Genomic DNA, 72,089 nt, shown 5'->3' on the forward strand with positions numbered 1-72,089 from the left:
TCGATTTGCTTAGTCCACAACTTATAACTGAACTTATCATCAAGAGACACATTTAATCAATTCCTCTATCATATGAACACTGACTTACCTCTGTAACTTCAACATCATCAATCACTTTCTTCAGTCAATACCGTTCTTCTGCTGCAATCAGGGTTTAGTATAAGGAATCTCATTTCCTATGGCTTAGCTCAATCGCACGATCTTAGAGATGAAAGAAGAGTAACCATCCTAAATGTCCTGTAGCCTCCTGTTTATAGATGTGGCACGCAACACACCATAAACAAGACTCTACTAGACACGGCTCGTAGACACTTCCTAGGATTGAACTGCTCTGATACCACTTTTGTCACGACCCGACTAGAGGCCATGACGGGTACCCGGGGCTAACTACCTAGCACCGCTCGTACCGTTACCCAACGTACACATCAAGTGTTCATTCATTAATCTAATGCTTAAATCATAGGAAAACCATTTTCATTTGGAAGCACAAATACTTTTATACACATAAGCCCTTCGGCTATCAAAATAATATACATACAATAATAACGTCGTGAAACCATGCTACCCACACATACGTATCTACGAGCCTCTACTAGAGTACTAGACATATGGACGGGACAGGACCCCGTCGTGCCCAAAACATATATGTACATAAAAGAGTGAATCAATGGCACCTCCGGAATAATGGAGTGCTCTCAAAAGTCTGCTTATCGGTTTCTATAAATCTGGATCGCCTCCCTGTCTACCTGTGGGCATGAACACAGCGTCCAAAGAAAACGGACGTCAGTACGAATATTGTACTGAGTATGTAAGGCATGAATGAAATGAACATGATAGAAAAATCATAAGTCACAAGGTGAAGATACAACCTGTGAAACTTTTAAGGGTGGATACATTTCATACATATATCATATATATAATCATAGTACATGTATCATCGTAGCGCATACATCATTGTATCATATAAATCATCATCGTAACCCGCATCCGGGTAACCATCATGTGCCGCCCACTAGTGGTGATCATGCCCGGCCCTTTAGGCTCGGTGTAAACATAGCATCCCGCCTTAGCGGTGACATGCCTTGCCATTTAGGCACGGTGGAATCATATGCATCCCGCCTTCGCGGTGACATGCCCAGCCAACTAGGCACGGTGGAATCGTATCGTCATATAATCAATCATAAGCTCATCATTATTACACATCTCATAGGCATATCATGACCTTATCATAAATTAGCATCATTACCTATATATATATATACATATATCATAGTATCGTATCTGCTCATACACATTAAACATTATCCGTATTCGGCCACGTAGTGGCTTGACCATATTCGTATTCGGCCACGTAGTGGCTCGACCATATCCGTATTCGGCCACGTAGTGGCTCGACAATATCACATACATGTCTCCCGTACCCGGCCATCATAAGGCTCGGTATATCTCATCGTCATCATTGCTATCACATACATCTCATAAGATTATCATAACTTTCCATAAAGCATGCATTTGAATTTTAAGACAACTTATGAAAATCGTATCATATTCGTAGCATGAACATCGTAAAAAAAAAATATCGTATGATAGGCTTTATAATCTCTAAACTTAGGCTCATCATTACCATTATCGTACCTATAGCATATCTCTTACCTTTATCTCATATGAAACCCCCAATGAACATAGACTCGTAATTTTTCGGGACATCGGTCATAGGACGTGCATTCGAGCTTATAGACAATCTATAACAATGTCGGGGTGACGTAAGGTCGAGAACCCCCGATATCATTATGGAGTGATCATATACATCATATCTCACCTTGAAGGAACTAACATTTTAAGGTGAGAGTACACAATGAACAACATCAAGGGATCAAAAATAGGATCATTAACTTCATAGACATCATTTCTTGTTTTAGAATCCCTAGCCTTAATACTTATCATCATTATTATCATATTCATGACATATTCCTCATCTTTATCTCATAAGAAGATCTTTATCAATGTTGACTCATAGTTCCCAGAATGTAAGAAAGTCATGGAGAGGTAGGGAAATAATATCATAGGAATCATATAAGGATCATCATCTTCGTAGGAATGTCATTCACGAGCTTTAGGACTTCTAGACTTAGATTCATCATCAATATTTTCATGCTCGTAACGTGTCTCTTTTCTTTATCTTGTATGAAGCTCTTTATAATCGTAGGCTCATAATTTACGATATGTAGGAAAATCATGGAAAGATCGAAGGATTCATGCTATAGGAGTCATGCCTTAGAAAGAAGGGACTAGCCTTACATACCTCTTTCGTTTAACAATTTCCATTGCTTGATTGTTCTCCTTCAATGCTCACGTTCCTACCTTCAAGAGAATTCACATTCACATTAGCTAATCGATTATATGAACGTGCTTACTAAAGCTAGAGAAAATTGGGAAGCTTTTCTTTTGTTTATACAACCTTCCCCATATTGTATATCAACTCCCAAACATTTATAATAACGTTCACAATATCATATCCAACAATCGTCATTCATCTACATTACCCTCATTTCACAATTCCACTTCAATTCATCCATAATCATGGTCATAGTATACTAGTACGTTTTCTCACATATAATGCTTACTCCATGTCCTTAATATCATTTATAACATAACTATATCACAACACATCAAGAATCATGACTCAATTCAAGCTATCACTCAAAATGACACTATTCTCACATTCATATCCCATGTTTCTATATTCTTCTACAATCCAAGTGTTTCAAATTAAATACCTTAAACAACATGGAAATACCATAAAGCTTACCTTAGATAGTGTAGGAATGAACCTTGGGTTGAAACTCCTCACTTGAGCAAAACCATAGTTTCACCTTTACTTGGATTCCTTGCCTTGGATGAACTTTGATGGGTTTCTCACACTTGATTCACTTAATTTGATGTAGTTGATCACTAATATTTCTTGAATTCTTATGGGAGAAGTGTTCTAGAGAGTTCTAGAGAGAAGGGGAGTGAAGGGAAATGAAATGAAATAAGACTTGGACCCTTATTAATAATACTCAAATCTGTCCCGATCCATTTCTATGGACCAACATACGGTCCTTATAAATTATACCGGCTGTATGTGTGGCCGTAGATTTGGTCTAGAGAGGGATGCTAATCTGGGCTGATTATACGGTTTAACATACAACCCGTATGTTTTATACGGCCAGTATGTTTGGCCGTATAATGCCCAGTTTTCCGAAGTTCATTCTCGTCGACTCGTTTGATCTCCAATCCTTATGGAACCTTCTTAACATTTGTTTATAACTTTATTAACAATCTAAGGAATGTTATAACAATCTAAGGGATGTTATAACTATTCTCCAAAGCATCATTAAATCATCATACATCGTTACTCGTAAATCCTTTCCGATACATAACGTATGCCTTGCCTTCCTTAACAACTTCCGTCTCCTACTGCACATGTCTTTGAAATATCATTTTGAATCATCAAATGTTATTTCTTACTTATCAAAACGTCGTATACGTCATGCCCTTCGTCAGTCTATTCACCGTGCATGAACGAAAAATTTTCCGCGGTATATTATCGACGGTGAACGTTAAGTAGTTAAGAAGACGACGAGATATGTAAGGCTAATCCTTCTTTCATTAAGGCATGATTCCTTTGCTATATACCCTCTCATTGGTTACAAAATGTCTTCCAAATGACTCTATCCCTAGAATTACTAAAGCTCATGATTCTCAATATTTTCACGATGTTATTACCTTCTTTATATGATAGTTGATCCTCCAAGGATGGATGTAACCAAAAACGACGACGATGATGATATTGATAATGCTTATGGACTCTTATGTATACGTGTATAAGTATATATGGCTATTATGTAACACCGAGCTTCTATGGCCGGGTATGGCGTCTATCGCGCGCACACCACTGCAGTTGGGTACGGATGACACCGAGCCTCGGTAAGGCCACGTATATGTAACAACGAACCTTATCCTGGTTGGGTATGTAAGACACCGAACCTCTATGGTCGGGTATGATACTTCTAAATGTACGAATGTATGAAATGGAAGTTTCCCATTAGAAAGAGGGTAAGTAAATATGACGAACGTCGCTAGAGGTATACCTAGCTTTTCATTCCAAGACTCGCTTATCTTATGTTACTTCTTATGCTTCCATTATGTTATTGATTATGCTTTACATACTCAGTACATTATTCGTACTGACGTCCTTTTGTTTGTGGACGCTGCGTCATGCCACAGGTGGACAGGGAGACAGACTTAATCCATAGATTACTTGTTCAGGGACTGCATAGAGGAGCTCCATTTCATCTGGAGCTACAGCTGTTGGTATTATTCTTTTGTGTACATACATGTGGGCATGGCGGGGTCCTGTTCCATCTATATGATGTTACATACTCTCTTTAGAGGCCCGTAGACAGTTGTGTATAGTTAGATGTCTTTTAGCCTTGTCGTCTTATATTTTGTATATCATTTTGTTAGCCTCATCGGCTTGTGTATATGGATATGGGCAGAGTTGTTGATGATGATATAAATGTGTCGTTGCCCAATGAGATTAGTATTATGGATGTCTAGAAATCATGAGTAGGCCATGTGGCTCACCTAGATGTTAATATGAAGACAATAAGAGGTGCCCGGGTGGGTCAGCACCGGGTACCTGTCATGGCCCTCCAGTTGGGTCGTGACAACATGGCTAACTCATATTTCTCACGAACTGAAGGGACACAAGTTCAATCGAATATATGCTCGTCTGCATAAACATAAGTGACTATGCCCATATGTACAAGCCGACAAGGCTATCAAAATGATATACAAAATGTGAACCGATAAGGCTATGGACATCTAACAATGTACATCTGTCTACGAGCCTCTACATGGAGTATGTAATATCATAAAGACGGGACAGGACCCTGCCATGCCCATATATACATAAAAGAATAATACCAACTAAACAACAGCTTCGGATAAAATGCATCACTCTTATGCAATCACTGATGAAGCAACCTAGTGGTCTGGTCTGTCTCCCTGTCTACCTGCGGGCATGAACGCAGCGTCCACAAACAAAAAGACTTCAGTACGAACAACGTACTGAGTATGTAAGGCGTGAATAGCAACATGATGAAAGCATAAAGATCACATAAGATAAAGAGAACAATTTTGTTACGACCCAGCTAGGGGCCGCGACGGGTACTCGGGGCTAGCCACCGAGCACCACTCACTCTACCACTTATCTTACTCACTTAAGGCCCTTTTTATCAACTTCATACACGAATTATAAGGAAAACAAATTTTAGATAGAAATATAAATGCTTTATATACATTTGCCTCTCGGCCATCAAAATAATATACACATATAATAACATCTTGTGAGACCATCTAACCCACACTGCGTATCTACGAGCCTCTACTGACAGACTGTATATATATAGACGGAACAAGACTCCGTCGTGCCCAAAATATGCATATATACCAAAATAGGAATCATAAGCACCTCCGAACAATGGAGTGCTCTCAATCGGCTGGCAGCTACTAAGGATCTAGATCAAGCTCACCTCCTTGTCTACCTGTGGGCATGAACACAGCGTCCAAAGAAAACGGACGTCAGTACGAATATTGTACTGAGTATGAGAGGCATAAGCAATGAAGAAAGGCAACAATAATATAATGAGAACATCAATATGGAACATCTGGATCTGAATGACCATCATAAGAGAAGTAATGCATGCTATCTTACTCATACTCATCATCATATCACATATGCATAATATGTAAGCTACCCGTCCATGTCGGAACAGTGTAATAATCAATAACATTAGCCCGCGTCCAGGCCTCCCGCGTCCGGGGTACCATTTCATGCCGCCCACTAGTGGTGTCTGCCCATGCCAACTGGCCATGGTATATCGTATAGCTGCCCGCTTTCGCGGTGACTGCCCGGCCAACTAGGCCCGGTGTGATGCAATCATGACATGCTCATCATAAAATACTTATAATAATATGCTAATCAAAATATACTTGTCATCGTACATGCATAAAGACTCTAGAACAACTGCATTCTATCGAGGTGATGTAAGGTCGTGAACCATCGATTCCATTATGAACATATATGAACATTCTGCCTCACCTTGAAAGGATTAGCATATAAGGTGAGTGTATACAAGGAACAACATCATTTACTTTATAAGAACGTCATATCATATCTCTTGACTCATATAGCTATTCATGATCTTAGGCTCTTGGCTTTCCGGGATATAGGAGAATCATGGAAAGGGAGAAGAATCATATTATGGGATTCATGCCATAGAAAGAAAAGGAGAAGCCTCACATACCTTTTTCGCTTAGTTAAGCTATCGTTCACTTGATCCCCTTCAATATCACGTTGCTACCTTCACGAGAGAATGCACATTACATTAGTTAACCGACTATAGGAACACATCGTTATTTCTAGGAAAAATTGAGCAGCATTTCCTTTGTTTGTACTACTTTTCCCATGTCCAATCTCAATTCCCAAAATCTCATAACAACACTCACAATATAGTAATCAACAATCGTCATTTATATACATTGAGCAAAATCCACCATTTTTCTCTAAATTTCCATATTCATGGGTTCTAGCTTATTATCATGTTTTCTCATACCACACACCCATTTCATGGTCTACACGTCATTTATAACATCTTTATACTCACAACACATCAACATTCACGATTCATTCCCACTATCATTCAATTATAACAGTATTCACATTTTATGACCCATTTATTACACCCTCTCATAATCCAAGTGTTTCATCATATAAATACTTTAGTTATCATGGAAAAGTTATCAAACTTACCTTAGAGGTTGGTGGAACAAGCCTGGAGTGAAGCCTCTCCTCTTTCACCAAAACCCTACTTCACCTCCTTTGGGATCTCTTGGTTTGGATGAACTTCACTTGAGTTTCATAGACTTTGATTCATGAATTTGATGTTTTTGATCTTAATTTACCTTGGTCCTTCTTGTAGATGAAGTGTTTGGAGAATTCTCTAGAAAGCTCTTGAGTTGTGTAGATGAGAAAATGAAATAAAATGAGGCTTGGGTCCCTTTTAATAACTCAAAGTCTGATTTTTAATGATCAACAGTCAGGGTGTACAGTGGTCGTGAACCACAGTTTACGGGCCGTATACTGGTTTATGGTCCGTCCTTCATGGCTGTATTTAAGCATATAAAAAACAGAAGGGTTGGCTGTCATCATGGTGATTTACGATCGAGGTTTACGGGCCGTATTTCGATTTACGGTCCGTATTCTGGGTCGTGTTTTACCATTTCAACATTTAACAGAAAGTTGAATTTCTTGGAGTGTTGGAGGATGATCGCACTTTACGGTCCGTAAATCACTTTACGGGCCGTATTGTGCTTTACGACCACTGGACTGAAATGAATTTCTGCAACTTTTTTATTTCCAAAAATTCATGAATCGTCATTCCCTACTTAGTAAAACACCGCACACTCATACCCTTCGTTGATCTATTCATTGTTGACTCACGAAAATTTTTTCGAGGTGTAACAAATTTATACCTTCCAATACCTCTTAAGATGAATGTCTTACATACTTAACCTTTCTTCTAAAGAGAACATTTCATACATATACATATAATGATACCATACCAAGCCATATAGGCTCCATGCCATCCGTACTCGGCATAACAAGGCTCGGTGTTATTTGTACCCGGCCATAGCAAGGCTCGGTGTTATTCGTACCCGATCATAACAAGGCTCGGTGTTATTCGTACCCAACTGCAGTGGTGTGCGCGCAATAGATATCATACCCGGCCATATAGGCTTAGTGTCACAACATAGCTATATATATATTTCTACTATATAGAAGCACGGGTTTGGAGGCAGGATCGTCGTCCATCAGGTATTTATGTAAATAAAAGCAAAAGTGGGGGCAACTTTAAAAGAAAAAGTGAGGGAAACACTCCTACTACACTGTGATTATCTTCCACGTGTTGAATGGAATGCACTAGAAAGTGGCTTTTCAATTGTTTGTAAATTTTCCAGAGCAAATTTTGTTTGTTCATCTCTTACTTTCTCTCTCTATTTTTGGGCTTGCTCTTCCGCGTTTCCTCTTCTATTCTAAAAAAATAGGTTCTTCTTCCTTTCCCTTTTATTCACTATTTTTTTTTGGTTCTTTCTATTTATTTGTGTTATTTGCTTTTTGTGTTATTTTTTTATTTCATAGGTAATTTTCTCTCTCTGAAATTAAATATCTAAGCTTGATTTTTTACTATACATGTATTTGAGACTAAAATTTATGAATTTTTGTATGTTCTCATTTTTGCTAAGTTATCCTATGTGTTGCATGTTACTTCTTCTTCCTCTTTTTTTTTTTTTTGGATGGATTTCATTGCTGTCTTTTCATATTTTCTATGTGTCTTATAAGTATTTTTTTCAGCATACTTGTGTTTGAAACTTTACTTTTCGGATTTGATCTGTCCTAATCTTTTGTTGTGTTGCTCTATGTGTTTCATGTGGTGGGTATGACTTGAAATAAGTGGTGGGACTAAATTTACCACATTTGGAATTTGGTAATTTAGTAGCCTTGTTGCTAAGTTTGGGTAAAAAGTAGAGTCTTAATTCTGATGTTCTTTTAAACCCATTTCTGCCAAGGTCCTTATCATTGTGAGATATATATATATATATATATATATATATATATATATATATATATATATATATACATTAATAATAAAATATTTCAAAATTATTCTTTAATTGAGTTTGTGTTGGCTATAGTTGCATTCCACGTTGAGGCTGAAACCTCTTTGAATTTCAATACATAGCAGTAGTGATCATTCATGTTCAATTTGACAGGAATGTAATGGTTGGCCACTTCGGATTTCGCAGGATTTTGAAGCTTAAATTTGCTCGAAGAAAGTAGGAAAAAACAGGAAATAATCTGACTGATAGAGGTAAGTTCCCAGACTTCTTTTGTCCTATATGTTTATTCATAACTTTTATTTCCATGTTATGCTAAATTGACTTGTGTACTTGAGGAAACTTAAATGACCAAGTATGTTAATCTTTAACATTATATTTGAATAAGTGTATCTTTGAAGGATGAATGAATTGTTTCAAAGAATCTATTGGGGTGAAATTAGTACTAAAGAATGATAGGTAGGATCGTGTTTACAACATTTGATTCTTTAGGACTTTGTACTTTTCCGTGGCTTTTTAAATTAGTGTGGGCGATTTCATGGTGCATTTTTCCCTTTTTCTTTCTGTAAAGAAGGAAGCAGATTACTAATTTTAGTTCTTTTTTACCTTTCTGTTGTGAAATTTAAGGTCGTTTTTGCTCACACATATCTTTAGTTCTAAATATTACAATATAGTATTTTTGTTGGTGCATTTTTCAGCAGATGCATGCTGCAAACAAAAACCTTGCACGATTGATACTTTCGGTTGCTTCCCTGCAATATATTCTTTGTGCATATTAATAGGGTGGGAGTTTGTGGTGCTGTTAGAATTTATGGTCGTAACTCTATGCCAAATAATGACTTCAACTCAAAACCTAAACAAAGTTCTAAGTGCATAAAGTTTCCTACTTCGATTATTCCACTTTACTTCTTCTTCAGCCAAATTGTCTGTCCTTTATGTTGCTCTAATTGTTGATTGACCTATTGCCCTTAAATCGATTAAACCAGTAAGCCTCATCTGTGAGCTTCTTCAGTATTTCTTTGTCCTTCTTTACTAGAAAAATACATTGAGTTTGTTGTCTCTTTCGAGGTATAGCTTAAGTGGTACTCTGTTAGTTTGAAACCTCAGTAGCTTTTGCCGGAGTTTGAAACAATTAGCCAAGACGGTAAAAGAGAAACTAAATGATCAGGGAGTCATCCCCCAGCCTCCAGGTGACCCTCAATTTATGAATTTATTGATGATGCTTTGATGTTCTGCCAAGAGACATGAGCATTTTATGCAAGGAAAGCACAGAGTTGGACTCATGGAACTTACATCAAGTTTACCAAGCAAAGGCTGGAAATAGCTTATGTTACGATGACTGCCAAATCGGAGACTGTTTTTCACTTTATTTTAGCTAGGTACCAAAGCAAGTTAGATATTGGAACACTTCTCTTTTGCTTTAGCCAAATTGAGAAATAAAGAATATGGAGTTTTCTGGTGTGTATATGTTTCCATCTGTGGTAGTGCTTAGAGGGGGAAAGGAGTTGTAGTTGACTAGCCTTCGAGTGAGTGGAGTGATATATTGTTTAATTTTTGCCCTAAACCAGCTTTACAAGTGTTATGTTTTACTAAAAATTTGAAATTTTGAGATTTGAAATTTCTAAACAACGTTTGGCGTAGGATTATTTTCTTTTTTTAGTAATCCTGCTAGAAAATTGAACAAGTATGAAATTATTTTCGTTGAAGTTTTTGGTAATCTTGAAATTGTGCAAATAACACTAACAACGTTGTCTGGCATAGGCCCGTGCTCAGCGCAGCATATTGATCTCTTGGTAATAATTGATGTTTGATAATTCATGTAGGTGGACACACAAATTCTGAATATGAGGATTAAGACATGCACAAAAGACAAAAAGCTTGGCAAGAAGTGTCTTGAAGAGGTATGAATTCACATAATCAAGTTTGATATCCTTCCTATCCAGTTATGACAAAAACCTGCATACTTCCCAATTTTCTGGTGTGCAAATATGTATCAGCTATGCAACCCAATTGACCCTTTGATGTACAAAAAAGGGAGGCCACCTGTACTAAACAAAGAAACATTAATAACATTTACAATCTCCATTTAAAATTATTAGTATTTTCTAAGTTGGTATGGTATATAAATTTGATGATTTATGTCGACACAAAGATACTGGAAAAAAACAATTGGGCCGAAGATATTTGGAAACAAAGTCATCGGATTGTTATCTAGGTACTAAGCTATAAGATAGGACTATTCTTCATTTTTCGAACCTCGATATGCTCCCAGTCTAATAACAAAAATATGCTACCTCCTCACAGGAAGACTAAAATAGCTTAAAATGAATAAATATGTTTTCTTCATTTCTGATAAGGCTATGTGATGATAAATGTGTAACTCTAAAGGGAAAAGTTTACATGTTAAGTAATTATTTGTGGCACTGGAGCTATAGGTGAAACATATAAAGACACTCTGTTAAATAAGTGAGAAGTTAACTTTCTTAAATAATTATTATGGTACTTTACTTCATTTTGTTACTATCCATTTATAATGTTTGATGGTGTATGTGAAGAGCAAAATTGTTGGATTGAAATGGTCTACTCTACTTTACGTAAACTTTACTCACATTGCTAAGTTTTACAATTCAAAAGAATTAAGCTAAAATACCAATTTTTCTCCCAAGTTCTTAGCTGATTTTAATTTTATTCTGTATCAACATTTGTTCTATTCTTTGTGCCAGTAAGCAAAGTAAGAGTCATTAAACTTTCTTTATGTTTACAGTGTTACTTTGCTAGCTACTGGATTTGTATGTTTATTCCTTCAATTTCTTCCCAGGTCATGAAAGAGTTTCATCTTGCAAGAGCATACTTCTTGCAATACTTATGTTCAACTGCCAATCTCATGCAGATGTTGGAGCACCTATAATCTTTCTACTTGTGTCTTTCTAGCAAGCTACCTATGTAACTTTGTTCCACAAACTATGTCTCTATTTTGCCTTTCCTACACACTACTCGTGTAACTTTGTTCCAGAAATGAATGTAATATAGTATGAAGCATATCATGTTAATATTTAGTTTAATCATCTCTCCTTTATTTGCGTCTTAGTAGTAACGAACTTGCACGGGCACAAACCATCTAGTATATATATTCATATAGGGATACATAAGTAAAAACAACATCATCATCATCACTACATCTTTCCTTAGAGGGTCAACTGTCATAAGACGAGATCAACGACGATGAACAAGATCAACAAAATCATGAGCTTCTAGCGATTCTAGGAAATAGAACGTTATGGATATCATAGATGGATTCACGATGAAGAAATTATTCCTTTAGAAAGAAGGGTTAGCCTTAACATACCTTTATGTCTCCTTATTTACTTAACTTCCCCTCCAAAGTCCGTAAAATCTACATTCAAGAGGATTCATACTAAGGTTAGGTCTTAAAATACTCTTAAGTTCAAACTGGTATAATTAACGAGCTAACGAAATTTGGGCAGCACTTCCCCTATTTTATCGACTTCCACCATATTAAAAAACAACTCCCAAACAACAATAACAACATCCACAATATCATAATCAATAAGTTATATTCAATTTAATCTCAAATTTATCCAAAATCCCTTTTCAAGTTCATCTCATAGTTATCTTCTTCACTTCAACACTTTATGACTTCTCTACTTTAATTCTTTTCCTTCTCAAGAGTTACTAAACCTTTACATCAACTCAATCATGTAAGTAAGATGGAGAACATACCTGATAGTAGAAGAACCTCACCTCACTCAACTCCTTCCAAGACCAAGTTCATCACAACTTTGGAGAGAAACAAGAACAATCACCTTCCATGGATTATCTTGAGGTTTTGATGTTTGATATTCTCTCTTGATGGAATGGAGCATTTTGGAGTATTGTGGAACCTTCAAGACCTCTCTAATAATGTGGGGAAATAAGTGTGGGAGTTTGATATGAAAATGGGATCTTTTGGGATTTAAAAAAGTGTCAAAGTCGACCTCCTGCATTGATTTGCGGTGGAGATGCGGCTTAAGGAGGAGGTTGGGAAGTGAGGCCAGCCCTTTTGGTGATTTTGCGGCCAGTTTGCGACAACAAACTGGTCCACAAACTCTAATTTTCAGCGAAAAGTGTTCTTTTCGATTCGTTTGACCTCTAATCCTTATGGAACATTCTTGGCACTTATATAAAACTTCATCAACCATCTAAGGGGCCTTATATCTCCCCCTCAAGGTAATGATATGAAATCTTCCCAAAACATGACTCAAATTCTAATTTCTTCAACTAACTTACTTTCGCCGATTCATACGACTCCAAAACCTCAAGGTACACACTTGAAGTTATCAAATGCCCTTCTTGACCTTGTAAGGGCCTCATTTCCACTTTAGGATTATGTTAGTTTACTCATAATGCAAAGGGAACAAAATTTCCAAGGTGTAACATTCCTCCCCCCTTAAGAACATTCGTCCTCGACTGTTAGACTCTTAGGGATTCTATAAAAATTTTGCCAGAGTTTCCCCTGAAGGCAATGGTGGCTCTATCTGAACCTTCTTAGGGAATGGAAACAAATGTGGATATCTGGTCTTCATATCTTCCTCAGCTTCCCAAGTCATTTCTTCCCTATTATTGTTTCTCCATCGAACTTTAACTGAAGCTACATCTTTAGTCCTGAGTCTCTGAACTTGTCTATCTAGAATAGCAATGGAAATTTCTTCGTAAGATAATTGCTCGGTGACCTGGATATCATCCAGAGGTACAATTTTTGAAGGGTCTCCCATACACTTATGAAGCATTGACACATAGAAAACCGGGTGGATTTACTCCTAGTCTGAAGGTAGATCTAACTCATAAGCCACCTGTCCTACCTTGCGTACGATTTTGTATGGCCCAATATACCGAGGACTAAGCTTTCCCTTCCTACCAAATCTCATCACACCTTTCATAGGTGAAACTTTTAAGAATACCCAATCATTAGCTTGGAATTCTAAGTCTTGTCGGCGATTATCTGCATAGGATTTCTGACGACTCTGAGCTGCCAATAATCTATCCTGAATAAGCTTGACCTTTTCCATGGCTTGTTGGTTCAAGTCTGGCCCTATTAACTTAGTTTCTCCCACTTCGAACACCCAATTGGTGATCTACACTTGCGCCCATATAAGGCCTCATACGGGGCTATTTGGATGCTGGAATGATAACTATCTTTATAAGTGAATTCAATAAGTGGTAAGTGATCATACCAACTACATCCGAGGTCTAACACACATGCCCGCAACATGTCTTTGAGAGTCTGAATGGTACGCTCAGCTTGTCCATTAGTCTGTGGATGAAATACTATGCTAAGACTCACCTGAGTCTCCAAACCTTCTTGGAAAGACCTCCAGAAATTAGCTGTGAACTGGGTTCCTCTATCAGAAATAACAGATGTTGGAACACCATGGAGTCGTACTATCTCTTTGATGTAAAGCTCTGCATAATCCTTAGCTGCGTATATAGTTCTGACAGGCAGGAGATGAGCTGACTTTGTGAGTCTATCCACAATTACCCATATAGAATCATACTTACGCGGAGAACGAGGCAAGCCTGTAATGAAATCCATATTAATCACTTCCCATTTCCAAGTCGGAATTTTCATGACTTGTAATAATCCATCGGGCTTTTGATGCTCGATCTTTACTTGCTGATAGTTTGGACATTGAGCTACGAATCTTGCTATATATTTCTTCATTCCGTCCCACCAATATATGGATTTAAGATCAGGATACATTTTTGTTGCTCCCGGATGAAAAGAATAACGGGAACACTGGGCTTCTTTCAAAATCTGGTGACGTAATCCTGCAACATCAGGAACACATAATCTACATCGACATCTGAGAACTCCATTTGCAGAGATCTCAAAAGATGACTTTTTCTTCTGAGGAAGCGTATTTCTGTAATGAACTAATATGGGGTCCTCATACTGGCATTCTTTCACCTCAACCACCAATGACGAAACAACTGAATTTTGAACGGTAACTCCCATATTGCCCGAGTCTATTAACCGAACTCCTAGGCTAGCTAACTGTTGAAGCTCACAAGCTAAGTCTCTTTTCTCTTGTTGGATATCACACAAGCTACCCATAGATCTACGACTAAGAGCATCAACTACAAAGTTTGCTTTTCCTGTATGATATAGGATGCTAACATCATAATCTTTCAACAGTTCCAACCATCGCCTTTATCGTAAATTCAACTCTTTCTACTTGAAAATATACTGAAGACTCTTATGATTTGTGTAAATATCAACGTGAATGCCATATAAATAATGCCTCCACATCTTCAATGCACGAATCACAACAGCTAACTCTAGATCGTGGGTCAGGTAGTTTTTTTCGTGTTTCCGCAACTACCTTGAAGCATAAGAAATAACTTTACCGTGCTGCATCTACACACAACCTAACCCAACACCTGAGGCATCACAATAAACGACATAGCCCTCCGATTCTTATAGAAGTGTCAGAACCGGGGCCGAAGTCAATCTATCCTTCAGCTCATGAAAACTGCGCTCACAAGCATCCGTCCATTAAAATTTAGCTGATTTATGAGTCAGCTTCATCAATGGTGCAGAAATAGAAGAAAAACCCTCTACGAATCTTCTGTAATAACCTGCTCGGCCTAGAAAACTACGAACCTTCGTAGGTGTTATAGGTCTCGGCCAAGTCTTCACAGCTTCAATCTTCTGGGTATCCACCCGATACCATCAGCTGAAATAATATACCCCAGAAAAGTCACAGAATTCAACCAAAACTCACATTTTGAGAACTTTGCAAATAGTTCTCGAGCTTGAAAAATTCTAAGGACAACACGTAAATGATCAGCATGCTGTCACGACCAGACTAGGGGGCCATGACGGGTACCCGAATCGGACTACCGAGCACCACTCATCGTGCTAATCATCATACCCAATCTGTACACACGTAATCACCAAAACAATACATATATGTACACATAAGCCCTCACGACTGCAAAAATGATATACAAGGTACAATGAAGAGATTACATAACGTCTACAACCCACATGTAGGTGACTATGAGCCTCTAACTGGAGTACTGGAATCAAAGGACGGGACATGACCTCGCCATGCCCAATGTGTACACAAAAGAATATACAAAGAAATGGCGACTCCGGAGTAGTAGAGGGCTCCTGCAATCTGCTGAGGAAGCTCCTAAGGATCTGCACCGTCTCCCTGTCTACCTGTGGGCATGAACACAGCGTCCATAAAAGAAAAGGACGTCAGTACGAAAAAAGTACTGAGTATGTAAGGCATACACGATAACATCATAAGGAAACATAGAAAGCATAAAAATAAAGATAACCTAAGTTGCTTGCCCCTTGGGGCGGAGTCATGCATGCTCACTTTTACCTTTTAAGCATATCACATATACATACATAATCTGTCTGAATCAGTAACAACATTAGCCCGCGTCCGGGCCTCCCGCGTCTGGGGTAGTCATCTCATGCCGCCCACTAGTGGTGTCATGTCCGGCCAAATAGGCACGGTGTTATCATAAGCCACCCGCCTTAGCGGTGTCATGTCCGATCATCTAGGCACGGTGTAATTATAAGCCGCCCGCCTTACCGATGTCATGTCCGGCGATCTAGGCATGGTATAATCATACATATATATACTTATCATGAAGCATGCATAAGAGCTCAAGTAAATACTGTAACTCTATCGGAGTGACGCAAGGTCGGTAACCTCCGATTACATTATAGAACATCATGACCGTTATGTCTCACCTTGAAGGAACTAGCATTATAAGGTGAGGCTACCAACAATGAATAACATCAAGGGGCCGTGACAAGATCATTAGAGTCACAATAACATTATATCATTAACATGGAACATATCTCATCTTTATCTCATAGGAAACTTTTAATACTCTATAGCTTTCATCTTTTGGAATATATGAAAGTCATAGGATTTACTGGAAAGAAATCACAATCATATAAAAGTCATGCCTTTGGAAGAAGGGCTAGCCTTACATACCTTTATATCTTTTTTAACTCTATTGCCTACTTGCTTGCCTTTCGAGCTCCCTATGCTACCTTCACGAGAATTTGTACTAAATTAGACAACCGGAAACATACTTGAGCTTAAGCTAAAACAACTAAGCGCTAATGAAGATTTGGCGACATTTTCTTTGTTTCGACAACTTCTTCCATGAAATAAGATAACCATCAAACATCAATAAGAACACTCATGATAGCATAATTAATAGATTCTTTAAGTTAAACATTGTTTACTTCTTAAATCCATCTGCAAGGTCATCCATAACCATACCTATATTACCACATCATATTCATTCTCATAAAATACTCCTTTAATATCATTCGTATCATTCACCTCAAGTTGTACTCATAACATGTAAAGAACTATTATTCAAGTTAGGTCATTAACCAAGAGTATCACTATTTCCATATTTGTACTCCATATTATCCTCCCTTCCATAATGCAAGTCTTTTAACCTCTCAATATTCTTAATAACATGAATTTGAACATAAAACATACCTTTGATGATGTAGAAATGGACTTTGAATGGAATCAATTCACTTGGAGAAAACCCTACTTCAACACCAAAGAGATTCTTAGTCTCCATAAACCCTAGAGAGTTTCCTTGCATTTGATCCTACAAATTCTTGGTGTTTACTCCTTGATTTCCCTTGGATATGTGATGATGTAATGTGAGGAATATTCTAGAGCTCTCAAGACTTAGGGAGAAAATGAAATCTGAAAATTTTGGACAAGGGCCATCTATTTATAGTTGAACCCAGAAGTTTCCAGAAAAGCGGTTCGACGGCCGGGTCGACGGTCCGTCGACTGGCCCCGTCGACTCACGCCCACAAATGTCTGATTGTGGGAACACAGGGATGGCGCACATCAATAGTCCGTTGACATGATCGACGGCTCATCGACCATGACTGGTGCCTGCAGACTTTTCCTGATTCAGTTCAGATTTCGCCGTTTTGATCCGTTCAACTTATAGTCCTGCAAATTACCAGGAATACCTGCTGGTACACTCATACATGGGGTAGGATACTCTCTGCCTTAACTTCCTCCAACGAACTCTCCTCCCCCTCTTCTGGTGTCTTTGGAATCTTAATTAGAATCATTAAGTATCCCGTCTTGCTTGTAGGGACACCATAAAAACCATAACTTGCGTTAGTCCGTCTACCGCGCAACAACCCAAAATTCTGAGGTGTAACACTCTTCCCCCCTTAAAAACATTCGTTCTCGAATGTTATGTTTTCGGGGATTCAACAATAATTTTGCCAGAGTTTCCCCTGTAATATGGCACTACCATCCTGCCACAACAACCCATAATAACATTTGCCTCATAGGGCTACAACATAATGGCAAGAAAATATGGCCACCCATGACCAAAAGCATAAAAGAGAAAGCATTTCGTACCTTATTCCAATGGCGTCTCATCTTAAACCTATTCTGGGGGTGGAAATAAATGTGGATATTTGATATTTATATCCTCTTATGCTTCCCAAGTCATTTCCTCTCAGTTATTATTTCTCCACAAGACCTTAACTGAGGTTACCTCTTTGTTTCTGAGTTTTCGCACTTGCCTATCCAATCCAGCAATGGGTACCTCCTCATAAGCCAAATTCTCTGTAACCTGAACGTCATGTACTGGTATGACTCTGGAAGGGTCTCCGACACATTTACAGAGCATCGAAACATGAAAAACTGGATGAACTGACTCAAGTTGTGAAGGTAAGTCCAGCTCATAAGCCACTTGGCCCACCTTGCGTATAATCTTATAAGGTCCAATATACCGGGGGCTAAGTTTACCCTTCTTGCCGAATCTCATCACACCTTTCATGGGCAATACTTTTAGGAATACCCAATCATTGATTTGAAATTCCAAATCCCATCGGCGGTTGTCCGCATAAGATTTTTGGCGACTCTGAGCTGTCAACAATCGGTTTCGGATAAGTTTGACCTTTTCCATTGCTTATTGAATCAATTATGGACCTACCAGTTGGGCTTCTCCGACTTCAAACCACCCAATTGGTGATCTACATTTCCTTCCATATAGAGCTTCATACGGAGCCATCTAGATGCTAGAATGGTAACTGTTGTTGTAGGCAAACTCAATAAGTGGAAAATGATCATCCCATTTGCCCGCAACATATCTTCTAAGGTCTGAATAGTGCGTTCCGCTTGTCCATCAGTTTGTGGATAAAATGCTGTGCTGAGCCTCACTTAAGTTCCCAAACCTTCTTGAAAGGAACTTCAGAATTTAGCAGTAAATTGTGCTCCTCTGTCCGTGATAATAGACACTGGGACGCCATGAAGTCATACTATTTCCTTAAGATACAACCTTGCGTAATCTTCTGCTGCATATGTAATCTTGACTGGGAGAAAATGAGCTTATTTTGTCAGTCTGCCTACGATTACCCATATGGAGTCATACTTTCACCAACAACATGGAAAACCTATAACGAAATCCATGTTGATCACTTCCCATTTCCAGGTTTAAATTTCTATGGCTTGTAACAATCCTCCAGGATTTTGATGCTCGACTTTCACTTGTTGGCAATTTGGACACTGAGTTACAAATTCTGCCATATCTTTCTTTATTCCATTCCACCAATATATTGACTTAAGATCACGGTACATCTTTGTCGCCCCTGGATGGATAGAATACTGGGAATAATGAGCTTCTTCCAGAATCTGACGACGTAGCCTTGCCATATCTGGCACACATAGCCTGCCTCGATACCTGAGAACTCCATCTGCAGAAACTCCAAATGGCGACTTCTCTTTCTCAAAAAATTTATATCTATAGTGACTCAACTGGGGATCTTCATATTGGCGCTCTCTCACCTCCCTGTCTAAGGACAAAACGGTTGGGTTACGAAGAGCAACCCCTGCATTTCCTGAGTCAATTAAACGAACTCCTAGGCTGGCTAACCGATGGAGCTCATGGACTAATTCTTTCTTCTCTGGTTGAAGGCCACACAAACTGCCCATGGATTTGTGGCTAAGAGCATCGGCCACCACATTTGCTTTTCCCGAATGGTATAGTATACTTACATCATAGTCTTTCAATAACTCCACCCATCGCCTCTGCCGAAGATTCAAATCCTTTTGCTTGAAAATGTACTGGAGGCTCTTATGATCTGTATAAATATCAACGTGGATGCCATACAAATAATGTCTCCATATCTTCAAAGCATGAATAACCGCCGCCAATTCAAGATCGTGAGTCAGATAGTTCTTCTCATGTTTCCTCAACTGCCTGGAAGCATAGGCGATGGCCTTACCGTGTTGCATCAATACACATCTTAATCCAATACCAGAGGCATCACAATACACAACATAGTCTTCTGATCCCTCAAGAAGCGTCAGAACTGGGGCTAAAGTCAATCTGTCTTTCCATTCTTGGAAACTACGTTCACAAGCATCGGTCCACTGAAATTTGGTTAACTTCTGAGTTAGATTTGTTAATGGTACTGAAATAGAAGAAAATCCTTCTATAAACCTTCTATAATAGCCTGCTAATCCTAAGAAGCTACAGACTTCTGTTGGCGTTGTAGGCCTTGGCCAAATCTTCACAGCCTTAATTTTCTGAGTATCAACTCGAATACTGTCAGCTGAAATGATGTGGCCCAGAAAAGTTACCGAATTCATCCAGAATTCACATTTAAAAAATTTAGCATACAATTCACGAGCCCGAAGAATTCCAAGGACAATACGCAAGTGATCTGTATGCTCGGTTTCTGATAGAGAGTAAACCAGAATATCGTCAATGAACACGATCACAAATAGATCTAGAAAGGTCCTGAATACATTATTCATCAAATTCATAAATACTGCCGGGGCATTAGTTAACCCGAACGATATCACCCGAAATTCATAATGGCCATATCTAGTTCTGAAAGCCATTTTCGGAATATCTTCTTCTCTAACTCTCACTTGATGATACCTCGATCTTAAATCAATCTTTGAAAACCACTTGGCACCTTCACTACTAAAAAACCAGCGTTTAGTGACGGAATATTAGCGACAGACCATATTCTATCACTAATTAACGACGGATTAGCTACGGATTACTCATTTTGTCACGAGAAAAGCAACTAAAATTTTATCTCATTATATAGCGACGGATTAGCAACGAAAATTGAATTTCGTCAATAATGATTAGCGTGAAATTTTGGCGCCTTAAATTTCACTACAGATTTAGCAGCAGAAGAGGCGCGATAAATTTTATTTTTATGTAGCGACGGATTCAGCAACGAAAAATCCGTCGCTAGGCCTTTTAATTTTTCTCGAAAAAATATATATTTGCAGCAACGGAAAAATTCATCGCAATATTAATCATTAAAATAAATCTATGTATTATTTAGCGACGGAATATAAAATCCGTCGCTATTCCGTCGTTAAGTGTTAAAAAAAAAGATATATCATAGGGTACACATTTATTTCGTTTCACTTCAAACACACCCAACACAGATATAGAGAGAGAGTATGCGAAATTGCTAACATAGAGAGAGAGAGAGAGAGAGAGAGAGAGAGAGCACAACATAGCTCAAAATAATGTGAATCTAGTTCTATTGTGTTTTTCTCTTCTTCTGCTGCGTCATTTATCTAAAGGAAAGGTATGTTTTGATTTTTCTATGTTTTATGGGCAGTTTCTTTCTTCTTTATCTCTTTTTTTGTGTTTTCTGACATTAAATCTAAAATAGAAATTAAGAAATCTGTGTTTTTTTGCTTATTATCTAAAGGATAGAGCGTCTTTAAGTGTTTTTGTTTTTAGCTAAAATCAAAGTTGGGTGTCTTGAAAACTGTTGGGTTTATAATTTATTTGAAGGTTAAGTGTTGGGAATCTCTATTTGGGCCAAAATCTGATGAAAATAGAAATTCGACCTTTGTTTGTGCTAAACCTTGTAGGATAATATTACTTGGTGGTTAAAGTTTGTTTTAATTCGTTGCATGTCGAGAAAAAGCTTGAAGAACTCAACATTCTTTATATTCTGTGATTTGAAATCAGTGTTAGTGAACTGGGTTTTCTTACTCGATTTTTTTTGTATTCTATGATTTGAAATCAGTGTCAGTGAACTGTGTTTCTTACTCGATTTTTTTGTTTCAGTTTTAGTTTTGTTTCAGTTTGTCATTTTTTTTAACTAAAAGGTGAATGATATGTTCTGTTTCACTAAGTTATTTCAGCTTGTTCTTCCATTTAGAGGTCATTCGGTTGTATTAATGATATGAAGACAGAACATTAATTTGATTGCTTTGTTTATGTCAACATTAATAGGAACATGAATAATCTAAAGCGTGATTGGATGTACGATAGGTTGGATGGCCGAGGGGGTATAAACTCTAGCTTTGTAACCGGTGTAGATATTTTATCCAATTTTCACTTTCTTAACGAAATTACATGAGCGGTAACAAGGTTAGATGTCCATAAAAAATGTCACAACATTAAATACATGGATGTTGAAATCGTTGAATATCACCTTTTTAATTTTGGATTTGTTGAGGACTATTTTGTTTGGGAGTATCAAGGGGAAAAAGATGTGATCGGTGAGATAATGATTTGCACGGTGGTTCTAAACCTGAATCTGGATTCGATAATCCATACCGACAAATGATCTTGGATGCAGCCGGTCCCAACTTTGGTCAGGGTTCGAGCTCGCAATCTTATAGCAATATTGAAGTTGATTCTTCTCATCCTTATAAACCTTGAATGGAGGAGGAGCCTAATCCTTCAGTGGGGGAGGAGCCTAATCCCGAGTCCCAAAGATTTTATAATTTTCTACAAGCTGCTGATGAAAAATTATATGTTGGTTCTTCTCTCTCTCAACTTGTAGTAGTCTCCAGAATGTTAAATATTAAAATGGAGAATACTTTGTCACAGAGAGGTTATAACCAAATGATACAATTGTTGAAAGAGGCTTTACCTGAAGATAACAAAGTGCTTGATAGCTATTATCAGACTAAGAAACTAGTGTGTAGTTTGGGTTTGCCAGTTGAAAAGATTGATTGTTGTGATTCAGGATTTATGTTGTATTGGGGTGATGATGAACACCTTACATCTTGTAAATTCTGTGGTAACCAGAGGTATAAGCGTCGCGTCGTCTCTCGTAAGAGGAAATTGGTCCCTTACAAGAAAATGTATTATTTTCCTTTGATTCATAGATTGAAAGATTATATGCATCCCATGCTACAGCTGCCAACATGAGGTGGAACCATGAGCATACACAAGAGGATGGGGTAATGCGTCATCCATTAGACTTTGAGGCTTGGAAGAACTTCAATGAAACTCATTCTTTTTTTGCTGCTGAACTAAGGAATGTAAGGTTGAGGTTATGTACTGATGGTTTCCAACCATTTAGTCAATCTGGGAGGAAATACTCTTCGTGGCCAGTGATTGTCACCCCATACAATTTGCCTCCAGGAATGTGCATAAAAGAGGCATATATGTTCCTAACTGTCATTGTTCCTGGGCCAAACAATCCCAAACATAAAATTGATGTTTATCTGCAACCTCTAATAAAGGAATTGACCTTGTTGTGGGAGACAGGTGTAGAAGCATTTGACATCTCGAAAAAGCAAAACTTTCAACTGAGGGCAGCTTTGATGTGGACAATCAGTGACTTCCCAACGTATTCTATGTTATTAGGATGGAGTACTGCAGGAAAGTTAGCATGTCCTTATTGAATGGAGGAAACACAATCCTTTAGATTACAACATGGCTGGAAAACATCTTGGTTTGATAGTCACAGAAAGTTCCTTGACCAACATCATCCTTTTAGGAGAGATCGTAAAAACTTTCTCAAAGGTAAGACTGTCAAAAGACTATCACCACTCTATAGAACAGGAGAGGAAATTTTGAACCAAATTTGTGATTTGGGGAGAAGGAAAGTAACAGAGTTAGATGCACAGGAAGTTAATAAGAGAATATGTAAGTCTTGTGGGTGGAAAAAACGAAGCATATTTTGGGATTTGCCTTATTGGAGTTCTAACATGATTCGACATAATCTTGACGTCATGCATATTGAAAACAATGTCTTTGATAATGTATTTAATACTGTTCTTAATATTGATAACAAAACCAAAGACAATCTACAATCACGTCAAGATATGGTAAATTATTGCGATCGACCACAGTTGGCAAAGGACACTAGTGGAAAATATCCAAAAGCTATATATACAATAGATAAGGAAGAAAAAGCTATCTTGTTCAATTGGGTGAAGGGTTTGAAGTTTCCAGATGGATATGTTTTGAATTTAGATGTCCAGACACAAACGCAAAAAGATTATTTGGCATGAAAAGTCATGATTGCCATGTGTTCATGCAACGACTAATGCCTATTGCTTTTCGTGAACTGCTTCCCAGTAATGTGTGGCAAACACGTACAGAATTGAGCTTATTTTTTAAAGATTTTACTTCGACCACTCTACGAGTGGATGACATGGAAAGATTAAAGGCAGACATCCCGCAAATCTTGTGTAAGTTAGAACGTATATTTCCCCCTGGGTTCTTTGACTCAATGGAACATCTGCCTGTGCGCCGACCATATGAAGCAAAGATTGCTGGACCTGTACAATATCGATGGATGTATCCTTTTGAAAGGTAAATTTGAAACTTTATATTCAAATTGTGACAAGTATGCTAAACATAACTTTTCTAATATAACTGTCACGACCCAACTAGGGGACACGACGGGTACCCGGGGCTAACCACCGAGCACCGCTCATTCTATCTCTCGTCATGCTCATTTAGCTCTTTTATCACATTTATACTCAAATTGTAGGAAAATCATGTTTCATATGGAAACGTAAATAGTTTTATATATATATACATATGCCTCTCGGTATTTCATATAGATTACATGTGGTAGATCAATACTATCCTCAAGGATATATATATAAAAACTGTTAACACCACATATCGTACTTTACCGATTACCGTCGCTACATAGCATAAAAACTTTTAATTCATACTTGTTTAATATGATAAATATTTATTTCTCCTTTCACACATTATCAAAGGTGCCGATATACCTGTGACGGCATCAGGAAATGACTCTGGATCCTGTCGCTCAGCTAAAGCATATATACGGGGCTGGGTGGCACCTGAAGTAGATGCTCCCCCTCTGCCTGTACCTCGACCTGCCATAACCGGGGAAGTCTGACCTCCCGGGCACACCGAAGAAGAACCAACCGCTGATCCTGCGGGCTGAACCGCATGTCTACCGGCTCGAAACGGGCACTCTCTCATAATATGACTTGTCTGGCCTCAAACATAACAAACATCCGAACCCAATCGGCATGGTCCCCAATGTAGCTTACCGTACTGGGTACATTGTGGTATAGATGATCTCCTCTGGCCTGAATCACTCCTATACCGAGAGCCCGACTCTGTGAAACTCTGCTCCGGTCTGGGATGACTAGAGGAGTCGGACCCCTGGCCTGCAACTCGTGGAGGTATACTAGTCACCGACTGACCTGAGTGTCTGGAATATGTCTGCCTCGATCCCCTTCTATGGTCGCTATCAGCACCTACGGATCTGGCCCTCTTACTTGGCCCCTGATCCGTATCACGCCCGCCCCTTTGCAGATGTCATTGCTCTTCTAGATTTTGAGCATGGGCTTGAATGCGGGAAATATCCATCCCGTCTTGCAATGAAGCCGTTAAGTAATCTTTGAATAAATGTGGCCCTAGGCCACTCACAAACCTATGCACTCTATCTCCCATATCGGCCTCCATAGTCGGGGCATATCTAGCCAACGAATTGAATTGAAGGCTATACTCCCGGGCACTCATATTCCCTTGCTTCAAATTTAAGAACCTATCCGCTCTAGCTTGGCGGACCTCGGGTGGTAAGTAGTGGCGGATGAAGGCATCTATAAATTCTTGCCAAACCGAAGGGGGCGCATTCTCTCCTCTTGATAATACCCAGTTATTATACCATAATACCGCCACATCTCGGAGTCTATAAGACGCCAACTCCACAGATTCAGTCTCAGAGGCATGGACAATCCTCAATGTTCTTAGCATCTCATCAATAAAACCTTGTGGGTCTTCATCCGGCTTTGACCCGAAAAACTCCGGAGGATTTAGACTTATAAAATCACGGGCTCTGGTACTAGCTTCCCGATCACTTGAACCCACATTTTGCCGCTGTGCCTGTGCGACAACCAATTGTGTCAATAAATGAATGGCCTCGGTCACTTGTTGACCCGAAGCACTCGGTGGAGGAATTGGAGACGAAGCTCCTCCTTGTTCTTCTACGTTGGGCGGGGTAGAGGAAGTATTAGATAAGGCTTCATTATGTGATTCTCCCTCTTCTATATTCATCGGAGGGTCTCTTTCTACCCGCCTTTTTGTCATAGTCTTGCCCTTCTGGGTGGCTGTAGCTTTTCCCTTTGGCGGCATTTCTGAAATCACAACACACTATCAAGGAGGATAAAATCTTATACACGGCTCTATGACACGATCTCATGAAAAGAAAGATGGTCATTTTTCCTAAATGCCCTGTAGACTCTTGTTTATTGATGTGGCGCGCAACACACCATAAACAAGACTCTACTAGACACGGCTCGTAGACACTTCCTAGGAATGAACTGCTCTGATACCACTTCTATCACGACCCGACTAGAGGCCGCGACGGGTACCCGGGGCTAACCACTGAGCACCGCTCGTTCTATCTCTCGTCATGTTCGTTTAGCTCTTTTATCACATTTATACTCAAATTGTAGGAAAATCATATTTCATATGGAAACGTAAATAGTTTTATATATATACATATGCCTCTCGGCCATCAAAATAATATATATACATAATAACCTCTCGTGAGACCATCTAACCCACACTGCGTATCTACGAGCCTCTACTGGAGTGCTAAACATAAGGACGGGACAAGACCCCGTCGTGCCCCAAAATACATATACACGAATATACACAAAAGAATCATCATAAGTACCTCCGAACAATGGAGTGCTCTGAATCAACTACTAGCTTTTACGAATCAGGATCAAGCTCTCCTCCTTGTCTCCCTGTGGGCATGAGCACAGTGTCCAAAGAAAACGGACGTCAGTACGAATATTGTACTGAGTATGTAAGGCATGAATGAGATAAACATGATAGAGAAATCATAAGTCATAAGGTGAAGGAAAAACCTGCGCGACCTTTAGGGATGAATACATTTCATACACATATCATATATACATAATCGTCGTACATGAATCATCACAGCCTATACATCATTATTTCGTATAATTCATAGTCGGACTACCGTATCTGCTCATACACATAAAACATTATCCGTATTTGGCCACGTAGGGCTCGACAATATCCGTATTCGGCCACGTAGTGGCTCGACAGTATCACAAACATATCTTCCGTATTCGGCCACGTAGTGGCTCGACCATATCACATACATCATAACAAGAATCAGTATATCTCATCATCGTCATTGTCATCATATTCATCTTATAAGCGTATCGTAACCTTTCATTAAGGCATACATTTAAATTTAAAGACAATCTATGAAAAACCATATCATATTCGTAGCGTGAATTTCGTATGAGTATCGTATGATAGTCTTTATAATCTTTGGGCTTAATCTTATAATTTCCATATTCATTTCTATAGCATATCTCTTACCTTTATCTCATATGAAATCCTTTATGAACGTAGACTCGTAGTTTCTTGGAACATTGGTCATAGGACATGCATTAAGGCTTATGGACGATCTATAACCATGTTGGGGTGACGTAAGGTCGAGAACCTCGATTAAATTATAGAGCATTCATAGGTAGTCTGTCTTACCTTGAAGGAATTAGTATATAAGGTGAGTGTATACAACAAGCAACACCAATAGATCATAGTTAATGTTGTTAGCTTTGTAGAAACATTATACCATGAACTCTAAGATCTTTAGACTCAAGTTTATCATCTTCATTATCGTGTTCATAGCATGCCTCTTATCTTTATCTTACGTGGCTATTCCTGATCATAAACTCTTAGTTTTCCGGAAGGTAGGAAGGCCATGGAGAGGTAGGGAACATAATATCATAGAAGTTACATAAGGATCATTAGTTCCGTAAGAATGTCGTATCCTAACTTTAGAACTTATATACTTATATCCATCGTCGGTTTCGTCATGCTCGTAGCATATCTCTTTCCTTTATCTTGTGAAGCTCTTCATAATTGCAGACTCACAGTTTTTGGTACGTAGGAAAATCATGAAAAAGGAGGGGATATCATATCATAAGATTCATGCCCTGGGAAAGAAAGGACTAGCCTTACATACCTTTGTCATTTACTAATATGTCGCTTGCTTGTTGTCCTTTAACGCCCACGTTTCTACCTTCAAGAGAAGTCGCATTAACATTAGTTAATCGGCTATAAGAACATGCTACTATTTCTAGGGAAAATTGGGCAGCATTTCTTTTATTTCTACTAATTTTCCCATATTCTATATCAACTCCCAAACTCTCAAAACAACATTCACAATATTGCAATCAACAATCATCATTTATATACATTGGCCACAATCCACCATTTCTCTTCAATTTCTCCACATTTATGGTTATGGCTCACTATCGCGTTTTCTCATATATAATACTTATTTCATGTTCTAAATGTCATTCGTAACATTTTTATTATCACAAATTATCAATGATCATGGCTCAATTCAAACCTTTACTCAACAATGCTACTATTCACACTTGCATGACCCATTTCTTACATCCTTCTATAATCTAAGTGTTTCAACTCTTCTATACCCTAAATAACATGTAAATGCCATAAAACTTACCTTAGATGTTGTAGGAACAAGCCTTGAGTAGCATTACTCTTCTTGCATCAAAACCCTAGTTTGCTTCTCTTGAAATTTCTTAACTTGGATGAACCTTGATGAGTTTCATACACTTGATACACTTGGATTCTTGATATTGATCTTTGATTTCCTTTGTTTTCTTGTAGATGAAGAGTGGAGAATATTCTAGAGGTTTCTAGAGAGAAGCATTGTGGAAATGAAATGAATTTAATGAGCTTGGGTCTCCTTTTAATGACTTAAAATCTAATCCAGAATGAATAGTAGTTGAAGTGTACAGTGGTCGTAAACCCAGTTTACGGTCCGTATTCTGTGGACGTATTAAAGCATAATAGAACCAGAAAGGTATGTTGAGGGTCATGGTGATTTACGATCGCAGTTTACGGGCCGTATTTCAATTTACGGTCCGTATTCCAAGTCGTATTTAACCATTTAGCAGAAAGTTGAAGTTTTGTAAGTTGAAATACGACATGGTGGTTTACGGGCCGTATACCACTTTACGGTCCGTATTTCATTTTACGATCGACCGGGCCAAAGTGCAAATCTGCAACTTTCATGTCTTCAAAACCTATAATTAGTTATTGTGGAGAATAACCTATCTCTTATTCCCATTGCCTTTGAAATCTTACTTAGGGTCGTCAAACGTCATTCCCTTCTGATTAAAATGTCGTATACTCGTATTCTTCGTTAGTCTATTCATTGTACGTTCACGGGGAAATTTTCGAGGTGTAACAATAACGGTCCATCCATTTATGTATTTAGGTACCTCGAAACTCTTAAAAGAATGATTGGGAATAAAGCTAGTATTGAGGGTTCCATTTGTGAAGCATACTTGATGAAGGAGTCAACACATTTGTTTTCTCATTGTTTTGAACCTTATGTCATGACACGTAATCACGATGTGGACCGTAATGATGATGGTGGTGCTGTAGAAGATGTTGAAGGAAATTTATCAATATTCACCCATCCCGGCCGACTATGGGGAGAAGCAAAAAAGAGGAATTTATCCCTTGAAGAAATCAAGGCTGTCCAAACTTACATTTTACTAAATTGTAAAGAGGTTGAACCATTTGTGAGGTAGCATTTGAATGTTAAACTCTCTTATTATTATAAATATATCCATATATATCATGACTTTCTATTGAACTTATTTTGTTGCAATGATGTTTGTACGTGCAACGTCTACAAGGAGAATTCTCGAATCTATCTCACGGTCAAATAGATGAGAGCCTTGAAGCATATTTCTCTATATGGTTCAAGGAATATGTAAGTTTCAAAAATCATTAATTTTTATACAAGATGTTATTAAATTCTCAAAATTTAACTAAGTCTTACATTTTTCCAAATAGGTCCGCTGCAACCATATTGAGAATAAATTCTTGTGTAGTCTTGCTCGTGGACCACTAATAGGCGCTACATGTCATTCTGTGCATTTTACTAATGGATACAAATTTCACACAGACAGTCATGGTAGCGCAAGATCAACAATGAACAGTGGAGTTTGTATCTCGGATCCAAATTTTGGTGATTACTATGGATGGATAAAAGAGATTATACAAGTGGAATTTCATGAAGATCCTTTAAAGAAAACTGTGTTATTCAACTGTGAATGGTTTGATCCAACTATGGATGTTGGTGTTAAAAAGCATAATCAGTACAAATTGGTTGATGTTAATCATCGTCGCCGATATAAAAAATATGAACCTTTTATTCTTGCGATGCAAGCAACTCAAGTGTGTTATGTGTCGTATCCTAGCAAGAAAAAGGATAAGGATGATTGGACAGCTGTGTTGAAGGTCAAACCTCGGAATGTTGTTGAATTACCCCATGAGAAAGTAATGGTGACAGCTCCAGATTTGAATGTTCCATTCCAAGTTGAAGAAGTTGAAGTCCACGAGATAGATATGAATGTTTCGATTGATGAAAATATACTCTTATATGATCCAAAAGGGAATGCAATTGAAATAGATGAACCCATCGATGATAGGTTATTGCCAGAGCATCATGAAATCCAAGATGAATCTACCGAAGAAGAGTATGAAACTGAAGAAGAGTATGAAACAGAGGAAACTACGGAGGATGAGGAAGAGTTCGAAGAAGGAACAGATAGTGACTAATGCTTAGTAACATGTGTTGTTGTATCTTTATTGTATTTTGCTTAAGATTTGGGTGTAAAAATTTCTGATGGATGGTTGAGTGTTTTGATTTGCACCACAGTTTTTCTTTATTGTTTTCTTTAACCTATTTTACCACTTTCATCATTACTTACTGAATCTTGTAGTGTACTATGCGACTATGTTGTTTGATATATGCCTTCTTATTTATTGGCTACTTATTTGGGGTTACGTGCTTAAGTTCGTAGCCAAAATACTTGCTTGGGATAAAGTAACATGTAACTAAAACCATTAAATCCTCTATTAGACTTTTATATTCCATTACAGTTTTAGTTCAACCTTTGATAGAATCCTCCTGATGTTGTTTATATTACAGATACGTAGTGGACAGCTGGTCAGAATTCATTGACGTGCTACTCATTGAAGGTTCTGCATTTTAGCTGTTGTTTTTGAGGTATTGTTGCCTGCTATTGAAGTTCTTCTCACTTAAGTGTATTCATCTCCTCTCTCTCTCTCTCTGTACAATAACTTGACTATTGATTTGTATAAAATGATAAAAAGCAGTTGTTGATGACAAAGAACTGCTACATTTTTTCTACAACTGATGAGCAAGTATGGCCAAAATTGAATTTGATGAAAACTACTGCTTGTGTTGTCATGTATTCTGCATTTTCTAAAATTCTGCAATGTGAACTTCATGCCATGCTGCATATTTCCAGGTGCTGCAATTTGAGATCCTGGAAAAAACTTGATACCAATTACTGAATGTAGTAAAACCAAACAGCATATGTAGTTTCATTAGTTCTACCACACTAGTAGCCAATTCCTAATATTTCACAAAAATTCCAAATTCTATCTTGATGAACTAAAAACTAGCAATTAAGTGACTGCTTCCAGCATCTTGGTGAGGCCCTCCATAGCTAGAATAAAAAGTAATGGAGAGTTAGGGTAAGGTCTGAGGCCCTTTCTGAGGGAAGAAGCCTACTAGTCCTCTGTTGACAAGCACTGAGAATTTAACTGAGGATTCCTTAGAATCTTCTCATATTTCATTCTCAAATAAATCTTCTCCTCATGTCTATATATCTAGTTCCTTTCCCTGTCTTCTGGTTGACCATTTTTGTCGTGAGACCTACCGTACATGAATTAAAGTCATCTGGATATCTCAATTGTTACATATTCATTTATACTTTTATCAGGGGGTGCCTCAAGCTGATTCCTTATCAGATTTGGTTGTTTCAGTAATTCCGTTTAATTCTGATTGTCTTGGATGGAGGGCTGAATTTTATGATATGGTGGTACTAGGTTACTGGTGATGACAAATGTAATCTAGCCTTAGAAACTATTAATTGATCATGTGTGTCATACCATGTATAATTTTCCCTTTTATTGGAATTCAACAATGTTTCTTGTAATTACTAATATATAGAAGAGGCTTGGAAGTAGCTGGCTGTTGTCTTGCCGGCCCCTTGTGTGTAATTTGTGTGCTTTAACTCTCTTTTTGTTTTCTGCTCTGCTGTTTCCTGATCATCTACCTTTGTTTGGTTGTTTGATTTCTGAGCTTCTTCATCGGAGGTGATGAGCAATCTATTACTGCTAATTTCTGCACAATTATTGGGTCCTTTTCCGCTATAATTTCGATTCGCTTATTCTTCTTTGTACTTATAATCTTTCGCAAGTTTCTGCAGTTCGTTGGTGTTGAATGTCTTTTCTTTTTCCAGTTCGTTTGAAAGCTCTGTTGAAGATTGCTGATCACCACGACAAGGAGATTGCCTACGCTTTTAGTACTAATTTTGAGGATAAAAGGTAGTTTTCCAGATCTACGTTTAAAAGTTTTGTTTGCTCTTTAGTTGAAATCAATTAGTGTTTGGTCGATATCATACATGAATCAGTTTACAGCTTGTATTATGAGCAGTTATTTTTCTTTATTTTGGTTCATTAGAATTACAGTAGTACATACTTTGAAGTGTAACTCTCTCTGTATGTTTGTATAACTTTGTACATTTAAAAATCATTGTCCATGTGAAGCTTCTACAAACTATTCAAATTCTACAGATTTCTAAGGGTAAGAAAAAATAGCATGACGTTGTTGTTTGAAATAAAAAGCGTCGGTCCTTGGCAGAAACAAACTCTAAAATCAAGCTCAAGAGAGCTAATTTATATAAACAATTGTTCACTTTCTGTAACATCATGGTTTTCATGATCTATTTTGAATTTACATCTACACTCATTGTTAATATGTGTAGTTTGAGATAACCATCATTTGCTCGGATACTATAAACAAACCATGTACAACTAGTTTGACATTGCTTCATGGGTTTGATTCCCACTATAAGTTATTCGTAGGTTTGTTACAATTGGAATTTTCTATTTTCACCACATTTTTTTTCCTTTGGTGGTTGAAAAACTTACAGCAGTAGCAGTTTTGGTAATATTTAGTTCTTCATAGTAATTGTAAAATTCAAATTTTGGCATAAGAAGTGCAAATCCTAGGCTGTATTCCATCTGGTTGTCTAAATTATATTACAGGCACGATACTGAAAACTCAGAAAAGAACACAATTGCAGTAAAAGGAGGTGAAACCAACAAACCCAGTAAGAACAACCAATTTGTCTGCATGGATGTGCTGCCTACGATCTATAACATATACTTCATCTAAAATTTCCTGATCTCAGTTTTGTTCCCTTTTCTTCAGTTTGGTCTCTGTTTTTTTTTTTTTTCAAGTTGCACATAGATTTCTGCTGCTTCAAGTATTAGAATAACCTCACATAATTCTACGAAAATAGAATAGTTCTATTGGCCAAAAAATATCTTACTATATGTAACTTTGGTTTTTATGCAGCTGATTTTAGATGGAGCAAGGATTACCCGAAAAAAAGATGGAAGTAGTTGCAGAAAAATGAAGATACAATATGTGGTTGATTAGATTTAGATTGTTGTGCAGGAAAAAAATATATATTCCTTCTTATCCCGTATAGTTGCTGTCTTGTACTACATAAGTTTTCCTGCTATGCTAAAGACTCATTACCAACTTGGGGACCAAATGCTAAATTATGCAATACGCGTAGTATAAAAAGCTCTTTACTAGCAGCCTGCTTGCATTTTACTGGTTACTTTTTTACTGATGGTTACTTTAATTTCCTCATGACCACATTTTTTTGTAGATATGGCTCGAGGCAGAGGTCGAGGTAGCGGAGGTCGTGTAGGAAAGTCCTCATTTAGGTGTGATTCTACTAGTCGTGCAAACATGCCTACCATTCCCATTCCCACCACAGTTAGTCCTCAACAAGGTGGTACGAGTTTCATAGGTGAGCCAGATCCTATTAACCAAGTTCAAACTTTAGGTACGCCACCGGTTCAAGCCTCAGGTCTGTTTATTGATCCTTGTAATATAATATATTGGAATTCAACAATGTTTCTTGTAATATAATATATTGATCTTGGGATACCCCACATTATCTAAAACAAAGTGTTTGCATTGTTGAGATGATAACTGGAAAAGATTGAATGTTGTGCCAGAATTAGTATGTTGTAGTAGTTTAACATTTATATATGTTGCTTAGTTAATAATTTACGAAGACTATATATAAATATGTAATCAGTGAAGTTCTTCTTTCTGGTTTTACCATTAACTCAACCCTTCATCGTTGTACTCTCTTGGTCCAATCCTTCTCTGTTGTCTTCCTCTACTGGTTCTACGTGGTTTCATGAACAAAAGCTTCATCTTCCTTCTTATTAAATGATTAAACTCCATCCAGGACCAACACATCGACTCTAATTCAGCTGTTATTAGTTTTTACAAATTATGAGTGTTATCTTTTGCGTTATGCTTTGTTAGGCAGGGGCAGCGCTAGGTGGACATAAGGAGTTCAATTAGATTCCTTTTATTGAAAAACTATAATACACAAATAAGCAAAAACAAAGCACATGCCAAGTTCATTAATTGTAGTGGTAGTGGCAAAGGTGGTTCTCAAATTGTTTTAGGTCACAACTTCAAATTTCAAGTGTGCTATTCTTCCATTTTTTGAATTTCTTGGTTAGAACTTAGAACTTCTCATTCCTCCATCATAGTAAAAAGTGCTTCTTTCTTTAGTGGACCTTACGCGGCCTGAATTCAGGTTAGTTGGCTAGTGAATTTCAAATACCGAATGAACCATTGCTATAAAGTTATGACTTCTCCAAATGGAACATCTTCAGGGTCCTTAAGCCAGAATAAGAAGATAATGTGGGGTATCCCAAATTCCAGAAACATACCAGTAACTTGTATACACATTAATGACATTATGAGCAATTCTAGGTCCTGTACAATTTTTTTTTAAAAGAACTGCTAGTTCCAGTTTTTGATTCAATATGAAATGAATCATGCATCATGATTATTGCATTCAAAACATTTATAACTATCTCTAAGAATGAAAATATCCTCGAGCTTAGAAAGGCCAAATGAGAGGAACTACAGAACCGAATCCTAATAACAGTTGCCTCATAAGGCAGAAACTAAAACAAATTGACATTGTGTTTCCAAGTCCAGTAGGAAATATTATCAAGAGATCAAAGTAGTAATTAAGCAGACAATCAAAATGATCAACACCACCACCACATCCAACATAACTATGTCCTTCCCTTCTTCTAGTGCTGCTTAGCATAGAAAAGACTGTTGGTTCCACCACTGATGAAGCTTCCAGCAATGGCCACATTATGCTCAATGTCATCAATCTGTTCACTTTGAGTCTCAACTAGAACAGCCATATCAAGAAAAACTTGATGAAGTTTATCCAGGCTCCTTGTTATGTCCATTACAGACTATCACTACAGTAACAACCAACTCCTACTCTGCATATCTACTTGCATAGACAGTTAAACCAAATCCTGATAACAATTCTTACTCTCCTGAGCACCGGAAAATAGATTCCACCAAATTTGTCCACTTCCTCTATTACACCTGGTTCCTATATTTCCATATCAAGTATTTCCCATTTTGCCCCTGATCCACACCATACATTGAAAAAGATTGTATCCATCATTATGTACCACCCCAACAACCTTTTCCTAATAAAAAACCATATTTCCTATTTTTCCCCTCATCATGAAAAACAATGAGAGCCTTAAACCACCACCTCCACACCAGAAAACAAAGACAACCTGCAAATCTAAACTGTTAGCAAACCAATGTGTAACATCTCCTTCCTTTCTTAAACAAGATCCTGGCTAAACATTTTCCACTTTTCTCCCTTGGCACAAACAACAGCAAGTTAGATTTGAATATGCTCCTTCAGATACTTTTTTTTGGAAAATAACTGGAACATTTTATTCACCAACTAAACATTTGTACAGGTCAAGGAAAAAGGAAAACAAAAGGCAAACTGGGACAGGACATCAAGCAACAGTCCCCTGTGCTCCATATCGTCTATACCTCCTATCTAAATCACCTAGGGATAAAAGTTCATGCTATCTAATTTATGCTTTAACCTCAGTCTAGTAGCACCACGCCTATGCACTTCCTACACAATTTGCTTCACCATAGCTTCAATACTCCTCTGCCTTTGTTGAAACACCCTGACATTCCTTTCCTTCCAAATTTGATAAGCAGTACTAGCAACACACATCCTGTAAATTTCGAAAGCTGAACTGTTACCTTTAGAATGTGTAAACTCCTTCAGATACTTAATAATTCCCTTATTGTGTTTTAATGGAATTGTATAAAGAAGTTAAAGAGTAGTCTGCAATGGATTAGGCATATCTTGACCGTAGATTGCTTGTCCATGTGAGAATGGATAGTGAGTGAATGAGTTTTGAAGTTGCATGCCTATTTATACAAAGTTGTTAGGATTACTTTAATGGCTCATTATTCTTGCATTGTTTCGCATGTTGAATTATTGATAAGGATATCTGCTTGGTCCCCTTATGAATGTGCTTATGCATAGTTTGCTTTTTGTTAGGTAGATCAATTTTACTTTTTATTTATGAAGTTGCATATCCTATTGATGTTGGTCAATTTACTTTTGCTTGATATAAACAGTCTACTAGACAGGAAGAATTGAGAAGTAGTATCAGTAATGACTTAAATCAGTAGGAAATAGCCTGAAATTGTCCTTCTATTTGTTGTTTAGGAACTCTAATTGTCTTTGTTTTCATGTTCTGTTACTTGACTATGAGACAGTGTATATGATCATTTATATCCAAGTTGTATAAAACTCTTTTTTGTTGGTCATCATGAGACTTCAATTCCAACGAAAAATGGATAAATATCTGCTCCCTTATCTCTGGAATTCATTTCTCTTTTTATTTGGTAAAATTGAATGGTTATTATTCTTGATGTTTTAATTTCACTACTTATTATAGGTAATATATCATTACGGGAAAAATCACAGTCTTAGTCTGATATTGATCAATGTGAAGAATATTACGAAGCTACTGGGGGAACAAGGAAGAGAAGAATATATGGTCTTGGATCTCAAGCACAAAGTTATTATGGGCCGAATCTTTGCGTCAATTCTGGCTTTAATGCTTCAGTATCAGCACCACCTTCAACTTCTCAATCAGCACCGATAGAAAATATGGAGGAGTTAGTGATGCGATTGATTCCTACACTGACTGATCGCTTGCTTCCTTTATTTATTGAGGAGGCACGCAGAGTGATTTCTTCACCATCACATCATCCAAATACTCCTATCGACAAACCATCAATTGTGATACCCATAGTGCCTCCTCCTACTGCTGCTAACATTGATGATGTTGATCCTTTAGTTTCTGATAATGATCATAGTCCTTCACCCATGCATTAGTTTTTTATGTTATCTGCTTTTTTGTTGGAAAGAACAAAATTATGCACTAACAATACTTGATGGATGTGTGGGTTCTTTTGGTAGTTGATAGCTTGGCGTTGTCGGTGTTTTGGACTTAACGATTAGGATTCCGCTATCTATTTTGAATCTTTTTTATAAATATTATTTTATGTGAATGTCAGTTATTTTTAAGGGTATTTATTAATTTGTATTTAGTATGTTACAACAGGTGTATTTAAAAATTTAAAAAATAAAAAATCGGAAGAAAAATATTTGTGACAGATTTGCGACGGATTTTGGTCGTTGCTAGAGGGAAAACAGTAGGCTACAGACTGCGACAAACATTATATTGTCGCTAAATGCAGGGCATAAATAATTCAAATATTTTGCGACGGATTAGCGACAATGGTTTTCGTCGCTAATTTACTAAAACAACGAAATGAAATATGAAATTAGTCACGGAATTCATAACAATAGCAACAAAATATTCCGTTGCTATAATGTGGAACAGATCTCATACGTCGCTACTCTGTCGCTAAGTTTGCTATGGATTTCATTTTTCTGTTGCTAATAGGGTAGCAACGCGCAAAATCGTAACAGAAGACATTCCGTCGCTAATCCGTCGCAACAGATATATGCTGATTAGCGACGGAATGCGTCCGTCGCTAAACACTGTTTTTTTTTGTAGTGCTTGCAATTGATCAAACAAATCGTCGATTATTGGAAGTGGATATTTATTCCTGATCGTCACCTTGTTCAACTACCTATAATCAATAAACATTCGTAGAGATCCATCCTTCTTTCTTACGAACAAGACAGGGGCTCCCCATGGCAATGAACTGGGTCTAATAAATCCCTTCTCAAGCAAATCCTTCAATTATGCCTTTAGCTTTTTCAGTTCTGCAGGAGCCATTCGGTACGGAGGAATAGATATAGGTTCGGTATCCAGCAACACATCGATAGTAAAATCAATTTCCCGTTCCGGGGGGAGTCCTGGAAGTTCACTTAGAAATACATCCGGAAACTCGTTTACTACTCGGACGGATTGAAAAGTCAGGGGCTGTACCTCAGTAACATGAACCTGGACTAGATGATAAATATAGGCTTTTGGAATCATCTTTCTTGCCTTGAGGTAGGAAATAAACCTACCCCTTAGAGATGCTGTGTTAATCCATTCAAGCATTGGTTCGCCCAGAAATTGGAATCGAACTATATTCGTTCTGCAGTCCACATTAGAATAGCACGAGGCCAACCAATCCATGCCCATTATCACATCAAAATCCAGCATTTCCAGTTCAATCAAATCGGTTGTATTCCGGCGATCACTGTCACGACCCAGCTAGGGGCCGCGACGGGTACCCGGAGCTAGTTACCAAGCACCGCTCACTCTACTACTTATCTTGCTCATTTAATACTCCTTTGTCAATTTTACATACCAATTGTAGGAAACTCATATTTAATCGAAACATAAATACTTTATTTACATTTGCCTCCTGGCCATCAAAATAATATACATACGTATGAAAACATCTTGTGAGATCATCTAACCCACACTGCGTATCTACGAGCCTCTACTAACATAATGAATACATAGACGGAACAAGACTCCGTCATGCCCAAAATATGCATATATGAATGTACATCAAAAGAATAGCCATAATCACCTCCGAACGATGGAGTGCTATCAATCAGCTGACAACTACTGAGGACCTGGGCCAAGCTCTCCTCCCTGTCTACCTGTGGGCATGAACACAGCGTCCGAAGAAAGGACGTCAGTACGAATATTGTACCGAGTATGAGAGGCATACATAATGAAAGGAAACATCAATAATATGAGGATAACATCAACATGAGACATATGGATCTGACTGATAATCATAAATGAAGTAATGAATGCTATCTTACTCATACTCATCATCATGACATGTATGCATCAGATGCAAGCTGCCCGTCCATGTCAGAACGGTGTGATAATCAATAATATTAGCCCGCGTCCGGGGTACCATCTCATGCCGCCCACTAGTGGTGTCTGCCCACGCCCGTAGGTCGTGGTGTATCCGTATCGCCGCCCGCCGAAGCGGTGTCTGCCCGGCCAACTAGGACCGGTGTGAATGCAACTATGACATGCTTAATGTAAATACTCATAATAATATGCTCATCATAAAATACTCATCTTATCATGATATGTGTATATATGACTCATGATCAACTTTACTCTATCGGGGTGACGTAAGGTCGTGATCCCCCGATTACATTATGGAACCATCATGGACATTTTGCCTCACCTTGAAAGGACTAGTACATAAGGTGAGTGTAGGCACGGAATAACATCATCATCATTCTAGTGTCATCATATGGTATAACTTATCTCATATAGACATCCATAAGTATGAGCTTTTAACTTCTTAGAATGTAAGGACTCATAAAACGAATAGGGATTCAAGTTAAAAGATTCATGCCATTAGAAAGAAGGACTAGCCTCACATACCTTGGTCATTTAGCTAAGATATCGCTCACTTGTTCTCCGTCGATATCACGTCGTTACATTCATAAGAGAATGCGTATCGACATTAGTAAACTAACTATAAGAACGCGTCGCAAATTCTAGGAGAAGTTGGGCAGCGTCTCCTTTGTTCATACTACTTTTCTCATGTTTTATATCAACTCCCAACATTCATAATATTACTCATAGTATCACAATCGACAATCGTCATTTACGTACATTTAGCAAAATCCACCATTTTCCTCCAATTTCCACCATATTTAGCCTTATGACTCGTCTTTGAATTTTCATGCATTTAATGCTTGATTCATGATATAAACATCGTTTATAATGTAATTGTACTCTCAACACTTCAGCATTCATAGTTCAATTCCACTATCATTCATTTATGTCACTATTCACTCAATAATGACTCATTTCTATGTTCTTCTACATTTCAAGTGTCTAAGCTTTACAATACTTCAAACAACATGGAATAATCATGAAACTTACCTTGGATGATGGTTGAACAATCCTTAAGGTGAAACACTTCAATTAGCCAAAACCCTAGTTCCACCTTCTTGAGAATTTCTTGACTTAGAAGATCCTTTGATGTGTTCTAACACTTATTTTTATGAATTTGGTGTTGTTGGTCTTGATGTTCTTTTGATTCTTTGGGATTTCTATAGATGAAGTATGTGGAGAGGTCTAGAAGTTTCTTGAGTTGGTTGAATGAATAATGAGTTGAAATGAGGCTTAAGTCCCCTTTAAAAATCACAAATCTAATCTTTAATGAATTCTTGTCGGGATGAACAGTGGTCGTAAACCACCATATACGGACCGTATTTTGATTTACGGTCCGTCCACTGTGGTCGTATTCAACCATTTCAAAGGCAGAAAGTTTTGGCTGATGGACATGGTAGTTTACGACCTGGTTTACGGGCCGTAAACTGGGTCGTTTTAAACCATATTCAACATTTACAGAAAGTTGGGATTTTTGACAAGCTGGAGGACGATTGCACTATACGGTAAATCACTTTACGGGCCGTATAGTGCCATATACGACCACTGGACAGAAAATTTTCCGCGACTTTCTTATTTTCTAAAAATTCTTAATTAGCCATTCCCGACTTAATAAAACATCATTCACTCAACTTTTCATCATTCCACTCATCATACAAGTACGGAGAAATTTCCGAGGTGTAACATTCTTCCCTCCTTTTGGAACATTCGTCCTCGAATGTTCGACACTCGGGGATTCTGGAAATTTTTTGCCAGAGTTTCCTTTGTAATTTGGATACTGTCACGACCCAACCCCGTAGGCCGTGACTAGTTCCCGATCTGGGCACCCAAACCCATCTATCAAATGCATTCAACTATATAGCAGGAGCCGTCAAGGCTATATTCCAAATTTAGATAATTTCCAGAAAAATTTCGGCAGAGTTTCCTTTGTTTTTCGGACTAACCAGAATAACCCTGTACACAGCAAACACCAACAAAGGCCACACAGGGCTAACAAAGCAATGTACAAACATATGTGGACCGGCCGCCTCGGCGTATGGGATCGCCCAAACAACATATACACATAACCATTCAGAAAGACCATAACCCACAGACATGTCCACAGACCTCTAAACTGACCGACAGAATCATATGACGGGACAGGGCCCTGCCGTACCCAAATAGTCAGATATACAGAAATATATATACATGGCAAAAGATATATGTACCAAAAGTGGACTCCGAATCAAAGGGAGTACTCCGAAATAGCAGAAGTGGAGCCTACAGTGGTGGATCACCGACGTCTGTACCTGCGGGCATGAAACGCAGCCCCCGAAGAAAGGGGGTCAGTACGAAAGATGTACTGAGTATGTAAAGCATGGAGTACAGAAATATAGGCCACAACTGAAAGCGAACAGAATACAAGAGAGAGAAATGCCGAACAGTATATCAAAATGTTTATCAAAATCATATATGCATAATGCAAACAAAATCATGCAAAGCTCAGGAACGTGGTCACCACTCCGACGCTGGTGCCACACACAGCATAACACCAGAAGGTTCAAATCTCCGTACATCCCTGAGCACACACATATCAGCATATCATATCACCAGCCATATCACAGCATAACTCCAAACGGAACCCGGCCCTATGGCGAGGTCTCAGGAACCGTAACACAGCATACGGCTGAATTTATCATAGAGCGCACGAATCATATCCGGCCCGGGAACCGGTGAACGAAGTCATAATAAGGCACGAACGGAGTCGTGAGCAAACAATGCAATTGTATATCAAAATAGCCTTTCAAAACTTGAGTACTTCATAAGTCATTTCATTAACCAAAGTAGCCGGATAATTAGTTAGTACGGAAGTTTATTTCACAAAAATGTTTCCAAAGTGGTACGTATGGCTCACAACATAGCTTAGTATATCATAGTAATCAAAACATTATTTCATAGAGGACAATTTCAAAATCAAAGATTCTTTATCGAAACTTATCCAAAAAGAGAGCCTAATAGAACGAATAAGGCATCTCAGGGTTAGCGGGCCCACCTCTGGTCAAGTCGAGGTGGCGATCATAAATTACGAACATTTAGTGTCTATGGGATCATACATAAAGATTTCGAAGTAACCCGATTGCATTTGCATAAGTTTCGGACGCTTACTTGCTTTCTAGCCAAAATAGGGTCATTAGGCTTCAGTTGAATTGAATGAATAGTAGCCATTTTATAGATCGGATTTCGAGGAGCAGAATTGCTCCCGGGGTTCCGATATCAACCTAACATACTAAGACATGCCAAAAGAAGAAGTGGGGAGCTTTACATACCTTATAAACGTCTTATGCTCACCCCAAACTCAAGTCCCGTTTCGTCCAAAATCTGCAAATGGTCAAAGTTACCAATTAGAGATTCTAAGGCTTAAGAATTTCCTTAACTTCATTTTTGTCTACCGAAATTTCGGCAGCATTTCCCCTATATATCTAACACCCCCGAGACTTAGCTCAGCTCAATATACATCAACACAACAACCCAAACATCATAAACCTCATAAACCATAACTAAAGCACTCTAACTTCAATATTCTTCCTTTCTATATAAGTTGAAAACTTTCATTCAAACTTCACAATACCAAACTAATGTCCACATTATTGTATTCATTTACTCATTCAAGATTATTCAAACACGTCCCAATAATATTCCAAGCAATATACATAAGTTCAAACAATTCGCTACTTTCCATATTGCATCCCAAACGTCAACAACTACGACGAACTTACTAACTCGCATTGTTTTATTTCAAATTCATTATCAACAACCATAAGTCACATTTGAAGTCTTAATATCATAATTATACAAGGATATACACAAATATACCGAAGTCATATACTTTCCTATAATAATCCGCAACCATTTTCCAATGCCAATTCGATTCGTTAAACATTCATTTACATTATAAATGTCACAACGACGCAACTAACCAACTAAATAGAATTCAATTCGTCTTCCCTTCCAAACCTACATACTCACGGCCACAACACCATATTCACACACACACCCACGGTTTCATACACACCCAAAACTACGAAGTTCTCGTCTATTCTCAATCCTTATCATATTCACACAAATTCCATAACCTTTAAGGGGCAAAACTCTTACCTTTTCTTGAAAATCCGACTTGTCGCAAACGTGCTCCTTTCGCCAAACTAATTGTATCCCGTTGAAGAGCGTCTTGAGTACACTACAAATATGGGAAGAACAAGATTTTTGAGCCACAAACAAAAGCTAGATTTTTTTTTCTTTCTTTCCAAATGGGTTCGGCCGAGAGGGCTATTAGCTCAAAGTTGAGTGTTTTGATTTTTCCCTAGAGTTTTCTATGGGTATACTTAAATATATACAAGTTTGACTAATATGGTCACATGTATTTCACATGACCATTTAAGTGGGGCATGGGCCAAGGCCTTTGGCCGGCCACCCCTTAACCTTGGGCCTCAATTGTTGTTACATTTTTCTTGGCCCAATTCATTGGAATCTCGTTTTGCAAATTCCCGATACTAATTTCCGAAATTCCAAATTTGCCCTCGGCCTCCCCCGACGTCTTAGCACCAATGGTTTCATAACCACATAGTCATATTAACTAGAATCAAAATATTTGCTTATAACATACAAGTCCTAATTATTTTTCTCGATTTCCAATTATGCGAAAACACGGGACATAACAGATACTACCTTTCCATTACAACAACCCACAATATCTTCGCCTCATAGGGCTATATCACAATATCAACACATTTATGGCCACCCACGACCAAAAACATAAAACTAAAACATACATACCTTACACCATCGACGTCTCATCTTGAATCTCTTCTGGGGATTGGAACAAATGGGGGTACATAGATTTCATCTTCTCCTCTGCTTCCCAAGTCATTTCTTCCCGATTATTGTTCCGCCATAGAACTTTGACTGAAGCAACCTCTTTATTCTGAAGCCTTTGTACTTGTCTATCCAAAATGTCAATGGGCATTTCCTCGTATGTTAGCTCCTCTATTACTTGCACATCATCAATCAGAACTATTCTTGTTGGGTCTCCAATACACTTGCGGAGCATCGAAACATGGAATACTGGATGCACGGATTCGAGCTCTGAAGGCAAGTCCAATTCGTAGGCTACTCGACCCACCTTGCGAATGATTTGGTAGGGTCCGATATATCTGGGACTTAGCTTTCCCTTCTTGCCAAATCTCATCACTCCCTTCATCGGCGATACCTTCAGGAACACCCAATCGTCCACCTGAAATTCCAAATCTCGTCGGCGATTATCTGCATAAGACTTTTGGCGACTTTGAGTTGTTAATAGTTGGTCTCGAATCACTTTAACCTTCTCAACTGCTTGCTGGATCAAGTCGGGGCCTATCAATTGGACTTCTCCGGTTTCAAACCATCCAATAGGAGATCTACATTTCCTTCCATATAAGGCCTCGTATGGAGCCATTTGAATATTGGAATGATAGCTGTTATTATAGGCAAATTCAATAAGAGGCAAATGGTCATCCCAACTGCCACCAAAGTCCAGCACACACGCTCGTAGCATATCTTCCAAGGTCTGAATAGTACACTCGGCTTGTCCGTCGGTCTGCGGATGGAACGCCGTGCTGAGCTTCACTTGAGTACCTAGACCTTCTTGAAAGGACTTCCAGAACTTGGCTGTGAACTGTGCCCCTCTGTCTGTGATAATGGCCAAAGGAATACCGTGAAGTCGTACAATCTCCTTGAGATACAATTTAGCATAATCTTCCGCTGAATATGTGGTTCTAACGGGGAGAAAATGAGCTGCTTTCGTGAGTCTATCCACGATCACCCATATAGAATCATACTTCCCTCGCGTACGGGGTAATCCTACCACAATGTCCATGTTAATTTCTTCCCATTTCCACATAGGAATTTCTATTTCTTGCAATAAGCCTCCTGGTTTTTGATGCTCGGCCTTCACTTGCTGGCAATTTGGGCACTGTGCTACAAATTCTGCTATGTCTCGCTTCATGCCATCCCACCAATATATCAATTTGAGATCGTGGTACATCTTGGTTGCACCTGGATGAATAAAATACCGGGAATAATGTGCTTCCTCTAAAATCCGTTGGCGCAAGTTTGCTACATTCGGTACACATAACCTGTCTCGATATCTAAGAACCCCTTCTATCGAAACTTCGAGTGGAGACTTTTCCTTTCCATGGGATAGATCTCGATAGTGGCTTAACTGAAGATCTTCATATTGCCGTTCCTTCACTTCTAGATTCAGTGATGAAACTGTGGGGTCATTGACGCTAATACCTGCATCTCCTGAATCAATTGGCCGTACGCCGAGACTTGCTAACCGATGGACCTCACGAACCATTTCTCGCTTTTTTGAAGGAACTCCGCATAAACTACCCATCGATCGGCGGCTAAGTGCATCTGCTACTACATTCGCCTTTCCTGGATGATATAGGATGTTCGCATCGTAATCCTTCAGTAATTCTAACCATCGCCTTTGCCGCAGGTTCAACTCCTTCTGTTTGAAAATATATTGAAGGCTTTTGTGATCCGTATAGATGTCCACGTGCACACCATATAAGTAGTGTCTCCACATTTTCAATGCATGAATGACCGCAGCTAGCTCGAGATCATGAGTGGGATAATTCTGTTCATGTTTTCGCAACTGTCTCGAAGCATATGTAATAACCTTCCCATTCTGCATCAATACACATCTTAATCCCACTCCGGAGGCATCACAATATACTACATAGCCATCTGATCCTTCCGGAAGTGTTAGCACTGGCGCTGAGGTCAACCTGTTTTTCAGCTCTTGGAAGCTACGCTCACAGGCATCACTCCATTGGAATTTAGCTGACTTCTGGGTTAACTTTGTCAATGGGGCTGAAATAGATGAGAAGCCCTCTATAAATCTTCTATAGTATCCTGCTAACCCAAGGAAACTACGAACTTCTGTAGGCGTCGTAGGTCTTGGCCAAGTCTTCATAGCTTCTATTTTCTGAGTATCGACTCGGATACCATCATCTAAAATAACATGGCCTAGAAATGCCACTGAGTTTAGCCAAAACTCGCACTTCGAAAACTTTTCATACAATTCCCGATATCGAAGAACGCCAAGAACAATCCTTAGATGATCCGCAGGTTCTGACTCTGTGCGAGAGTACACTAGGATATCGTCGATAAATACTATCACGAAGAGGTCCAAGAACGGCCTGAACACATTATTCATTAAATTCATGAACACTGCCGGGGCATTCGTCAACCCGAACGACATTACTCGAAACTCATAGTGACCACATCTTGTCCTGAAGGCAGTCTTGGGAATATCTTCTTCCCTAATTCTCACCTGATGATAACCCGATCTCAGATCTATCTTGGAGAACCATTTAGCACCTTGCAATTGATCGAACAAGTCGTCAATTCTAGGAAGGGGATATCTGTTCTTCACCGTCACTTTGTTCAGCTGTCTGTAATCAATACACATTCGTAACAAACCATCTTTCTTCCTTACGAACAAGACTGGTGCTCCCCATGGCGAGGAACTAGGTCTTGTAAACCCCTTCTCAAGTAAATCTTTTAGCTGTGCTTTTAGCTCTTTCAGTTCTGCTGGAGCCATTCGATATGGAGGAATAGAAATAGGCTCGGTGTTTGGTAATACATCAATGGCAAAGTCGATTTCCCTTTCTGGAGGAAGGCCTGGTAACTCATCGGGAAACACATCTGGGAATTCATTCACTACCGGGATAGACTGGAAAGTTGGCACTTCCGCTTCCGTGTCATGAACCCGAACTAGATGACAAATATAACCCTTGGCTATCATCTTTCTCGCCTTAAGGTAGGAAATAAACCTACCCTTTGGGGAAACTGTATTACCCTTCCACTCGAGTATGGGCTCTCCCGGAAATTGGAAGCGAACTACCTTTGTCCGGCAACAAACATTAGCATAGCATGATGCCAACCAGTCCATACCCATAATTACGTCAAAATCTATCATCTCAAGTTCAATCAAATCAGCCCTTGTCTGACGATCACATATAATGACTACACAGTTCTTATATACTTGCCTCTCTATTACAGGATCATCAACCGGAGTGAATACCTCAAAAGGTTTAATCAGCTCGGGTCTCACCCCAACACAATCAGCGATATACGGAGTAATATATGAGAAGGTAGAACCCGGATCAATCAGAGCATATACGTCACGGGAAAATATAGTCAAGGTACCTGTGACAACATCTGGGGAAGACTCAAGATCTTGTCGCCCAGCTAAAGCATACACACGGGGCTGAACAACACCTGAATTGGATGCTCCCCCTCTACCTCTGACTCTGCCTGCTGTAGTCTGAGGAGTCTGTGCTATCGGGCGCGCTGAAGAAGAACCCGCTGCTGAACCTGTGGGCTGAGTCCCCGCTCTATCTCTCGCTGAAGGGAAATCTCTCGTCATATGACCAACCTGCCCGCAAGCATAACAAGCATCCGAACCCTGACGACACTGTCCGAAATGTAATTTGCCACACTGGCTACACCGCGGTACTGGAGGTCTCCTCTGGCTAAAGTCTCCCCTGGACTGCGAATCTGAGGCCCTCGAACTCTGTCCCTGACCTGACTGAAAAGAACGGTCAAATATCCTATCCGAGAATCTGGGAGGTGCACTAGTCGCTGACTGACCTGAGTGCCTAGAATGCGTTTGTCTCGGTCCCCCTTGGTACTCACTGCTCTCACCCATAGATCTAGCCCTCTTACCTTGTCTTCTGTCACCCTCACGATCACTTCTCTGCTGTCGTTGTCGTTCCTCGAGGTTCTGAGCATGGGCCTGTATCCGGGAAATATCCATCCCGTCCTGCAACGAGGCTGTTAGACAATCTCTGAACAAGTGTGGTCCTAAACCACTCACAAATATATAGACTCGGTCTCCCATGTCAGCCACCATAGTCGGAGCATATCGGGCCAATGAGTTAAATTGCATACTATACTCTCGAGCACTCATGCTTCCCTATTTCAAATTCAAGAACCTGTCCGCTCTGGCTCGGCGAACTTCAGGTGGCAAGTAGTGAAGAATAAAGGCATCCACAAACTCTTGCCAAATGGGAGGTGGTGCGTTCTCTCCCCTTGATATCACCCAATTTTTATACCATAGTACCGCCACGTCGCGAAGTCTATATGAGGCCAACTCCACGGATTCGGTCTCAGAAGCAGGCATAAGTTTCAGCGTCCGCAACATCTCATCGATAAAACCATGTGGGTCCTCATCCGGCTTCGACCCGAAAAATTTTGGAGGGTTTAGAGTAAGGAAATCACGGGCTCTTGTACTAGCTGAACGATCACTTGGGTCCGCATTCTGTCGTTGTGCCTGAGCGGCAACCAACTGCGTCAATAAATGTATGGCCTCAGACACTTGTTGACCCGAAGTACTTGGTGGAAGAATCGGAGCTGAGGCTCCTCCTGCTCTTTTATATTAGGCGCGGCCTCACCTTATGATTCACTTTCCTCTACATTTGCCGGAGGCTCTCTTTCCGCCTGCCTCTTTGTCGAAGCTTTGCCTTTCTGGGCAGCTGTAGCTTTTCCTTTCGGCGGCATTTTCTGAAACCATAACGCACTTTTAGGAATGATATAATCCTAGACATGGCTCTATCGCACGATCTCATGAGAAGAAAGATGGTCATTTTCCTAAATGCCCTGTAGCCTTTTGTTTATTAGCGTGGCACGCAACACACCATAAACAAGACTCTACTAGACATGGCTCGTAGACACTTCCTAGGGCGAACTGCTCTGATACCACTTCTATCACGACCCAGCTAGGGGCCGCGACGGGTACCCGGAGCTAGTTACCAAGCACCGCTCACTCTACTACTTATCTTGCTCATTTAATACTCTTTTGTCAATTTTACATACCAATTGTAGGAAACTCATATTTAATCGAAACATAAATACTTTATTTACATTTGACTCCTGGCCATCAAAATAATATACATACGTATGAAAACATCTTGTGAGATCATCTAACCCACACTGCGTATCTACGAGCCTCTACTAACATAATGAATACATAGACGGAACAAGACTCCGTCATGCCCAAAATATGCATATATGAATGTACATCAAAAGAATAGCCACAAGCACCTCCGAACGATGGAGTGCTATGAATCAGCTGACAGCTACTGAGGACCTGGGACAAGCTCTCCTCCCTGTCTACATGTGGGCATGAACACAGCGTCCGAAGAAAGGATGTCAGTACGAATATTGTACCGAGTATGAGAGGCATACATAATGAAAGGAAACATCAATAATATGAGGATAACATCAACATGAGACATCTGGATCTGACTGATAATCATAAATGAAGTAATGCATTCTATCTTACTCATACTCATCATCATGACATGTATGCATCATATGCAAGCTGCCCGTCCATGTCAGAACGGTGTGATAATCAATAATATTAGCCCGCGTCCGGGGTACCATCTCATGCCGCCCACTAGTGGTGTCTGCCCACGCCCGTAGGTCGTGGTGTATCCGTATCGCCGCCCGCCGAAGCGGTGTCTGCCCGGCCAACTAGGCCCGGTGTGAATGCAATCATGACATGCTTAATGTAAATACTCATAATAAGATGCTCATCATAAAATACTCATCTTATCATGATATGTGTATATATGACTCATGATCAACGTTACTCTATCGGGGTGACGTAAGGTCGTGATCCCCCGATTACATTATGGAACCATCATGGACATTTTGCCTCACCTTGAAAGGACTAGTACATAAGGTGAGTGTAGGCAAGGAATAACATCATCATCATTCTAGTGTCATAGTATCACAATCGACAATCGTCATTTACGTACATTTAGCAAAATCCACTATTTTCCTCCAATTTCCCCCATATTTAGCCTTATGACTCGTCTTTGCGTTTTCATGCATTTAATGCTTGATTCATGATATAAACATCGTTTATAATGTAATTGTACTCTCAACACTTCAACATTCATAGTTCAATTCCACTATCATTCATTTATGTCACTATTCACTCAATAATGACCCATTTCTATGTTCTTCTACATTTCAAGTGTCTAAGCTTTCCAATACTTCAAACAACATGGAATAATCATGAAACTTACCTTGGATTATGGTTGAACAATCCTTAAGTTGAAACACTTCAATTAGCCAAAACCCTAGTTCCACCTTCTTGGGAATTTCTTGACTTAGAAGATCCTTTTATGTGTTCTTACACTTATTTTTACGAATTTGGTGTTGTTGGTCTTGATGTTCTTTTGATTCTTTGGGATTTCTATAGATGAAGTATGTGGAGAGGTCTAGATGTTTCTTGAGTTGGTTGAATGAATAATGAGTTGAAATGAGGCTTAAGTCCCCTTTAAAAATCACAAATCTGATCTTTAATGAATTCTTGTCAGGATGAACAGTGGTCGTAAACCACCATATACGGACCGTATTTTGATTTACGGTCCGTCCACTGTGGTCGTATTTAACCATTTCAAAGGCAGAAAGTTTTGGCTGATGGACATGGTAGTTTACGACCTGGTTTACGGTCCGTAAACCATTTTACGGGCCGTAAACTAGGTCGTTTTTAACCATATTCAACATTTACAAAAAGTTGGGATTTTTGACAAGCTGGAGGACGATTGCACTATACGGTCCGTAAATCACTTTACGGGCCGTATAGTGCCATATACGACCACTGGACAGAAAATTTTCCGCGACTTTATTATTTTCCAAAAATTCTTAATTAGCCATTCCCGACTTGATAAAACATCATTCCACTCATCATACAAGTACGGAGAAATTTCCGAGGTGTAACAATCACATACCACAACCACACAATTTTTGTACACTTGTCTAGCTATTACCGGGTCACCAACAGGAGTAGATACCTCAAAAGGCTTTATCGGCTTGGGTTTCACCCTAATACGATCAGAAATACATGGAGTGATATAGGACAACGTGGAACCCAGATCAATCAATGCATAATCATCATGAGAGAATATAGTCAATATACCTGTAACCACATCTGGGGAGGACTCAAGATCTTGGAGTCCGTCTAGAGCATAGATACAGGGCTGGTTGCCACCTGAACTGGACGCTACTCCTCTATCCCTACCACGACCTATTGAAACCTGGGGGGTCTGCCTTACGGGGTGCATAGACGAAGAAGAACCACCTACTGATCCTGTGGGCTGAACCCCACCTCCATCGTGCCTCGAAGGACAAATCACGCATCACGTGCCGAGTTTGTCCACAAACATAACAAGCATTTGAACCTTGGCGGCACGGGCCCGAATGTAACTTTCTGCACTGACTACATCATGGAACCGGTGGCCTCCTCTGGCTAGGATCACCTCCGAATTAGGAACCTGAGACTCTCGAACTCTGACCCGGACCAGAATAAATGGGGCGATCAAATCTCCTGCCCGCGAATCAAGGAGGTCTACTAGTCGCGGACTGGCCCGAATACCTGGAATACTGTTGCTGACCCCCTCTATACTCACTACTAGCAGATCTAGCCCTCTTACTCTGCCCTCTATAAATATTGCGCTCACCCTTCTACGGTTGTTGCTGTTCTTCTAGATTTTAAGTGTGGGCCTGAATACGGGAGATGTCCATCCCCTCCTGTAGTGAAGCTGTCATGCAATCTTTGAACAAATGTGGCCCTAGGCCACTCACAAATCTGTGTACTCTATCTCCCATATCGGCTACCATAGTTGGAGCATACCGGGCCAATGAATTAAAATGGAGACTGTACTCACGAGCACTCATATTTCCTTGCTTTAAGTTTAAAAACCTGTCAGTTCGGGCCCTTCGAACCTCGGGTGGCAAATAGTGACGAAATAAAGTGTCTACAAATTCTTGCCAAACCGAGGGAGGTGTATTTCCTTCCTTAAAGCTATCCAATTATTATACCATAGAACGGCGACATCCCGCAATCTATAAGACGCTAACTCCACTGACTCAGTATCGGAGGCATGACTGATTCTCAACGTCCTCAACATTTCATCTATAAAACCTTGCGGGTCTTCATCCGGCTTCAGCTCGAAAAATTCTGGGGGATTTAAACTTATAAAATCATGAGCCCTTGCACTAGTGGCTCTATCATCGGGACCCGTACTTTTCCGTTGAGCCTGAGCGGCAACCAACTGAGTCAATAACTGAACGACCTCGGTCATCTGTTGACCAGAAGCACCTGGTGGAGGAACTAGAGGCATAGTAGCTAGAGTAGACACACTTTCTGGTTCTTCTAAAATAGGCGGAGTGTGAGAGGTATGGGATAGAGCCTCATTATGGGATTCACCTTCTTCTATAGTCGTTGGTGGCTCCCTTTCCATCCGCCTTGCTATCGTAGCCTTGCCCTTCTGGGCGGCGGTGGCTTTTCTCTTTACCGGCATCGCTGAAATCATGACACACAATTAGGGAGAAGGAAATCTTATAACAAGCTCTATCGCACGATCTAGTAAGAAGAAAAATGGTCATTTTTCCTAAATGCCCCGCAACCTCTTGTTTATAAGTGTGGCGCGCTACACACACATAAACAAGAATATACTGGACACGGCTCGTAGACACACCCTAGGACGAAACGGCTCTGTTACCACATTTGTCACGACCCGACTAGGGGGCCATGACGGGTGCTCGGATCGGACTACCGAGCATCCCTCATCGTGCTAACCACCATACCCAATCTGTAGACACGTAATCACCAAAACAATACATATATGTACACATAAGCCCTCACGACTGCAAAAATCATATACAAGGTACAATGAAGAGATAACATAACGTCTACAACCCACATGTAGGTATCTCTGAGCCTCTAACTGGAATACTGGAATCAAAGGATGGGACAGGACCTCGCCACGCCCAATGTGTACACAAAAGAATATACCAAGAAATGGCGACTCCGGAGTAGTGGAGTGCTCCTGCAATCTACTGAGGAAGCTCCTAAGGGTCTGCACCCTCTCCCTGTCTACCTGTGGGCATGAACACAACATCCATAAAAGAGAAGGATGTCAGTACGAACAATGTACTGAGTATGTAAGGCATACACGACAACATCATAAGGAAACATAGAAAGCATAAGAAGAAAGATAACCGTAGCTGCTTGCCCCTTGGGGCGGAGTCATGCATGCTCACTTTTACCTTTTAAGCATATCACATATACATACATAATTTGTCTGAATCAGTAACATCATTAACCCGCGTCCGGGGTAGTCATCTCACGCCGCCCAGTAGTGGTGTCATGTCTGGCCAAATAGGCACGGTGTAATCATAAGTCGCCCGCCTTACCGGTGTCATGTCCGGCCATCTAGGCACGGTGTAATCATACATATATATATATATTTATCATGAAGCATGCATAAGAGCTCAAGTAAACACTGTAACTCTATCGGAGTGACGCAAGGTCGGTAACCTCCGATTACATTATGGAACATCATGACCGTTATGTCTCACCTTGAAGGAACTAGCATTATAAGGTGAGGCTACCAACAATGAATAGCATCAAGGGGTCGTGTCAAGATCATTAGCGTCACAATAGCATTATATCATTAACATGGAACATATCTCATCTTTATCTCATAGGAAACTTTTAATACTCTTTAGCTTTCATCTTTTGGAATGTAAGAAGGTCATGGGATTTACCGGAAAGAAATCACAAACATATAAGAGTCATGCCTTTGGAAGAAGGGCTAGCCTTACATACCTTTATATCTTTTTTAACTCTATTGCCTACTTGCTTGCCTTTCGAGCTCCCGATGCTACCTTCACGAGAATTTGTACTAAATTAGACAACCGGAAACATACTTGAGCTCAAGCTAAAACAACTAAGAGCTAATGAAGATTTGGCGACATTTTCTTTGTTTTGACAACTTCTTCCATGAAATAAGATAACCCTCAAACATCAATAAGAACACTCATGATAGCATAATCAATAGATTCTTTAAGTTAAACATTGTTTACTTCTTAAATCATCCTTCAAGGTCATCCATAACCATACCTATATTACCATATCATATTCGTTCTCATAAATTACTCATTTAATAGCATAAGTATCATTCACCTCAAGTTGTACTCATAACATGTCAAGAACTATTATTCAAGTTAGGTCATTAATCAAGAGTATCACTATTTGCATATTTGTACTCCATATTCTCCTCCCTTCTAAAATCCAAGTCTTTTAACCTCTCAATATTCTTAATAACATGAATTTGAACATAAAACTTACCTCTGATGATGTAGAAATGGACTTTGAATGGAATTACTTCACATGGAGAAAACCCTACTTCAAGACCAAAGAGATTCTTAGTCTCCACTTTGTCACACCCTGATCCTGCCAGGGTGTGATGGGCACCTGACCCTTACTTAGAGCCGAGCGAACCCTCTGACTCTCAATACACACATAACTTCTTTGAACTTTTAAATCAAATAAACACGAAATACATAGTAAGACTTTCAGAAATATGCTTTTCTTTGTTTTCAAATCAAACAGAATCTGTAATCATATAGAACTTATATCATAACACAAATGACACATCGGCTGATGGAGCCGCTTATAGAACTGACAACCAATACCCACGACTCTGTCTGCAAAGTCTCTAACATTAATCAGACATCATAGCACACCTACTCTGACTCGACAGCATTCCAGGAACAAGTGGAGCTTGCCAACTCCGCGGGAACATCTTCTATAGTAGCTTCAGCTCATCTGGGTGTACCTGCGCGGCATGAAACGCAGCCCCCGAAGAAAGAGGGTCAGTACGGAAAATGTACTGAGCATGTAAGGCAAGAATCACAGTAAAAGAATCATAACTGACATAAGGGGTGCAGAAACTTATACAATGCCCAGAATACCAAAACTCTTGCATCCAAAACATTTATCATGCATATCGTTATCACATAGCGTACCCGGCCCGTTATGGGACTCGGCGGATAAGATTATATCATCATACTTTCATATCATCATGCATACATATACATATATATATATATATATATATATATATATATATATATATACCGTACCCGGCCCTCTAGTGAGGGACTCGGTGAATGAAGTCATACCGTACCCGGCCCATTAAGGGACTCGGTGAATAGAATCATGCATGTGAACATCATATATCATGTACATACCGTACCCGGCCCTCTAGTGAGGGACTCGGTGAATCAAATCATCATATGCCCTCCTGGCCATCATAACACATCATCATATCATCATAAACATATACCGTACCCGGCCCTCTAATGAGGGATTCGGTGAACAATGCAGAGGAGTGCGCACGATAACATACCCGGCCCGGGACTCGGTGAATAGACATATTGAGGCGTGCACGAGCAGAGTAGTGAGAAACAATATGCATATAAATCAAGACTCGATGGGCAAGTATACTTACTGACATCTGAAGGCTCAGAAACAAGTTTTGGGTCAATCCTACTTAGTATAAGAAAGTTATGAGCGTTTGAAGTACATAACGTTCTACAAGCGTTTTAGAAGCCATTTTTGGAAAATCAAAGCCATAATCATGTCAAGTACCTTTCGGATATGTTATGGATCAAATCAGATAGAGCTTTTGGAAGCATATGTACGTATCAAAATAGATCACAGTCTCAATGGAATACTCAAACGTGTCATCATCTGATAATCAAGACATTAGCCATATCACTTATCTCTCGAATACCATTCGGATACATATCGAATAGATCTTCTGACATCATAGATACGCATCAAAGTCATATGAAATAGCTTATGGAAATCAAGAACGTTAGCCATCCTAGTGGCTCTAAGAATGGGAGTTTCTTTGAAATCATACACATACTTTATCATATTGGTTTCACAAAGATCATGCCAAAAGAAAGAAAGGGCAAGCCTTACATACCTGCTCCCCGTCCTATTAGCTACGCTTATTTATCCAAGCTTGCTAGTCTACATACAAAAGAATTCACATAATCATTAGATTCATCGGCATATACTTATCTTAGTCTTTCAAATGAATTCACTTATATTCTACCGAAATTTTGGCAGCATTTCCCCTGTAAATACACCATCCCCGAGAATCTAACTCGGCCAATTTTAACAACAACAAACCCGAGAATGCAACTCGGCCAAATTATCAACAACAATACCAACAATCATATCTCTAACTTCAACAATTATTTCAAAATACATTCTAACATTAACAATTCTTTCTACACGATCCGACGACATTCCATTTATATTCAATTCAATCACATGTAATCAAGCCAATACCAATGATCTCACATTCAAGTACTAATCCAAATTTTTTTTCTAACATGATTCAAGAATACTCCAAACAATTCACATAACATTCTACTTCACCCGAGGCCTTCCAAATTCAACAAGAACAATAACAACATATTTTCTTCTTTCAATTCAAACACAACACCCAACTTACAATCTTCCAAACACATGTTTCACTTCTAAATTCATGAATTGTATTTACAACCTACACATTAGCAACTCTATTGTTATAATTATAAGGAACCATACTAATGTCACATTAACTTCTTCCATAATCCACAATGATTCCAACTTCATTTCAAACAATCAAACTTTCATTTTTATTATGGAATTCACAACATCAACAATCAAACTATTAAATAAAATCATTTCATCAAATCTACACCATGCAATCCCATTCGGCCACCACCACTATACATCTATTTCATGAATTTCATCCGTTTCTTCATGCTACAATACTTACAAATCATCCATAACACATGTAAAAGAAGATTGAATACATACCTTCTTCACTTAACTCTTCTTGCTCGGCTAGGTTCCCATATTGCACAACAAGTGCTCTACTCACTCCAACAATTACTCCATGTTAATTAGGGCCTTCCAATTGGTGGGATTGCTAGAAGAAAATATTTTTTTTTGACCAATTTTTCCTAGGCCCTTGCTCGGCTTCACCATGCCCGAATGGCCTTGTGTGTTTCTCTCCTTCTCCAAGCTTCTTCATCATTCTAAAAGATGAAGATCAATATGTCTTATTTATCCTTTTTTTTCCACCATTTATCCATATTTATATTTTAGTCCCTCAAGTAAGAATATGGACACATGGCCCTATTCTTTCTCTCCAAGGTTCTAGAATTTTTATGGAGAAATATGACCAATATATCTTATATATATATATATACACATAATTCATCTAGGTGGGCCAAGGCCCACCTTAAGTTGGCCGGCCACCATGGTTCATTTAAGAAATTTCTTGAATACTTTGTGAAATTCCCATTTTGCCCTTAGCCTTCCACAATATTACCTTGAGCCACTTTGCGAATTTCCCTTTTTGCCCTTAGCCTTTCTCAATATTTCCATACTAATAATGTTCATAAATAATATTCATAAACAACTTGTACATTAGAATAATGTTTTTGAAAATGGCTTTGCCCTTAACTTACCACGACTATCTCGAAATATCCGAACGTATAAAATACGGGCTAACACGTTCCTAGGCACTAATATATTATATTTATGGATCGAGCCGTACGTTCCTCGGCCCTAACATATATGGATCGGGCTGCATGTTCCGCAACACTAATAGTTATATGATATACATATACACATATGTGCTTACTTATATATGGTTTTTAAGATTCATGCATGGCATATTGTATGTTCTCAGCTGACAGGTTACCTTTACTCTATTTATATTTCTATCCCACTTATGTTATTGCTTCCAGCCTTACATACTAAGTACTTTTATTTGTATTGACGTCCCATTGCACGGGATGCTGCATTTCGTGCTGCAGGCTCTGACAGGGTAATTGAGGAGCGACCACAGTAGGATTTTCCAGCTCAGCGGTGTCAGCAAGTGCCACTACTCCTGATTTGCAATCTTTTGGTACTCTTCTGCTAGTGTAATATATGCTCATATGGACACTCTTAGAGGCACTCTTACAGGCTCATAGACATAGTGGGGGTGTGTAAGCATGGTATATGCTCATGTTGGCATTGTTTTGGTCTGTGATACTTTTCTATTAGCCTTGCCTACTTTATGATATACGTTATGTTATGACAAACTTGTCGGTCCACATATGTACTTATGTGTTGAATGATCGGATATTTCTATGTTGGGACTTTTTTGCGTGCAGGTGTTCTTTGAGTTATTGTTACACCTCAGACTATTCGTACGTTGAGCTGTGAATAGGCTAATGCAAGATTAAAGGGAACATGGAGTCCATATGGCCTTAAATAGAGTACTTGATAGCCTCAAAGATTATACGACAAGATTTTGAAGTCATATGACTTGGAGAAACTAAGTTCATCAAAGGAAGTGAACTATAAGTTGTGTTCGGGAAGATTTCCTAACAACCGAGTTAATGAAGTATTATACAAGTATCAAGAAGGTTCCGAAAGGATTGGAAGTCAAACGAAATAACGAGATTAACTTCGGAAAACGTGAGTTATACGGTCCATATAACTTATACGGTCCGTATAAGGGACCGTTTAACCTGTCCAGAGGGTGGTCTTTCACTAGAGGTATTATACGATCACTTATATGGAGCGTATAAGTTATACGGACCGTATAAGGGTCCGTATAATCCTCGTTGGGCAGCTTTGTCCATTTTATAAATATAAGACCCCAAAGTTCTTATTTTTATTTCTCATTTCCTCCCCACTTCTTGAAACCTCTAGAATGCTCTATACATCTTGTTAACACAAATTCCAGGGAGATCAAAGAGCAAACACCAAAATTAGTGGAATCAAGTGCAAGGATGCTAACTAGGGTTAAGGGAAGCTAGAAATTCCTTTGAAATTGAAGTTGGGTTTTCTCCAAGTGAAGTATTGTCACCCAAGGTCCATTCCTATATCATCAAAGGTGAGTTTTGTATTCATTTTATGCTAATAATAGTATTGAATGGTTGGATTGAGGAAAAAAGTAGAATATGGAGTTCAAATATGGAAATAATGGTATTCTTGAATAGTGACTTGACTTGAATGATATTTTTTGACATGTTATGGGTAAAATATTGTTATGTATGATATTAGGAATGTTGAAGAAGCATTATATGTGAATGAAAACGACGTGGGTGGTAACTATGGTTATGGATGACTTTGAGAGGGAATTTTGAGAATTGAGTAATGTCTAGCTTAATGAAGTCTATTGATTATGATAATATGGATGTTGTTATTGATGCTTGGGAGTTGTTATATTATATGGAGAAAGTTATAGAAACAAAGGAAGTGCTGCCCAATTTTTGTTAGCCCTTAGTTGCCTTAGCTTAGCTTCAAGCATGTTTCTAATGATCTAATGTAGAACAAATTCTCTTAAATGTAGAGTTGTGAGCGTGGAAGGAGAGCGCTTAGTAATTAAGGAGACGTAAAGGTATGTAAGGCTATTCCCCCTTCTTTCTAAGGCATGACTCTTACCACACGATTTCCCCTATTTTTCCATGACTTTCTTACATCCCGAATGCTACAAATCTATGATTATGAAGAGCTCCTCCTGAGATAAAGATAGAGATGCATTATGATAATGATAATGACAATGATAATGAGGCCTTCATGAGTTTGGTAAACCTATTTTTATGATTTCATTGATGTTTCTTCTTATTGTTTGTCTCACCTTATGTTACTAGTTCCTTCAAGGCGAGACATGATGATCATGATTATTCCATAACATAATCGGAGGTTACCGACCTTACATCACTTCGATAGAGTTACAACTTTTACTTGAGCTCTTATGCATGCTTCATGTTGAGTGTATGATGATGATTACGCCATGCCTTGATGGCCGGGCAGTACCGCTAAGGCGGGCGGCTCATTACACCGTATCTATATGGCATGGGCAGACAACACTAGTTGGCAGCGTGAAATGGTTACCCTAGACGCGGGATAATGACGTTATTGATTTAGACAACTTATGTATGTATATGTGATATGTTTTAAAGCTAAAAGTGAGCATGCATGATTCCGCCTAAAGAGGCAGCAGTTGTATACTTTTTTCTTATGTTCCTATGTCCTTATCATGTTATCATATATTCCTTATATACCCAATACATTGTTCATACTGATGTCCTTTGTTTTATGGACGCTGTGTTCATGCCCACAGGTAGACCGGGAGGCGGCTCAGAGTCATAGGAGCCTATCAGCAGCTACACAGGAGCACTCCACTACCCCGAAGGTGCTATTTATTGATATATTCTTTTGTGCATATATTTGGGGCATGGCGGGGTCCTGTCCCATTCTTATGACTTTAGTACTTCAGTTAAAGGCTCGTAGATGCTTACGTGTGGGTCGTAGGTGTTATGAGACTTCTTCAGTGTATATTTTTGTACATCATTTTGCAGCCTCGTGGACTTATGCACATATACATGTTTTGGGAGATTTGGAAATTGGTTTATGATAGGTTTTATGTTAAGAATGATATATGTCCGGGTTAAGTATGATAGATAGCACAATGAGTGGTGCTCGGTAGCCAGCTCAGGGTACCCGTCATGGCCCACTAGTTAGGTCGTGACTAAAGTGGTATCAGAGCAATTCCGTCCTAGGGTGTGTCTGCGAGCCGTATTCAGTAGAGTCTTGTTTATGGATGTGAGGCGCGCCACACTTATAAACAAGCAGCTGCGAGGGCGTTTCGGAACATGAACGACTTTCTTCTTCATAGATCGTGCGACAGAGCTATGTTATAAGATTTTCCTTTTTCCCTAATTGTGCGTTATGATTTCAGCGATGCCGGTAAAGAGAAAGGCGACATCCACCCAGAAGGGCAAGACTGCGATAGGAATGCAGGTTGAACAGGAGCCAGTGGTAAATATAAAAGAGGGTGAGTCCCATAATGAGGCTCCATCTCATACCTCTCACACTCCGCCAGTCTTAGAGGAGCATGAGGGGGCCACAGTTCCAGCTCCAATGTCTCTAGTTCCTCCACCGGGTGATTGAGGCCATTTAGTTATTGACTCAGTTCGTTGCCGCTCAGGCTCAACAATAGAGTACAAGCTCAAGTGATAGAGCGGTTAGTGCAAGAGCCCAGGATTTTATGAGCTTGAATCCTCCAAAGGTTTTTGGGTCAAAGCCGGATGAAGACTCGCAAGGTTGTATAGATGAGGTGCTGAGGACGTTGAGGATCATCCATGCTTCTGATATGATGTTACATCCGACATTTTTGTTCATTCGGAAAATTCAGGATAAATGGGCTTGTGATGAATAAGGCCATAATTGGACATTCCTTGGTATGCACGTGTAGGTTATGAATTTGATGGTGTGGAATTACGAAAGGTGGCCAAGGGCAAAAATTGGAATTTTGGGAAGTTGTTCCATAAATTACAAATTCTAGCCTATTGGACAAAAAAAAAATAAGAAAAACAAGGCCCATTAGGGAGGCCCAACCGGCCATGGTTGGCCCAAGACCATTAAAATTGGTCATGTGACTAGTCACATGACTAATTAGCATAAAGGATATATACATGAATCAATGTTCATCCCTTAGAACATTCAAGAAAAAAATATAGAGAGAAAGGGGGAGGTTTCGGGTGAAAGAAAAAGAAAGGAAGAAAAGAAAAAAAAAATTGGAGCCCATTCCTTGGTTCTAAAATTCATCTCTTGTGAGATTTGTACTAAGCACAAGGTGCTCTTCAAGTTGATATAAAGATTGTGGCAAGAAAACAACTTCAACCCCAAGTGAAGAACTTGAAGAAAGGTAAGGATTTCATGCTTTTGTTGTGTTAAAAATGATGTATGTATGTTGTAGTATGTGTGAATGAAGGAAAAACATGGAAATTTTGTGTGTTGAACAACTTGGGTGGTGGCCGAATGCATATGTATGTATTGCATGCTTTTAATGGCTTGAATTCTTGTGTAAGTTAGTTGTAGGATGGTGGAGATTGTATTAGAAATGAAAGTTGAATGAATTAAGGAAAATTGAGAATTTTGGGGTGTGGCCGTGTGTGTGTGTTGGTGTTGGAAGGTGAGTTAAATCTTGTTAGCATGTTAATTGTGTTGTTATGGCCTTATGAAGTAGACGGAAGGATAATGGTTAAGCTAAAACGAAGAAAGTGTTGATTAAGTTGTCGTCGGAAAGTATGTCGCGTTATCGTGATTTCTTGAAAATATGATTAAGGATAATGAATTTGGAATGTAAAAACGTGTTGATGAACTTGTATGTGGAAGGTTGGAAAAATTGGATAAGTAGTGGCTTTAATGGAAAGTTTGTATGTTTGTATATCGTGTGGATATTGTGTGGAAATGGTATGATATGCCTCCGACGTATGCTATAATGATCTTGATGGATAATAGATGCGAAAATAATAAGTTTGGTTTGGAAATGTAAGTTTGAAACGAAAAATGTTTCGTTATGTTGGAAGATGGCTAATGATGCCTTAATGTATGTCTTGATGTTTGTTGTTGTTTTGATATCATTCTCTGGGTTGTTGTGTTGGTTGTTGGCTGTGTTTTAACTTTTGGGGATGTCGTATATACAGAGGAAATGCTGCCGAAATTTCGGTAGGCAAGTATGTGTAAGCTTGGGGTATTGAAAGAATGAGACTAACCAAATGGTAAATTTGACCATTTCCAGATTTTGGACGAAATTTGGAGTGACGCCAAGCGAGCATAAGGCGCCAGCGAGGTATGTGAAGCACTTCCCTACATTTCTAGGCATGTTCTGGATGTGGTAGGCTCGGCCGCGAGCCTTAGGTCCGACTCCGTTTCCCGGAATTCGAGACGGAAAACCGCTCCAATTCCTTCAATTCAATTGAAACTATTTTATTGCAAATTGCCCTTAAAGTGAGATTTTGTACAAAACTTCCCCAAACGGAGTCGGAACACTTCCGAATGAGTATGGGTGACCTCATAAGGTCAATCATCAGCAATTTACGTATGTAGCCTCGGGTTGGTCCGAGGTGGGCCCACAAGGCCCGATACTTCCGGTGCGATTTTTAAAATACTTCTGTTTTGGTCCGATCTTCTCCAAAAACTTCTGAACTATTATTTTGTGAATATTATGGATATTTTTGTGTAATTTATACAATATTATTTCTGAACATCCGAGCATCCCATTCTGATAATCTGTCGTGCCTTCCTAACTAGGATATGAGCGCGTGCTATGCATACTATCTGGATATTCTGATTTTGGCTCGCCGTTTGGCACCCTTCTGATTGATCGAGTCTGTATGTTGGGTCTGTAGGTAGGTGGTTTCTCATTTATCGATTCGTGTCTGTCTCAATGCATTCTTTCACTGCGACCCGGGCCAGGTTCTGTTATCGTGCATATTTTCTCTGCATTGTTCACCGCGTCCCTCGGCGTACAGGCCGGGATCTGTATGTCTGTATGATCTGTGTATGGGGATGGCGGCCAGGATGGCATATGATCTGATTTGATTCTGTCTGTCCACCGCGTCCCGTACTAAGAGGGCCGGGTTCTGTTACCGCGCCCCCAGACAGGGCCGGGATCTGTATGAATATATGCGTGTGCCATCTGTATTTATAAAGCACACGCCTTTGTATGATTTTGTATGACTCTGTGCTACTCTGCATGCATAATTCTGTCCGTCATACTACTGTCTGTCTGTCCGTCTATGTTACGACTATTTCTGTTTGTCCGTATGGCTTCTGCTTCTGTATGTCCGTATGGATTCAGATTCTGCTCGTCTGTCCGTATTATGATTTCGTCTGTCTGTCCGAACTATAATTCTGTCCATTTGTGTGTAACACGATTCTGTATGTCTGTCTGGATCATAACTCTGTCCGTCAGTTTGACTTATGATTTTGCCCGTTATATTTCTGCGACTCTAGTTCGGACTATGTTTATATCTGTTACGTTTCTGCTTTACATACTCGGTACATTTTTCGTACTGACCCCCGTTCTTCGGGGGCTGCGCTGCATGCCCGCAGGTACAGACGCACCAGGTGATACGCCGCCCGCGTAGGTTTCCGATTCTGCTACTTGAAGAGCTCCTTTGACTCGGAGCATATATCTTTGGTATATACCTTCTGTCTTTGTGTGCTCCGTATGTCTGTATATTCTGGGTACGGCGGGGCCCTGTCCCGTCATATGATTCTGTATGTCTGTAGAGGCCTGTAGATAGATGTATGGGTTACGGGTTCCGTCTGTATGTTAGCCCTATCGGCTCATCTGTAAATGACTGTGTGTTCAGGTATATGTATATATATATATATGTATGTTACGCGCACGCCGTATTTGTATCGGCCTACTTCTGTACTTCTGTTTTGAAAAAAAAAAAAAATCTGTAGGGTTCGAGTTCGATCAGGTAGGTACGTATGGGTGCCCAGTTAGGGTACCAGTCGCGGCCCACGGGGTTTGGGTCGTGACAAAAGTGGTATCAGAGCGGTTAGTCCTCGGTATGTCTACAGGCCGTGTCTAGTAGAGTCTTGTTTATCGATGTGTTGTGCACCACATCTATAAACAGGAAGCTACAGGGCATTTAGGATGTTACCCTTCTTTGCATTCTTAGATCGCGCGATAGAACCGTATTAGTAGGATGATCCTCTCCTAACGATCTGCTATGTTTCAGCGATGCCTCCGAGGAAGGCAACAGCCGCCCAGAAGGGCAAGGCGAGGATTGAAGCAGGAGAGACTAGCCAGGCCCCGAGGGTTACCAGGGCCAGTGTTCAGCCTGCACTTGAGGATGTGCCCCCGTCGTCTGGGTCTGTTACACCCCCTTCGCGAGAGGATATCAGAACAGCAGGGGCTGCTAATCGGGAGACGGCTCCACCGCAAGCTCCTGAGGTTCCAGCGCCCGAGCCTCCAGCTCCACCGGCAGGGGCGGAGAGTAGGGCCATGCGAGATGCGGTTCAGTTATTGACCACACTAATGGCGGAGCAGGTTCGTAGGCATGGATTTGGGGGTGGTCGTGCGGACAGGTATGAGAGCTCCAGGGCTCGCGAGTTTTTGACATGTAGTCCTCCAGAATTCTCCGGGACAAAATCTGAGGAGGACCCCCAGGAGTTCATCAGAAAGATGGAGAGCACACTGCGATTGATTAAGGCTTCGCCGACTGAGTCTGTGGAGTTGGCTTCGTATCGATTGTATGAGGTGGCAGCAAATTGGTATGAGTCTTGGCAGCTCTCCAGGGGTGCCGATGCGCCCGCAGCGGTATGGGCCGAATTTACTAAGGCCTTTCTTGACCACTTTCTACCACCAGAGCTACGAAGAGCTAGGGTTGATCGGTTCTTGAATTTGAGGCAGAATGGTAGAAGTGTTCGCGAGTACAGCCTAGAGTTCGATTCACTGGCTAGGTATGCACCCACCATAGTAGCTGAGATGGCCGACAGGGTGCACAGGTATGTGATGGGACTGGACTCTTATCTGATTGATGGTTGTTTGGCTGTGGCTGCTCAGCCAGGGATGCATGTAGCCCGGGTACAGGCACACGCCCAGGGCATGGAGGACCGACGTAGGGAACGTCGGCCTGATAGGAGTTACGACAGGGGCCGGCCTAAGAGGGCCAGATCGGCTGGGTATTCAGAGGGGTTCCAGGGCGAGCCTTCCCAGCGGCAGGGTAACAGGTACTCGTCCCAGCCAGCCTACAGTACGCCCCCACAGTTCGCAGGACAGAGCTCTAGAGGTCCCGGTCAGTCGAGGCCACCCATACCCCCGTGTTCTTACTGTGGGAGACCCCACCCGGGGGAGTGTTATCGCGCTACGGGCGCTTGTTATTTTTGTGGGAGCCCAGACCATCGAGTCAGAGAGTGCCCACTTAAGGGAAGTTCGGGTTCAGCCCGGCCTGCTGGGTCCGTTGCAGGCTCATCTTCTCCTTCAGCGGTCATGCGCCCTGCGGGGCGAGGAGCACCAGCACCAGCACCAGCGCCAGCGGGTCGTGGCAGAGGACGAGGTGCAGCTTCTGGTTACAGCGGTCCTTCGAACCGCGTGTTTGCTTTAACCGGCCGGCAGGATCCAGGAGCGTCTTCGAGTGCACACCCAGGTACGCCAGCCAATCCTTTTTGAGAAATGTATGTATGGATAAGTTTGTATTTTGCTGAATTACGTGATCTCGTACTTCTGGGTATTAGAAATAGTAAGATAAATGTTAATTTGGTAGATACCGAGATTCAGAAAGGCAATATGGTAATGGTATGACTTAGCCGGGGGTGGGACCCGCTACCAAAATTTTTCCGAAAATCTGCGAAGACCCCGATTTACTCTAAAATTTCGTGACAAAGGTCGTGAGGGGCAATCGGCGAAATTATATTAGCCCTAACGCGTCAAAATGCATGAAAGTTTCGGAGTTAAGCGTGCTCAAGCCAGAGCAATTCTGGGATGGGTGACCCCCTGGGAAGTAATGCAAAGTTTTGCACAAGTGTAGGTATGACTGATATAAATGAAAATTTGGGGTAATCTAAAGGAAAAGAGAATGTATGGAGTAATTAGCGCCTTTATAAAAACCACACAGTCCGACGCGGATTAAGTGGGCAAAAAGGAAAGGTGTGATGCCACTCGGAAAAATTTAGCGAATCTGGATAACAGTCAGCGACGACCCGAATGTTGTCAGGGGGTAGAAAACGCCCAAGTACATCATAAGTTAGTCTGGTATGACGATAGTTGTAAAAGGAAAAAGAGTATGGATAGTAGGGAAAGAGAGAGATAAGAAGGGCGAGTAAGCAGAATCTTTGAAAAAGTCGATAAGCGACACCCAAGACGATTTGTATGATTGATTCTGAATACGTTCCTGTCTGACATATTTCCGTATCTCTTCTTTTGATTATGAATCCATCCGCCAGAGTTTAGCATGTCCGCTTCCGGTTACGAACCCGTCCGATATGCTTCGACGCGTCCGGTTCCAGTCCTGAATCTGTTGGTAAGAAGTGTCTGGTATGAAGTGGGATTACGAAGTTGCGGTAGGAATCTCAGGAGTATAACAAGAAACGAGATGGACTATGATGTCTGGAAAGCGTTCGTCCGTCACGAGAAAATAGTTTATGGTCCGATGATTATGTGGGGTATGAGAAGATATAATATAATGGTATTTGAATCAGGGATGAAAAAAAAATTTACCCCATAAGGTTGGTAAAGAAGCCATGTCGGAAAGTCGGTAAAGGACGACTATAAAGAGAACCCTCCCGAAGTAGTAAGATGCCCATGAAGTCAATTTAACATTCGAGGATGAATGTTCCTAAAGAGGGGGAGGATGTTACATCCGACATTTTTGTTCATTCGGAAAATTCAGGATAAATGGGCTTGTGATGAATAAGGCCATAATTGGACATTCCTTGGTATGCACGTGTAGGTTATGAATTTGATGGTGTGGAATTACGAAAGGTGGCCAAGGGCAAAAATTGGAATTTTGGGAAGTTGTTCCATAAATTACAAATTCTAGCCTATTGGACAAAAAAAAAATAAGAAAAACAAGGCCCATTAGGGAGGCCCAACCGGCCATGGTTGGCCCAAGACCATTAAAATTGGTCATGTGACTAGTCACATGACTAATTAGCATAAAGGATATATACATGAATCAATGTTCATCCCTTAGAACATTCAAGAAAAAAATATAGAGAGAAAGGGGGAGGTTTCGGGTGAAAGAAAAAGAAAGGAAGAAAAGAAAAAAAAAAATTGGAGCCCATTCCTTGGTTCTAAAATTCATCTCTTGTGAGATTTGTACTAAGCACAAGGTGCTCTTCAATATGATATAAAGATTGTGGCAAGAAAACAACTTCAACCCCAAGTGAAGAACTTGAAGAAAGGTAAGGATTTCATGCTTTTGTTGTGTTAAAAATGATGTATGTATGTTGTAGTATGTGTGAATGAAGGAAAAACATGGAAATTTTGTGTGTTGAACAACTTGGGTGGTGGCCGAATGCATATGTATGTATTGCATGCTTTTAATGGCTTGAATTCTTGTGTAAGTTAGTTGTAGGATGGTGGAGATTGTATTAGAAATGAAAGTTGAATGAATTAAGGAAAATTGAGAATTTTGGGGTGTGGCCGTGTGTGTGTGTTGGTGTTGGAAGGTGAGTTAAATCTTGTTAGCATGTTAATTGTGTTGTTATGGCCTTATGAAGTAGACGGAAGGATAATGGTTAAGCTAAAACGAAGAAAGTGTTGATTAAGTTGTCGTCGGAAAGTATGTCGCGTTATCGTGATTTCTTGAAAATATGATTAAGGATAATGAATTTGGAATGTAAAAACGTGTTGATGAACTTGTATGTGGAAGGTTGGAAAAATTGGATAAGTAGTGGCTTTAATGGAAAGTTTGTATGTTTGTATATCGTGTGGATATTGTGTGGAAATGGTATGATATGCCTCCGACGTATGCTATAATGATCTTGATGGATAATAGATGCGAAAATAATAAGTTTGGTTTGGAAATGTAAGTTTGAAACGAAAAATGTTTCGTTATGTTGGAAGATGGCTAATGATGCCTTAATGTATGTCTTGATGTTTGTTGTTGTTTTGATATCATTCTCTGGGTTGTTGTGTTGGTTGTTGGCTGTGTTTTAACTTTTGGGGATGTCGTATATACAGAGGAAATGCTGCCGAAATTTCGGTAGGCAAGTATGTGTAAGCTTGGGGTATTGAAAGAATGAGACTAACCAAATGGTAAATTTGACCATTTCCAGATTTTGGACGAAATTTGGAGTGACGCCAAGCGAGCATAAGGCGCCAGCGAGGTATGTGAAGCACTTCCCTACATTTCTAGGCATGTTCTGGATGTGGTAGGCTCGGCCGCGAGCCTTAGGTCCGACTCCGTTTCCCGGAATTCGAGACGGAAAACCGCTCCAATTCCTTCAATTCAATTGAAACTATTTTATTGCAAATTGCCCTTAAAGTGAGATTTTGTACAAAACTTCCCCAAACGGAGTCGGAACACTTCCGAATGAGTATGGGTGACCTCATAAGGTCAATCATCAGCAATTTACGTATGTAGCCTCGGGTTGGTCCGAGGTGGGCCCACAAGGCCCGATACTTCCGGTGCGATTTTTAAAATACTTCTGTTTTGGTCCGATCTTCTCCAAAAACTTCTGAACTATTATTTTGTGAATATTATGGATATTTTTGTGTAATTTATACAATATTATTTCTGAACATCCGAGCATCCCATTCTGATAATCTGTCGTGCCTTCCTAACTAGGATATGAGCGCGTGCTATGCATACTATCTGGATATTCTGATTTTGGCTCGCCGTTTGGCACCCTTCTGATTGATCGAGTCTGTATGTTGGGTCTGTAGGTAGGTGGTTTCTCATTTATCGATTCGTGTCTGTCTCAATGCATTCTTTCACTGCGACCCGGGCCAGGTTCTGTTATCGTCCATATTTTCTCTGCATTGTTCACCGCGTCCCTCGGCGTACGGGCCGGGATCTGTATGTCTGTATGATCTGTGTATGGGGATGGCGGCCAGGATGGCATATGATCTGATTTGATTCTGTCTGTCCACCGCGTCCCGTACTAAGAGGGCCGGGTTCTGTTACCGCGCCCCCAGACAGGGCCGGGATCTGTATGAATATATGCGTGTGCCATCTGTATTTATAAAGCACACGCCTTTGTATGATTTTGTATGACTCTGTGCTACTCTGCATGCATAATTCTGTCCGTCATACTACTGTCTGTCTGTCCGTCTATGTTACGACTATTTCTGTTTGTCCGTATGGCTTCTGCTTCTGTATGTCCGTATGGATTCAGATTCTGCTCGTCTGTCCGTATTATGATTTCGTCTGTCTGTCCGAACTATAATTCTGTCCATTTGTGTGTAACACGATTCTGTATGTCTGTCTGGATCATAACTCTGTCCGTCAGTTTGACTTATGATTTTGCCCGTTATATTTCTGCGACTCTAGTTCGGACTATGTTTATATCTGTTACGTTTCTGCTTTACATACTCGGTACATTTTTCGTACTGACCCCCGTTCTTCGGGGGCTGCGCTACATGCCCGCAGGTACAGACGCACCAGGTGATACGCCGCCCGCGTAGGTTTCCGATTCTTCTACTTGAAGAGCTCCTTTGACTCGGAGCATATATCTTTGGTATATACCTTCTGTCTTTGTGTGCTCCGTATGTCTGTATATTCTGGGTACGGCGGGGCCCTGTCCCGTCATATGATTCTGTATGTCTGTAGAGGCCTGTAGATAGATGTGTGGGTTACGGGTTCCGTCTGTATGTTAGCCCTATCGGCTCATCTGTAAATGACTGTGTGTTCAGGTATATGTATATATATATATATGTATGTTACGCGCACGCCGTATTTGTATCGGCCTACTTCTGTACTTCTGTTTTGAAAAAAAAAAAAAAAATCTGTAGGGTTCGAGTTCGATCAGGTAGGTACGTATGGGTGCCCAGTTAGGGTACCAGTCGCGGCCCACGGGGTTTGGGTCGTGACATATGAGTCCGTAGAATTGGCATCCTATAGGCTCCGTGATGTAGCAGTTCTTTGGTACAATAATTGGATTTTTTCAAGAGGGGAAAACGCAACTCCGGTTTGGCAAGAGTTCGTGAAAGCTTTCCTCCGACATTATTTGCCACCCGAGGTTCGTCGGGCCAAAGCTGATCAATTCTTGAATTTGAAGCAAGGGAATATGAGTGCCCGGGAGTACAGTCTTCACTTTAATTCATTGGCTAGATATGCTCCGACTATAGTGGCTGATATGGCAGAAAGAGTACATCGATTTGTGAGTGGCTTAGGGCCATATTTGTTCAAGGATTATTTGACAGCTTCGCTTCAGGAAGGGATGGACATTTCTCGCATACAGGCCCATGCCCAGAATTTAGAAGAGCAGCAGCAACCACACCAAGATGAGCGTAATGTTGATAGAGGGCAGAGTAAAAAGGCCAGATCTATTGGTGCTAGTAGTGAGTATAGAGGGGGTCGGAGGCAGTCATATTTTAGATATTCAGACCAGTTGACGACTAGTGCACCTCTTCGATTTACGGGCAGCAGATTTGACAGCCCCATTTATTTAGGACAGGGTTAGGGCTCGAGAGTTTCGAGTTCCCAATTTGGAGGAGATCCGAGTTATAGGAGACCACCGGTCCCACGATGCAGCCAGTGCAGAAGGTTACATTCGGGCCTTTGTCGCCAAGGCTCAGACGCTTGTTATGCTTGCTGTTACACCTCATTATTTTGGACGTTGAGGTTCGTTAGGTGTTAGTTGTTTTAATTGCGATCTGAAGTGATATGCGCTTATTTTATGGTTATAAGGGCTTACGATCATGTTTGAGAAGTATTGGGAAGGATATATTTTGAAACAGGACGAGTTTTGAGACAACGCATAAGCCCAGAGTAAAGTTCACGAAGTTCAGTTTCTAACACAACAGATCGCTCCTCAATAGGACATTGGGGTAAGGATATATGGACGTTACAAGTTGGGATGGCAGGCCAGGAAAATAGCCTGTGCAAACGCACCAGGGAGTGGCGCGAACGCACAGGAGGCCAAAGGTCAACTCAGCGAGAACGCGGCACCACAGGGCTCGAACGCACTGAGCAAATTTTAGGCTCGGGTTAGGGTTGAAAATTATATGATCTGAGTATAGGAATATATATATATATATATATGATATTTGGAGACCGTATGGTGTAAATCAGTTCATACGTTACTTGATGAAAAGCCCTCGTAATGTAAGCAAAGGTGGGGCCCACATGTCGGGGTTTTATAAAGGACATATGAAAAATTATAAGAGTAGTACATGGGAAGTTGAGCAAGTCTTAAG

General features: G+C 39.8%; 1 protein-coding gene and 1 long non-coding RNA gene across 2 annotated transcripts; both read left to right on the forward strand.

Annotated features, from left to right (window-relative positions):
• Positions 1 to 8,015: 8,015 nt before the first annotated feature.
• LOC132599729 (uncharacterized) lies at positions 8,016 to 11,774 on the forward strand. Its single transcript, XR_009566975.1, has 4 exons — positions 8,016 to 8,154; positions 8,881 to 8,978; positions 10,548 to 10,625; positions 11,543 to 11,774. It is a non-coding gene; the product is annotated as an uncharacterized LOC132599729 (long non-coding RNA).
• Positions 11,775 to 36,909: 25,135 nt separating this feature from the next.
• LOC132644038 (uncharacterized) lies at positions 36,910 to 37,457 on the forward strand. Its single transcript, XM_060360578.1, has 2 exons — positions 36,910 to 36,961; positions 37,072 to 37,457. Exons 1-2 carry the CDS (start codon positions 36,910 to 36,912, stop codon positions 37,455 to 37,457), a joined length of 438 nt encoding a protein of 145 aa, XP_060216561.1.
• The last annotated feature ends 34,632 nt before the right edge of the window (positions 37,458 to 72,089 follow it).

Source organism: Lycium barbarum, chromosome 6 (genome assembly GCF_019175385.1).
Source record: "Lycium barbarum isolate Lr01 chromosome 6, ASM1917538v2, whole genome shotgun sequence".
NCBI classification, from domain to species: domain Eukaryota; kingdom Viridiplantae; phylum Streptophyta; class Magnoliopsida; order Solanales; family Solanaceae; genus Lycium; species Lycium barbarum.

Bases quoted from the DNA above. Each gene is read 5' to 3' on its own strand.
- LOC132644038 (XM_060360578.1), top strand. From the start codon at position 36,910: ATGGATAAATATCTGCTCCCTTATCTCTGGAATTCATTTCTCTTTTTA. The intron at 36,962-37,071 runs GTAAAATTGAAT...ATCAATGTGAAG, and splicing joins TTCATTTCTCTTTTTATTTG to AATATTACGAAGCTACTGGG.